Genomic DNA, 72089 nt, shown 5'->3' with positions numbered 1-72089 from the left:
TTAAGCAGGGGTGGGGGGTGGAATATAATGAATAAGACAGGCAAAAGGAAGGCCATGTAATGGCTCTCTCTCTTCCGCCCCACCCTTTAACAGGACAATATTTATTCAGATATCCATATTTCTATAGTGTGTTGTCTCACTTATCCCCCGAGACAGAAAATGCATTTTTTTTCTGATGTGACTAGGGCAGCCATGTTTGTTGTTCATACATCTGTTCCATTCATGTGTAAACGGGAAGGTGACATGGTGAGGGGAACTCAGAACTCCCTATTCCATGCCTTAACTCACCTTTCTCCATTCCTTCAGGCATGGTGTAGTCCAGCTCACTTCATCAGTCAAACAGGACTGAGGTAAAAAGTGCAGGAAAGGGACATGAGATGTAAATCAGGAGAATGAGAAGGATCAGATGCCACTACCAATTTATAATTTTACTGTAAAATTCAAACCACCCACTACCATTTTGAATATGATTAGAGTATGATTAGACCAGCGTGGTGTAGTGGTTAAGAGTGGTGGACTCGTAATCTGGTGAAGCAGGTCCGCTTCCCCGCTCCTCCACATGCAGCTGCTGGGTGACCCTGGGCCAGTCACACTTCTCTGAAGTCTCTCATCCTCACTCACCTCACATAGTGTTTGTTGTGGGGGAGGAAGGGAAAGGAGATTGTTAGCCGCTTTGAGACTCCTTAAGGGGAGTGAAAGGCGGGATATCAAATCCAAACTCTTCTCTTCTTTTTCTAGTGGAGTCCCATACCTTCACAAGTTTCTGGGTATCACAAGTTGGAGAAGTGCTGTTGCACTCAGGTGCTCATTGTGGGCTTTCCATAGGCATCTGAGTGAGAACAGGATTCTGGAACTGTGCGAACATTATGGAACTGCTTGTCTGAAAAGGACTGAGATGTCCTAACAAGCACATAACTTCCCAGTTCATGTTCTTTGAGGTCAATTTGCTGTTTTCCATGGCACTGGGTTGAGCTGAAGAGAGAATATAGCCCTAAGATTATTGTTGTTTTGAAATAAAATTAGTTCAGCATTAGCCGCTAGGCTGTATGCTAACCAATTGTCTTAAATAAATGCATACTGTTTGGTAGAAAGCCATGATGCATAGTGACATTTTATGAGCGCTTCTAACAAAAACACATAGGAAAAAGAGGGTAAAATAGAGTTAGTGCCAATTTTCCTGTTTTGTTTTATAAACATCCGTTTTATTAAACCTCTTTTAGTTGTGCCTCTCATGTTTTGAATCTTACTCTACTTTTTCATGAGAGTGTATGACAGAACAATTTAGTAGTAAGACTATTTAGTAGTAAGATATGTATCTGAAAGTACTTCCCATTGAATGCAAAAATTCATTTTATTGAGCACAATTTTATTAAACTTTTTCTCCCTCTATTACATTGTGACATCCCTAAAATAATCAATTCTCAGTTATAAGGTACGAATTGTATATGCTGTTTTCATAAATATCGGTAATTTTTAGAGACACTTGCCAGACACGCACAAATCAAGAATATGTAGTTTTGGTCCTTAAGCTGATGGGTTTTGCTTCCTGTATTACAAAACACACATATATAACATTCATCATGCCTGGAGACAGTTTCACAGCTCTACATATATTGGCTATTCTACACCACAGCTAACTATTACTCAAGAAAGATGCAGTGATAAAAAATATCGCTTGATTTATGTTCTTTCGTTTCGAAGTTTCTCTCTCTGAAAACTCACACTCAACATGAACATTCTTTAGTAAGTTACCCTACAAATAAGCTATAGATTCATGAATGATACTGAACAGTTTGCCCCACCTCTTAAGACAAAGAATTTACTGAAGATGTAACCTACCTTCTCATTGGCTTTTTATACATTAGAGCCTTTTAAAGGTGCTGAATCACTGTTTTACTACAATTATGTGGGAAACGTCTGTGCTATATTATCCAATGGTGCTTTCTATCATGGTCAATATCCTGGAATATTCACTAAGAAATAAATCTTACAATATTGTAAGGTACCTTACAATATTAAGATTATTGCTCAATTGTTCTGCCACTATTATTGCTTTCTACTGAGCTCAATAATGGGAATAGTAGTCAAAGACGTCTTAATTGCACCTTAATATCAATTCCTGTTCCCACTGGAGGGAGAATACTTTAACTACTTATCTAGGGTGTTTTCATCTTTATTTGCAAAATAATTTTGCTATATAAAAATGAAAAGAAGCAATCTGAAGCAGTCATTAATTAAAGCTCCCCCATGGGAACTGCCATCAGCACCAATTGGTGGAAAGGTTTTTCAAGAGAAAATCCATCACTAATCTCCCAGCTGTACTCAACACGGAGAAATAAAATGGGCTGAACCAGCGAACAGGAAGCTTTTGATTAAAGAGACAGTAGTTCTGAAAAGCCACAATAGTGCTTCAATAAAATCTAGGAGGACAGCTCCAAAAAAAACAAAATGCAGTAAAGACTCTCCTCCCCGAAGGGGAGGGGAGGGGTTGTGGTCGGGGCTCGAGCTCCGGCTAGCAGGGGGCGGGGCCCCCTGCTGCCCACTCACCTGGCTGGCGCTCACGCCCCCTCGGTGGCCATCCAACCGGGGGCCACGGTGGGGGCGTGTTTAGCAGCATTTTGCTGCAGCGCCAGCCTTTCCCCGGCCTCATTCTACAGTGGCCCAGTCATCCCGCTTACCTGGTGAAAAGATTGAAGCCCTTAAACAACTAATTCAGGACACTCTTAAGCTTAGGAAGATCACCCTTAGGCAAATTCAATCTCTATTGGGCCACTTTAACTTCGCGTGCAGGGTGGTGTCCCCCGGACGCCCCTTCTGTGCTCGCCTTGCCAGATTGTCAGTCGGTCTGAAACACCCCCTCCACAGGGTTCGCCTCCCCAGGTTGGTCAAAGCAGATCTCGAGGTCTGGACAGCCTTCTTGGAAAAATATAACGGGGTTTCGCTTTGGCAGGATGTTTTGAATCTATCATCCGACTTTCAGGTTCAATCGGACGCAGCGGGGTCTTTAGGTTTCGGTTTGTATTTCAAAGGGCGCTGGTGCGCACAACGCTGGCCCCCAGCATGGCAGGGTCAGGCCATCACGCGGGATCTCACCTTTCTCGAGTTCTTTCCAATAGTGGTGGCCGTGCACATCTGGACGGAGGAGTTCCGAGATCACCGAGTGTGCTTCAGGACCGACAACCTGGCGGTGGTGAACATTCTTGCCAGGCAGTCATCTCGGTCTGCGAGGGTCTCCTCCCTCCTGCGGGCGTTCGTCCTCCGTTGCCTTGAGTACAATATCTTATTTTCAGCCAAATTCGTACCAGGTGCCAATAATGATATAGCCGACGCCCTGTCTCGATTCCAGATACCTCGTTTCCGGTCGCTCGCACCTGGAGCACAACTGTTGCCCGAACCCTTTCCGGAGTACCTGTGGAACGTTGGAGACGCAAAGTGATACAGGGAGTATTAGTGTCCGTGGCACCTTCCACGCTCAGGTCCTATAGGAAGGCCTGGTGTGATTTCCTGGGTTTCAGGTTTGGGTTGTCTGGGCTGTCACATAGCACCCCCACCACCACTGATGACGTCCTGCAGTACCTGTCCCATCTGGATGACCTCGGACGTGCTACGAAAACCTTAAAGATCCACGTAGCAGCCATCAGCTTCTTTTCAAAGGCGACGTTTGCACAAGACCCATGTAGCGATTTTCTGATCCGTAGAGCCATCGAAGGTTGGGGCAGGTTGCAACCGCCCAGGACCGTGGGGCTTAAGCCTATTTCGTATGGATTGCTATCTCAGATACGTGTAAAGCTCAGGACAATTTGTTGGTCTAAGTATGAGGCACGGCTCTTCTCTGCGGCTTACGCTATAGCCTTTTTTGGTGCACTCAGAGTTGGGGAGGTTGTGTGCGAAGCCAGTGCGCGGGGTTCAACTCGCGGCCTCCTGTGGGGGGATGTACAGCTATCCGAATCTGCTGTGTCAGTACTAGTGCGTCAGTCCAAGACCGATCAGACAGGCAAGGATGTCCTGCTCAAGCTCACGGCGTCGGCCCAGCAGGGCCCGTGTCCGGTGAAGGACACGAGGCGGTATCTCCGACGGGGAAAGGCTGGCGCTGCAGCAAAATGCTGCTAAACACGCCCCCACCGTGGCCCCCGGTTGGATGGCCACCGAGGGGGCGTGAGCGCCAGCCAGGTGAGTGGGCAGCAGGGGGCCCCGCCCCCTGCTAGCCGGAGCTCGAGCCCCGACCACAACCCCTCCCCTCCCCTTCGGGGAGGAGAGTCTTTACTGCATTTTGGTTTTTTTGGAGCTGTCCTCCTAGATTTTATTGAAGCACTATTGTGGCTTTTCAGAACTACTGTCTCTTTAATCAAAAGCTTCCTGTTCGCTGGTTCAGCCCATTTTATTTCTCCGTGTTGAGTACAGCTGGGAGATTAGTGATGGATTTTCCCTTGAAAAACCTTTCGCCCCTCGCGAGTCACCCACCCTCCACTCCCTTTAGTTAGGGCTCGGGTTTTTCGGCCTTGCTATGGACCTTAGGTTGGTCGCCCTGGTTGGCTGGGGGGCCTGGTAGGAGTTTTTCCATTTGGCACTAGGCTAATTTGGTTTTTTCGCCTACCTCGTAGCAATCGTCACAACTTTTGTGGTATTGGTGGGTAGGTTAGGCATTGGAATAATGTGTTGCGCTGTGTGGAAGTGCTAGGTGTGGCCATCGCCTATGCCTTCAATTTTTAGGGGTATTCCGTTAAAGGAATCTGGGGGTCGTGTATTCCGTCCGATGCCTGCTTGGCGGGAGGCCTTGGCACGACCCTCGGTGACAGCAGGGGTGAGCCTATAGTCGGATTGGCATCGACAGGCTCCACCTACTGGTGAAGAACCCACTTGTTTCGATCCAATGCCTAAGCCAATACCTTTTAAATGCTGTAACCAATAAAGTTGTGGCCTTTTCCTAGCCCATTAACCTTATATCACGTGTCCTTGTGTCTTCATTTCACTTCACCGGGGTCGGGTCCTCGAACCACAAGTATACAACAATATTGGCTGACTACTCCACTTAGTATGGAAGCAAGTTGCTAGCTTCTGGTATAGAGAGACTGAAGACAGATACTGTGTAGGAAAACAACAGTAGCCAGCTAATTATACACTGATGTTTTTCCTTTCCTTTCTTTTCTATTTCTGTTGAGGACCAGATTATTTTTACTTGGAATATATTAAGTGGATTTTCTGACTTTAAAAACCAACATCCTAGAAACTGTACCAGGCACTCCTTTAACAGATATGCAGGTATAAGGCAAATACAGGCAAAAAACTAACAGCAGTGGGGGTGGAGAGGAGTCAATTTTGATTGATGCAAGAAAGGAACAAATACCTCTTTAATCCCTGCTGAAAAACTGGGGGGAAAACAGGGCTATGTTTTAGTTTTCAAAAATCCTGGCAATTCAGTAACAGATGTCCTGCCTTCATCTCTGTAATGCCGGCCTGTTTATTTCTTTTCATTGACCACACTGCTGAATACACATCTAGGTTTAGGATGGGGGTGGATAATCTTTTTCAACCCATGGGCCACAATACATCATGGGAACCTTCTTAGGGGGCAATATGCTACCACTGCGCAGGGCCAGAAGAAAACATGGGTGGAGCAATTAATGTGGCTCTTACCTCTGCACAGAAGGCTACATTTCCACCCATAAAGAATCTAGAAGTATCTGCACATACATACATCTCTCCATCCATGAATGCAGGAGGTATTATTACAGTTCAATGACATATTCCGGCTAGGCAAACTTGATGAGGAGGTGTAGCAGGATTGGTGGGAGGTGTAGCCAGGGTCAGAAGAGTCCCAAGAGTCAAACAGAGAGTCCTGTAAGGTCACATCTGGCCCCTAAGCCTGAGGCTCCCTGCCCATGGTTTAGGAATAACAGCTTTTTAAAAAATCACTGACTAAAAGTAGGAGGGAATATCCCTATGAGCCAAACAGCAAGGTGCAGTCAGCAAGTAGACACAAGCATTCTAGGACAAAAGGCTTTTCAGGGATTCAGATTGGGAACGTATATCTGTTCCTGAGCTAAACTATTCCCATGCAGAAGTGTGAAGCTATTTCACTTGTGCTGCAAGCTCCCCCAAATAAATGTTTTTGGTCCTCTAACATCCTTTAGCTCTGAAATTTAAAGCCTTAAAACTCGCATGCAAAGCGGATGAGGATTTAGGTAAGAGTGCAGAAACGTACTTACCTAAGTGCCTGCCATTAACAGAAGGATTCTTCGTGTTACAAAATAGGCTTTATACATGCGAAATTCCCTCTAGACATCCTTTGAAACTAACTCTTTTGCGTCTCAGAATGAATGAGCATGTGAGAGAGAAAGAGACAGAGAGACAATCCCAGATGAATTTTGTGCATATTGCCATTAGATTCCATTGTTTACAACTTTTCTTTTCCCAGTTTAACATGTTAAGGGCTTTCCATGTTCCCTAAAGCTCCAAAATGCTAGGAAATTCCAGCTGTTATTGGCACCACAATTAACAGCCATGTTATTTAGGGAATATTGATATGGTGTGGTTTCCTAAACTTTGATTACCTTGCAGCTGGATGGCTGACAGTGGCAGAACAATAGATCTAGATCCCAGCTTTCTCTCCTCACTGGAATAGATATCCAACAAAGAAGAGCAAGAATTCACATGCAACTTATGCCTATTAAGCAGCTAAATTCATCAAGTGAAATAAGATTAGAAGGAAAGGTTGCCAACTTTTTCCCTAACCAGGCTCCTATGCCTTTAATGGAATTGCCAGTTGTTGTTCCTCCTCCTCTGCTTCTAGCCACTGGTTCACTGGATGGCATTAACAGGGGGCCTAACAATTACCCCAGCTGATTTCTGCACATTTTTTTATTATGAAGGCAGAGGAGCGAGCCCAGATGGGGTTTTTCAGGGCATCTGGCAAGCCTATCCTGTAAAGGTTGTCCCCTAAATCTTTCTCCTCCCTCTTTCTTTGAAGGCTCTCTAGTGCCATTAAAAGCTGCCCGTCTTGCAAATGTACTACAGAGATATCTTTTGTTAATGTCTGAGAACATCCTGTAAAACTGGACTGCCACCCAAAAATGACTGTCAGCATTCATTTGTATATGTCCAAAGAAATGGGGAAAGGTGCAAAGTCACAGCTTCATCCAGAATTGTCAATGTAGCTGCAATATTAAAATATAATCTGTCTATCTCCCACTTACACACACTCATACTTGTAAAGAATAGTAAGGAAAACTGTGCCTTTTTGGAAGATTTAAATTAAGTACAAAAAGCTCAGTGGATTATTCAGCCTCTCAAAAGGCTTTTGATTAAAAAAAAAAAATCCTTGCAAGAAGCTCTCGGGAAACTTAGATACCAGAATGCAAGAGCAAAAAGCCCTGTCATGGATTTAAAAAGAGGTTAAGAGGCACGAAACCAACTGGAAACAAATGGGCAATTTTCAGTATGGAAAAAGGTTAATAGTGAAGTGCCCCAGAGACCAGGACCAGGTCTGGCATTTTTCAATGTATTCATTAACCATCTGAAAGGGATGATGAAAAGGAAGATGACAAAATTATTTAGGTCAGCCAAGGCTAAGGAAGAATACGGACCCCAGGTATGGCTCTAATGCTATTCAGTGCTTTCATATTTATCGGAGTTAAATCTAAGATAACACACTTGAGAAATCACTATTTAATTACAAACTTGAATTATCTGTAACCTTACGATGCAACTGCAGGAAGAAGCATATTGCTCTGCAGACGCTCTCCCTCACTCTCCCCCTGCTGTAGTCCTTCTAATTCAGCGCTGGGGAAGCTCTGTCCCTCTAGATGCTGTTGGACTACAACTCCCATCAATCCTGACCATGGCTATGCTGGTGGAAGAGGTCCAGCAACATCTGGGGGGCCACAGGTTCCCTATTCTACTCTAGCTGCTTCAGTCTTCTCAAGTTCTGAGTACTGAGCTACCTGGGCTTTCAGGGAAACATGCAGCTGGATCCAGGATGTGGCGACATCATTTTTTCTATCTCTTTCTCTCCTCCTTCATTCTGCATGTGAGAGGTGCTTTGGAAGATTTAGGTTTTTGATAGCTTGTGCCGTCATTTGGCTAAATGGCACCTAATATTTTTTTCCTCTAGGTGACCCAGGTCTGGAAAATGGAAGAGGATAAACTGGGTGAAATGAAATCCTGACAAGACTAAAATGATGGTGACTGGCAGACCAAATGTCCCAGTGCACATATGAGCCCCTTTCCATTAAAATCCTCAACAACTGTCCTGGTTGTGTTTGCTGCAGTGGTGGCTAGGAATCCTTTGAAAGATCTCTGCTTCTTGATGCAGTTGTGGCAATTTCATTCTTATTTAGACCTAGCTTCCTTGGCCCACGCTGTTTTAACCTCCAGCTACAGCTTCCCTCAGTCAGCCATATCACTCCCTTCCTCCTAGCCTAGTTGAGTTAAACGTCATGGAACTACTGTAGTCGGAGGCTTTTGGAAATGTATTGTTACAAGATTCTGTCTTGCCCCAGCCCATTCAGTGATATCACTTAGATTTCAAGTGCTCAGCCACATTTACTTTTTGCCCCATACTTTCTAGGCACAGGTCCTCACTTTAACACTCTGAGCGTTGTTGGTTTTTTGAGCTTTCCCAGCAAAAACCTGCTCTTTAATGCTGAATTGGAACAAATGGCAATTCAGGTTTTCTGTGGATTGCCATTTCCTCCAATTAAATGGTAAAGAGTGGGTTTTCACAGGGAAAATTCTGGGTCAAAAAAAAAAAGGCAGCAGCCTAGAAACATGGCACAAAATTCTGGATGAGCCCCCTGCCTTCTTAGCATAACAAAGAAATAGCAGAAGTGGTCTGTCTGCAAAGAAGTGGAATGATGACTGGGTCAGCTGAGACTTTGAAAAGAAGACCTTTTTGCTTTCCAGCTCCCTTGTGCAACATTCAGAGGGCTTTCTCTTGGGCAGCTCTCGCCTAGGTAACTAGCACTTGGCAGCATTCAAGGATTGTCTTGTATCACTCACTTCCATTAAGCTGTATCACTACAGCAAAATAAAGCCATAAAGCTCCTGCAGAGGCGAAGGAAGTTCAAGGAGAGTCAGATGATAAAAGATAGGCTGTGGTTCAGGAAAAGATCTCTTGCTTTTCCTATGGAGTTCACAACAATTCAGCTCACCGGTAAAAATGCAACATTAAAAGATAACAGCTCCATAGCAATAGGGGCTCCCATCATATACATGCAAACAATACACACATACACTGTTGAGTAGCTGGCACTAAGGGAATGCCTGTAAATTGAAATTTTCCAAACATAAATAATGCGGCAGAGGAACAAATTGACAAATACACTGAGGCTTGTATCCAGTGCAGTGCTAAGTAAGCACCCCATCAGTGCCAGGATAAAAACAGCCCTGCTAGATTTAGACTAATGGCCCATCTTGTCCAGCAATCTATTCATACAGAGTTCAACCAGATGCCTGTAGGAAGTCTGAAAGCTGGAAATGAACACAACATCACCCTGCCCACCTGTGATTCCCAGCGACTAGTTTTCAGAGGCATTCTGCATATTAAGCAATGGGACTCTTCCCCACTCTCCTTCTCAAACCTTCCCGAAATCTGCTCAGGTGTAGACTAGACTCAGCTAGATAGACCAGTGGTCTGAATCTGTTTAAGGAGCTGTTGCTATCTGTCATTGCTGGAGGCAGAAGCACTCCAAAAGCAGGTATCCAGTAAACAGAGTTTCTGTGTCAAGGGTGGAGAATCTCTGGTTCGTGGGCCCATCTTAGCCCTCCATAGGTTCCAATATGGCCTGTGAGGCCATTTTTCTAAAACCATGGCCATCTATCCAATGAGTGATCTCACATGATGGATGGAACTTCAGTCCTGTTTGGTTTGCCAGTGTATGCTAGTTCCCTGCAGGGAACTTGCTGTATGCAGTCATTTCCTGCAGAAAGCAGGTTTGAAATCCCACCCATCAGCTAATGGGTAGCTTAGTTTGGTTTCGTATGTGAGCCAGAGCCAGGTAGCTACAGGAGGCTCTGGTTTTCCTCCTCCTGTGCAATGATACAGCCACAACCTTCAGATATTGAAGATAGAGGAGAAAAGCTGGACACCTAAACATGTGACATTTCTAGAAGGCAGCATTAAACACTTAGATATGTATTCCTGTCATTTTTCAGTTTTTCTGAAGGAGAGAGAAGACTCTAAGGGAGTCTCTGAATGATAGGTATTTTATGAATGTGACAGGTCACAAGACTGCTGCACTCTAGAATTGGATTTTAAGGGTGCAGGAGAAATGATAGGGCTCCACCCCACATTGTTTTAGCAACCACTCTCTCCCGTTAAGTTTCACACAGCCTATTTGAATGCCCACTTCGGCACCACAAGGCAGTATTCAAAACTGGAAGAAGATTACGCATCATTCGCCCATCACCCACCCACGCTTGCTGGCATTAATAACATTAGGATGGCCCATTTCCTACAACAAAGGATGAATCATTGTTGTTGAAATTACAGTGAACAGTTGCTTCAGTGTGAATACTGAAGGACATTTTGGAACAGCAAACGCTCTCTGATCCTCCTCCCAAAACAAAAAAATGAGAATGCAAGCATGCAAGAAAATCAATGTTTTGGAACTGTGTATCAGTCAGTATTCCAAATGCTTAAATAGCCCGGGAGATTAACCCTCTGGCCTTGTTAACAGTCCTTGACTGATTGCTGCATCAGCCGGTTAGAATATTATTACATTTCTTGACAGTTTCTGATCAGCATATTGAGGTAATGTCAGCCAAAACACATACTGAAGGCTGCTTAGTAGTATTTCCCTGTGTGTACCTACATGCTGTTTTGGGAGAACCAGGTATGATAAGGAACTGAGCAAGCAGAGTAGAAAATTATTTACGATCTGTTAGTGGCAGCAGAAAAGCATTTTTTAAGCTCTGTATTTCAATGCCATCACATGTTTATCTCCCCGCCCCCATTTGACCTAGTAAGCAAAGGGATGCCTTACTAAGAAATAGACATCAGGTTTCAGTAGCAGGAAATGCGAAGACTGTAGGTCAAGATTCACAATACAGTTCAGAAGCGCATTCTTTGATATATTTAATATTAAGTTGCAGAAGCCCTATCATACACTGTAAATAGCAGCATCTATGCAAAACAGCAGGTTAGCTAATTTGGATTATGGGAGTGTATTACCTTTGTAAAAAGGGAGAGGAATACAGGGAAAGTGGCAATGTGTTTGTTTTTCTAATGCCCCTGTACTTCATCATGGCATCATGCCTTTAGCAAGCGCAGCTGAAACACCCATTTTGGCAGCTTGATCTTGGACAACTGCTGCTACACTGGATTGCTTAGGTGTTAGATACAGTTAGAAGTGTGCTGCTGGGGTCTGCTTCAGCTGTTAACACCGACCGTCTTTTTGTTGACTTTGAGGCCCCTGCCCTCACCCCTGCCCCACAGCTGTTCAGAATGGGCTTTGTATTTATGAGCCAAGCTGGCCTTTTTCTTAAAGTTTGGTGTATGCCTGTTAATTGAGCCACACCCATCCCCCTTTTTCATACAGATCCCTGCAAACTGCACTGCTCAGCTTCCTCCCTGAGCCACTATACCTGGGGGAAAGCCAGGGTTTAAAATCCACATGGGAGACAGCAATCCTTGGATGGTTCTACGACTGGATATGAGCTGGATAGTTAAGCAGAGCCTCCAAGCCTGGAGACAATCTATCACTGATTAGCTGGTGCTGCAGGCGGACTTCCTCCAATGTGAGCTGCTGACCAACTTCCTGGCACCCATTGTTGGAAGCAGACCTCCAGCCCAAGGAAATTTACAAAAATGCATAAATCTGGGGGGAAGTGTGCATAAAAATGAATATCTTAATGAAAATAACATCCAAAACTGCATTATATTAGAAGACATTACTTGCAAATCTGCATATAAGCATATGCTTATGGGGGGGGGAATTGCATCAAAATTCTAAAGAAATTTCATCAGGATTTTTAAAAAGAAATTTCCCAAATTGCTGCAGAATGTGAAGAACCGAATTTAAGATTGGAAAAATGGGAAACTGAGAGAACCAGAACTGACACCGAAGACAGTGGATGAGAATGTGAAATTCTGCCCATATTGCAAGATGGGAAAGGGCATCTTATCCTTGCTGTAGATGAGGAGGGAGATTTCGCTAGCTATATTAGATATGCAAATGCGCTTCTGCATGTAATTTGTGCAGGCAGTTGTAGCTACAATTCCATGTGTACATCAGAGCTCCCACACGCATCAGGTGCAAAACATTTTCTCCAGGACTGAATGTCTGGGCTTGTAGCTGCTTCCTTAAACCTGCTCAGAACCCAACCTAGTCACAAACCAACCTCACAGTTCCACATCTACAGGTATAAACTGGAAACTATACTGATTATCTCACAAATTTGTTTTGTAAATAAAGGCAGTATGGGCTACAAAGAAGGTTGTGTGCTGGGGACATGGCTGCTATGTATTTTGAGCATTTTTAAGCTCCTTGTCCAGACCAAGTCCTCTCAAGGTAGGAGACAGTATGAACCACAAAACTGAAACAGAAGATTAACTTCTAAAGCGACAAAGGGAAAGATAAACAACATGCTAAAATATATATATAAAAACCCAGCATAATATAATTTTAACAAACCATAGCAATAAAGCAGTTAAGTCAGCAGCATATCCAATAAAACTGTATTAGAAAGAAAGCCAGTTGGAACAGACAGGCCTTCAAAGCCCTTTTGAACATCAGGACTGAGGGGCTAAATGAGTACCTCAGAGAAGGCTTTCCACAAAGTAATTTCAAATTCATGGAAGCGTTCAGTTATATAATTCTTTTGTTACTTATTTATTTATGAAGGGTGTGGCTGTGGCATTATCTCCCCTCTGAGAACCACCATTCCTTATGTCAAGAACCACGATACACTGGATGTTGTTTCCTTTCCCTGCAGTTTTCCTTCCCAAAATGAAAAAATATATTCCCTCTGACAGCTCAAATTAGAGCGTAGGAAGCCCCATCTAGTGTTGTTCATATTTATTCTGAATTCAACATCAGCAGGGTGAGCAAGTTTAGAATAATTGCTTTAAAATGTCATCCATTTTTAATGTCAGGCATAGTAATCAGATTTTTCACCTGACTGTGTCATATGACAGCTGAGACACACTATCCTCTTGTGAATGAACATCCTTAAATCAAAAGCGAATTGAACTGTGAAAATGTATCAGGGCAAACCACCCACCCCACATACATGATCACATTTTATTACTACTTCTTAATGTTGATTTAGTACCAACAGGCTAGTTGTCACTGTATTATAGGCACTGCCAGATTTTTGTCTATTCATTTAGGTAAATGGGTTAGCTTTTTTTTAACACAAAACTAGAAAACCACAGTGTGCTGATTCGAGGTGAGTTGATGTAATGCTAGATAGTGCATGAAGCCTATATCTAAGAGCATTCTACAATCTAAATAGCAAAGCTACCAATTGCACAGAAAATAAGTCCTCAAAAGGGAAGGTTCAAGGAGAGTTCACAACTTTGTAAAAATAAGAAACAATTCTTGACCAGGTCACCGTAGCCTCACAGATGAAATCTAAAAGGTATCAATTCATCATGTTCAGTGACAGGCTAGAATAAAACCTCTGTTCCTTGGAAAAATGAAAGTTTAAGTGTTTAGGGTACTCTCTGTTTGGGCAGCCGGTTCTTGATGCCTTGTGCCAAATTCTAGTTAATCCAATACTGTTGTCTATTTTTAAATTTATTTATAATGGAACAGTACCAGTACTATGCACTGAACAAGCTTTGCATCCAGAAAGCTTATCATTCTTCATTTAAATAATTTACAGGCTGATCCTTTGGTCCTCCTGTGCCACTGGCAAGCCACAACACAAGGGCTAAAGCAGCTTAGTTGTGGTCCTAGGCTCAACAAGCAGCACAATCAAAATGGCGCAAGAGCTAACAAAATCTAACATAGCAACATTGAGAAGCTTTCACATCATCCGTGGGAACTCTACTACCACCAACCAAGAGCCATGTTTTCATGGGAAATTGTAGTGAATCAATATGCAGATGGCAACCTGTTCAATTTCTCTTGTACATCTGATTCAGGCAAGGTGGCAGAAGCATTGCACCAGTACTTGGATCTATGTATGGACAAGCTGAGGACCAATAAACGGAAGCTCCATCCAGACAAGACAGGGATGCTGCTGCTGGGTGATTCATATGCCTAGAGTGGTGTTCCTCAACCTGTTCTGGACAGGCTTAAAATCCCCTTAAAAAGGATCAGATCCACAGTCTGGTGATGTTCTAGATTCAGCTTTTATCATGGGAAGTACAAGTGGCAACCTGTGCCTATTCCAGATCTTATACTTGTGTGCCAGCTTCAGTTATGTACATCATCTGTGACTGGCAGTTATGCCACTGTCTGGAGTAGATCAAGTCCAGAGTGAATATAGCAGGGTTAGGGAGCATGTGTTATTGTAGTCCATATGTTATTGGACTACAACTCACATTAACCCAAGCCAGCATGGCCAATAGGAATGATAGGATCTATAGGTTTGGATGTAAGAAGGCAGCAATTTCTGGCCCAACCTGCATTTTTCATAAGCAGTGCTGTTTCCATTTCACTGCGATTCAGTTTCCACCCAGTTCTTCATTGTCTGCTATGGATGAATGTTAATGTTGTTGCTATTATGTGATTCCACACCATGTATGCAATCCTGCTTGGTTCAGGTGCATGAGGTCAGGCGCTTGTATCTGAACCCTGCAGAAATCAAAATTGAACTCCCTGCACATCGACTGATTTTGAATATGGGGAGTTCAGTGCTACTCAGTCATTGTGATTTCCCCAGAAAACCCAGCTCAGCATCTCTGTATTCCAGGACAGAGAACTGTTGGATCTCATCTTTCTCATTTCTTATGACCTTTTATACTTCACAGATCTGCTCACCTACAGCTCTTGCGAGATCTAGACTGTTTCTATTTGCATATATGAACTTTTCACTGTCTTGGTTATCTCCATACAGTTCTGTAGGCTTTCTAAACATCCACCTCCAACTGCCACAAAAGGGAATTCCCTGCTATCTCCATAATTAAGCTCTTGGTCCAGGCAAAGTGAGTTGGAGGTGACCTATGTTTTGCCTTGTACTGAACTAACCACCTTTTCCATTCTGTAGCACTGCATTATGGGTGCTTCCAAGCCACAAAAGCTCTTTTACTCACCACCAGGTATTCTGTGTAAGTAAGTATTCTAACCATAACAACTAGTGTGACTCTTGCTTGTTCCTTTGCACAAGCAAGATACCGTACTGGCCTGAACATAAGTCGCACCTTTAAAATTGGAGGGGGGAGGGGAAAAACCTGAATATAAGCCACTCCCTTCCTCGCTGCTGCTGGCTACATACTGGGGGGGGGGACCATGCTGTGTTGCCAAAGGTCAGAATTTGGGGGGAAAGTGAGGCTTATATTCAGGCCAATATGGTAACAGTGGCACCTATTAATTTCCCCTAATTTCCCTAAAATTAATCAAGGCAAATATTAGCATTTATGGAACAATCACATTGCAATAACTTGCATTTCAGTCCAAACACAAACTGAGAATCAGGTAGAGGAGGAAGACAGTTGCCAGCTGCTTAAAAGGAACAGGAGAAGGAATACTGGTACTTAACAGGTGTAATGGGAGAGGTACAAACCACCAATGCAGGTTAAAATCCCACTCAGCAGCTGTTTATATTCAGTATTGCTCCCAAAGAGAATTTTAACCTTTCTGAAAGGTGCCCAGTTATCTATGGTAGCTTGACTGGGCTTTGCAAGAGTGACAACTGCCTCACTGAACAGTGTTTTTTAATTTAAAAATACAAAGCGGCAAATGTTTGAGCATTTTATCCTTTTATAAAATTTATAAAATATCAAGTACACATAAAAGAAAAGCCAGTCAAAAAAAAAATTCAGCACAAACGCAGTCTTAAACAAAGCTGGGAGGATGGCAAGGGAAACCTTGAGATGCAGTGGGTTGGCAGCGACATCCTATGGCTCTCTTAGAAAATATGAGCAAATGCATGATACATGCTGGAGGAAATGGCTAATGTGAAAGAGATCTCTCCTCCAAGCATGCATTTTCTCAATTAGCATCCCCTTCCCTTTTTTTTTTTTTTTTTTTGCATTAGCTTTTATCCTAGTCAAATGCTGTTATGGTCATAGCAAATGAAGACCTCACACTTTAATTCAGAAATACTTGATCTTACCTATAGCACACACAGAAGGAACGCATCTGGGGCACAAACAGTCCTATGCTGACATCGTGTGGCAAAACACATCTTTGCATGCATGTGGTTTGTGATGCTCTCTCTAGAATGCTGGTACGCAGCACCCTCTTGTGGAAGCACAGCAGACATGCTGGCCAGCAAATACTTTCACAGTAAAGCAGTTGTGCTTATAAAAATTATTACCAATCCAAAAAAAGGATACTGTATAAGAAAAATTAGGCTAGAGAGAACTGAGTTTGTTAACAAAGAAGACTTACAGGTGTAGTACTGATTCAGTGCAGTCTGTGCTAGTGCCAGGTTATTTTGCACCCTAGACAAGGCTAACGACTTGTACCTGCTCCCCAAAATTGCTAACTTCAATTTTCAAAAGCAGATGTCTTCTAGAAATGATAAAGTTCTTCCAAGTATAAAATAAAAGTAAAATGTTATCAGAAATTTATAAGAAATAACAAAGACTAATCTGTATAAAACTGTTTCTCTCAAAAGTCAGCACTGCACCCCTTGAGGTCTGTAGTATATATATCTGTAGGGGGGACAAATACCAGAAAATAATCACATAACATCTGATGAGTGCACTGAAATTCCAGATTTCATCTATTTTAGTATCATAGAATAATAATAAAAATGTGCATCAAGTTCCTTCTCAGTATGACACTTTATAAGGTAAAGGTAAAGGGACCCCAGACCATTAGGTCCAGTCGTGGCCGACCCTGGGGTTGCAGCACTCATCTCGCTTTATTGGCCAAGGGAGCCGGCGTACAGCTTCTGGGTCATGTGGCCAGCATGACTAAGCCGCTTCTGGCAAACCAGAGCAGCGCACGGAAACACTGTTTACCTTCCCGCCAGAGCGGTACCTATTTATCTACTTGCACTTTGACGTGCTTTCGAACTGCTAGGTTGGCAGGAGCAGGGACCGAACAACAGGAGCTCACCCCGTGGCGGGGATTCGAACCGCCAACTTTCTGATCAGCAAGTCCTAGACTCTGTGGTTTAACCCACAGCGCCAGTTAGCTCCTATTATTTCTATAAGGGAGGCTCATTTTGTTTTTTTTAAACATTCAATATTTTAGGCACACATACACAAAAACTCTTTCCAGCTCTGCAATATTTATAGGTAAATTTCACCCTGCTTCTTGGTTTTGCTTAATTTTAATGTCTATGTTTTGCCTGAGCTTTGATACCTGTTCAGGCATTGTCTCAACCTGACGGCCCCCACCACAGAGACTTTTCCCCCATCTGTATAGCATCTGTGTTGTGCTTTACTTATTACGCCAGAAAGACAGGCACCTATATCTTGTCCAGCATTTTACAAATAAATCAGTATAAAATTTAAGGCCATCTTCTAAACAAGAAAGCTTAAAAGAAGATGGCTCACACTTGCATTCAAGAATATGTAATGCAATGAATATCCTGTAAGGTTTCTGTGTGCTTGTAGGAAAAGGAAAAGACAGCTTTTATGGGGAAACTGCTAGAGTAGATGAATGAGGTCTCAGACTGAAGCACCGAATAAATGTTGGGGGGAAAGATTTGTCAGTATGAACCCCCCCCTCCACAAAAAAACCTCAGTTTGGCATTTACCCCTCACTTTTTAAAAAAAGTCTCTTCAGCGATTAGCTGGAGGTCTAGTTACACATATCTCTTTAAGGCAGGTTTCCACAGCAGGTAGATGTTTTGGAATTTGACTCCTATTATCACTGACCTGCTGAGCTACCTGATGGGAGACGGAATCCAAAATATCCAGATGATTGGGGAAGGCTGAATTAGCAGCAGTGTCGTTGCCATACAGTGTGCTCCCCTGTACTTAGCATGATAAATCTGATACCCACACTTCTAACCGTGCTTGGACCACCTTTGCTTTTAGAGGGGCTTGCCCAGATTTGGTTATGATCATTAATTGGCCATCAGTAAGTATTCAAGCAGCTAGAGAGGTGGTTACAGAGTTTGGAATTGCACCAGCACTCACACTGTCAGCATTAACTGTTTTGTGGTAATTTAGCTGATCTTAATAAAAGATTATTACTCAACTGTGGCTTTTGGATTTATTTGTGTTTTAATTGACTACCATGAAAACAGTAGTTTCCAGGTTATTATGACTGCAGAGACAGATGTCTTATGCAACAGTCAGATTATTGACTGGGATTCCATTCAAAACTCACATATCCCATTTTAAAACACCTGCCCTGGTTGCCAGTTCATTTCCAGGCCCAATTAAAGGTGCCCATGCTAATTTTTAAAGCATTAAATGACTTTGGCTGCAAATACCCCAGACCACCCTCTTCCCTACAGACCCTCAATCAGCAGAGAGGGGACCTCTTTGTAGTTGCACCATTCTCTAAAGCTTGTGTGTGGCCCTGGAGAGGGCATTCTCTGTGGGTGTAGCAGAATGAGAGATTGCATTTGAGGAACTTCATGGAGGTGAGAAGAGGAGACAGGAGATAGGTAATAGTGCCAGGGACTGGCAGGACAGAGACACGTGTGCACTGGGGAAGCAGGGCTGGAGTCTTGACTCTAGAGAGCGGGTCAGTGATTTGTGGGGAACTGTACTAGCCAGGAGGCATGAACCAGAGGCAGGGGACGCTTCAAAGGTGGAGGGTGGAGCACAGAATGGGTCAGAAGAAAAGGAAGAGCCAAATTACGCTAGTGAAGGGCCATGTGCTTCCCCTGCCTCTCTTGCACCACTGTCTCCCAGAACCAGGAGGGGACTGAAAAGGGATGAGCAGTGGAAGTTGCCACATGGGCGTAATCTCTGGCTGCATGTGTGCAGCACATTGATGAGAGGTACATAAACTGGTGGAGGAGTGGCAACTGCTGCATACAATACCAACCTGGGAATAGCTGCTTAGACACAATATTGCTATCCAGAGCTGTAGAAGCACTGTTATCTTTGAGAATAAAGAGTTAACTATCAGCCGTGTACATTCCTTTGGCTAGTAAGAGGCCCTAGGCGGTATGGCCAATGCTCAGCGACAATGTGTGTTGCAGCCCAGCATCATCTGAAGGGCACTAGATTAGCTAGCCCTGCTTAGTCTATTACTCCAGGAAGAATCCTTCAACTGCTGTAGTGGGCAATACAATCTACTTCATCTCATAATCTTCCCAGGTTAACCTCCTTGAACTTGTTCCTATGCCAATGCTCTATCTCTTGAGTGGAGAATGTGCAACCTCCCAGCTGTTGCCAGACTACAACTCCCATCATCCATGGCCTCTGGTCATGCTGAATGGGGCTGATGAAACTTGCTAGTTTGGCAACATCTGTAGGGCCATAGGTGCTCCCCACTCCTGCTCTATTTGCTGCCACTTATTTGAGGAAGGTCCAAAGAGATGGGGCTCAAGCAACAGCATGCTGGATTGCAGCTTCTTCTGAGGCTGGTTTCTAAATCCAAGTGTGGGTTCAAAAATCCCAGGATACCCTGGGGACGCAGGTGGCGGTTTGAATCCCCGTGACGGGGTGAGCTCCCGTTGTTCGGTCCCAGCTCCTGCCCACCTAGCAGTTCGAAAGTACCCTTAAGTGCAAGTAGATAAATAGGTACCGCTTTATAGCAGGAAGGTAAATGGCGTTTCCGTGTGCTGCGCTGGTGCTGGCTCGCCAGAGCAGCTTTGTCACGCTGGCCACGTGACCCGGAAGTGTCTTTGGACAGCGCTGGCTCCCGGCCTCTTAAGTGAGATGAGCGCACAACCCTAGAGTCAGACACGACTGGCCCGTATGGGCAGGGGTACCTTTACCTTTACCCTGAGCCCAACAGAAAGGATCAATGAGCCACAGGAGACGTGAGTGAGGTCCACGAGTATTTTACAAATGCTGAACAATTTTGTGTGCAGGAGGAAAAATGAAAAGTATGCAAGAACGCCACAGGCATTGTTGGCTTCCAACTTTAATTCAATTTGAAGATGCTTACGGCTTTACATTTGGGGTGAAAACCTACAATTACATACACCTGTAGTATGGCCTTGCGAAGCATGAGTAGGAAATCAGAAACCGGCATTCTATTCTTTCCGGCAAATCGTGAATTGTTCCTGTGCAACGAACAATCATACATTTTATATTTCATTGGTCTTCATTAATGTGTCCTTGTGATGCATTAATTTTCTCCTTTCAGGGTAGATGTCAATTCACCAGTTTCTTTTAGTTCCTGGAAAGAGAAAAAAAGGGGAGGAAGCATTCAGAGGCTGGTGCCACCAAAAGAACTCTAGTTAGCCTGTAATTCAGCTTTCCTCATCCTGGTGCCCTCAAGACTCCAACTCCCATTACCCCTAATCAAGCGATTTTGTTGTTTTGCATATAGCTACATTACTGCAGGAGTAATTACTGCAGGAGTGCCTGGCGTGCTCTGGTCCATGGGGTCACGAAGAGTTGGACACAACTAAACGACTAAACAACAACACATTACTGCAGATCTACCAAGAGGACAAAGAGATACCAAAAAGCTTCTGTTGCTTTAGAAGTTGGTCATCTACGGACCTACCAGTCCGACAACTGGTAACCATCTCTCTGGTAGAAGCCAGGAGACCAGAGAAGAGACTGCAGAAGATAACTGCAGTTGCCCCAGTGAGCAGTCACCTCTGCAGACTCCTTAGAAAGGGGCAGGCGTAGCAGATGAGGCAGGTGTCAGCTGTCTGAAAGACGGACCACAGGGCAAGTGCATGGCAGAAGGGCATTTCTGTAACCTTAGTCTGCTCTAGAATGAGGCTTTGCTCAATATACATCCTCTCTCTTAACGTGCTCTCTAGAATCTGGGCAAGCGTGATAAGCAGGGAGAGGTTTGTTATTTGTTATCTTTCTGAACATGGAAAGCACACCATGTTAATCCAAGGTTGCACAGTGCCAAGGAATGGCTGCCACCAAAAGTATTGGCCCAATGCCTCTTCCTCGTGGCATTTAGCAAAACAGAACAAGCAGGATGCCATCATTGTTTTAGGCATTTCTACTGCTGGGAGTTGGGGAAGGAAGAGTGAAGCAAACAGTTTTGGTCTTAGCTATGCTTTGAGAAAAAGCAAGGCGTCTCCATTCCTTTGGACCAGGTTACCTGAGAGATCACCTTCTCCTCTTTAAGAGCCCCTACTCAAAATGCACCACCAAGTGAAGTGAAGCAGATGGTTTCAGGAAGAGAAATAGCTTCCCAAGAAAAGCTCACCTGCTGCCTTCTTTATGGTCTTTTTGGTTCCAGGTGAGTGACTTTTTCTTTATTTTTCTTTAGGATTTTTTTAGACCAGTTGCTCAAAGAAAATTATCCATGTGGTGTGCAAGTCCACTTATATATAAAATATGACTAAAACACACCAGCTAATTAAAAATAAGTATATATAATGGTTGGTTCGTCATGGTGGTTGTTCTGTGTTTATGGTATATAAATGTAATAAATAAATAAATTTATGGTATAATATATTTATACTAATGTTTTCAAATATGTTGTAAGTTACTTGGAGACCTCTGGGTAACAAAAGACTAACAAGTCCAATAGATGATTATTATTAACATATAACACCAATAAAATGTTTAAAATGAACGCTTTATTCTCCCAGGCTTTTAGAAGCTGTCATCTTAAAATCTCAACTTTTATTCCACTGCCCATATAGTGTATCTTAAATTATACTGAGAATTTGGTTTTAAGCCTTTCTCTACCAGAACCTTTATGTTTCAAATGTTTTTATGATATTTTGGTATTCTTCTTACTAAGAAGTTTTTTGGGGGACTTAGATCTATTATTCAGCAGGCAAATACCAGAAATAAAAAATAATAAATATAATCTTAGTAAGATCAACAGAGAAAAAGCTTGGGCAGGTTAATAGATTAAAAATAGGTTCTTTAACTGGGCATAATTAAAGAGATTTCTTTATGTAATTTTTATTAACAGTTATATTTGGGGGGGGGGGAATGAGAGAATGATGCTGACCTAGAAAAACTTCTAAAATAACTAAACTTAACTTTAAACAACATTTTGTCAACTTCAATTTATTCAATGCCCTCTAAAAGGCAGATTAACATGACTAATTTCCCCATCTCTTTAAAAACTATATAAAAAGAACCCTTTAATGCACTACTCCGAGAAATAAATGTGTGGGGTTTTTTTAAAAAAAAAATGGATACATGAGCAACGTAATACCAACTTCTTTTTAAAACCTAATGAGATTTATTGATTCTGTCTTCCCGGGAGTTACAGTGCCTATGGTATTGGCTATAAAACATTCAAGACAAGAATAGGCCCAAGAGTATTTGGGTTTAGAAGCCTGTGCTTGTTCTGTTGCACACACACACACACAAATATATATCAGAAGATGCAGTTAACAAATGCAGATCTATTTTTGTTGCTTAGGGCCTTTTCAAGAAAGCACACAATAAAGCCTTACCTTTTCTCAGGAATGAGAGACAGTTTGCTAGGCAAAATGTCATCACCTTACTCAAGAAAACACAACGTCAAAAAACTAAAACTGAGAACCAAATGAAAAGCTGTAAATGCACCCACAGGGGCGAAATGGTTCTTACAGGAAGGTAAGTGACTGCTGTCAAGAAAATACATTTCAGTGCTACACTAGCAGGCGACTTAGTTGCACACTGGAGATTTAGGGCTCCTTTCACCAATATATTAAGCTAATGATGAGAGTCACAGGAAAAACCAACTAAGTCACTCAGTCTCAAAACAAAAAAAAAAGAATCAGAAAAAGGGGTTTGTGTGGATGTGTGTGTGTGTGTGTGTCATCTCACCACGGCTGAACAAAGGGGAGAGATGCTCAAAAAGGAATAAGAAAACTCAAAATGCAGGGAAAACGCAGAGATAGATCAGTCTAGAGGTAGCTGGGCAGGGAGGAATGCATAATAATAGAGAGATTTACTTTGGAAATTTAAACGCTGCCCCTCCGATGGGTTTGCATTGTGTAGGGCACCTTACAACAATAATAAAAACCTCTGAACAACTAGGATTGTTTCTAAAGGATGTAAAAAAGGCACCAACCAAGGCAGGTTAAATGTTTGCCAGAATAAAAATGCTTTTTTGACCTGCCGGCAAAGAAAATAGGGGGACGGTGGGGTTCAACCAATCTCACAGAGCAAGATAATGAATGGCTGCTAACCACAGTGGACTGTGTCTTTACATCCATTGTCAGAGACAGCGTGCATCTGAATATCAGTTGATGGGAATCACAGGTGGGGCAAGTGCTGCTGCAGTGAGGTTCTGATGAGGGCTTCTCACTGGCATCCGGTTAGCCACAGTCAGAACAGGATGATGGGATAGATGGGCCCTTGGCTTGATCCATCAGGCCTCTCCTTATGTTCTGGGTGCAACTAGTTATGGCTGTGATCTCAACCCAACTGACTAGGGCTCAGCCACAGCTACGACACAAGAGAAAGGGGCAGGTAAGCTGATATGGAAATTGATGGTTCTTTGGGTATCCTGGACCAAGACATGTTTTTATTGGCTAATGACTCTTCAAAGTGATGGTGTTTGCTGTTTAGGGGTGTAAGAAGGAAACACCACCAGTTCGAAGAGTGACTAACAATAAAAACATGTCCAATATAAATGAGAACAAAATTTAGGAAGACCTTTTTTTAAGAATGAAGATTACACACACCTGCCAACTATTAGGTCTTTGCTTACCTTCACAATATCCAGGCCTCCGACGAGTTCCCCTTTCACATATAACTGGGGGTAGGTTGGCCAGTTTGAATACTTTTTTAATCCTTGCCGCACCTAAAGAGAATAAATGCTTGGTCAGCCTTCCACGGTGCAGTTTTTAAAGATGATGACAGGAAAAGCGCAAGCAAACAACGTACCTCTTCATCCTCCAATATATCAAACGTTTCATAATCAACACTAAAAAAAAGAATAATATAAAAAGGGTTTTATTATACAGGCTAGGAATATTCATTCAGCTACTCTAATTTCTATCGCTTATTTATCAGTGTAAACGTGATCCCAGCGACTGTATTTCAAGAGTAAAATGCAAGACGTTGCAATACTGTAGTGATATATTTGTTTATTTAGAGAATTTGTAGCCCACCCTTCGGCCAAAAAAGGCTCCCGGAGTGGCTTACATTACAATCAATTAAAACAAGACAGTCCCTGCCCACAATACTCACAATTTTAAAGAAAAACGACACACAAGGGAAAGGAGACAGGGAGGGAAGAGGGAAAATATACTATATATTTGGTGAAATATCCTAATAAAAGAGAGAAATATTTACTAAAGACTAGCAGATAATCTACACAGGCCAATCCATTTATGCAAATGGAAGTTAACTGGGCAAGGAATAGCTCAGTTGGTAGAGCACGAGACTCTTAATCTCAAGGTCGTGGTTTCGAGCCCCACGTTGGGCAAACGATTCCTGCATTGCGGGAGGTTGGACTAGATGACCCTCGTGGTCCCTTCCAACTCTACAATTCTATTATTTTATGGTTCTATGACATAGGTCAGCTCCACCATTTGCAGATGTTGTGGGGGAGGGGCTGAGGGGAAGGCTAGAGGTGAACCAAAGGGAGCCCCTGATCACCTAACACTAACATGCAACATGTTCCTAAGATCAGCTTCTGTAGAGGCACACTGCAAAGCAGCCAAGGTAGCACCTCTCAGGCAAAAGGAAGCATTTCCTCACACAGTTCAGAGGTGCTCCGACATTTGCTATTACAATATTGTAGTAATAGCCACCAACTTGGATTGTTTAAAAAGGGGTTATGGATGTGTCTTGGTGGCTGGGGCAGTACCTCCAGTATCAGAAACACTGTGCCACTGAATACAGACTGTTGCGAATGGAGACTGCTGCTGTGCTGAGGTGCTGCTTGTGGACTTTTCATAGGTTTCTGGTTGACCACTGAGAGAACAGAATGCTGGAAGAGACGGCCCTTTCGTCTGATCTAGCAGCACTGTTCCTATATACCTGTGCTCTTACTTTAAGAACAGATTCAAGGCAGAAAAGTATTTACATACCCGGTACCGTTTAGAATTTCTAGAATTTGCTTGCTGAATCCACACTTCGCCATCTGCAATAAGAAAAAAACAACTCTGACGTGCATTATGTTCCAGTGCATGTATGTGGCATGTAGCAATCCCAAGTAAGTGTCTGAAGCACATTTATACACAACATTTTTATTTTCCACCTTCGCTACACCAAGGATGAGGAACCTGTGGCTCTCAAGATGTTGTACTGGGCCGATTGCCGATTGGAGGTAATGGAAACTGAGGTCAGTGTGGTGGAGTGTAGTGGTTAGAGTGTTGGACTAGGACAGGGGTCTGCAACCTTTAAGACAAAAAGAGCCACTTGGACCCGTTTCCAAAGGGGAAAAAAACTGGGAGCCGCAAAACCATTTAGTCATTTAAAACAAATATATCTCCAGAGCCGCGATCTGACAGCGAGCGGAAAGGTGACGTCAGGACGGTGCGTGACTAATGCACGCACCGCCCCCATGCGACGTCACAGCCAGTACAGCGCCCGCCACAGTGGGGAGTGTCGGGGCGCCCATTGCACCTCCTCCCCTCACTAGTATCCGCCCTGGAGCCGCGGCAAAGGTGTAAAAGAGCCACATGTGGCTCCGGAGCCGCGGGTTGCAGACCCCTGGACTAGGACCTGGGAGAGCAGGGTTCACATTCCCACTTGGCCATGACTTTGGGCCAGTCACCGCCTCTCAGCCTACCCTGCTTCACCGGGTTGTTGTGGGGATTAAATGGATAATCATGTACACCACCTTGAAAGCCTTGAAGAAAAAGGTGGGATATAAATAAGGGGTTCCATACCCCTGCACTTCATCATCAGAAACCGAAACATGTGGCTACTTTACCAGCTCCTTAGGAATTCTCAGGGAATGAATTATATTTGCCATCAACATCTGCTCGAGCAAAAATTTCCCATAGCAACCCATTCCTCATATTGCATAATTAGGGCTGCGCTTTTTGCAGCTGTCACATGATGACGCAGTTGCCAGTGACCCTCATGGTTAACATGGACTGTGGTTGTATACGCATGTACACATCTATATATGACCACGCAGGGAAGTTAGCGGTGGGAACTGCCCCATTCTACCCTCTGAGCTAAGGCGTCAGGAGAAGAGGAAAAAGAGACTGTTCTGTTGTGGCACCCCATTGATGGAACCTGGTGCCAACACTGTTATCATTTCAGCCCCAGGCAAAGGTATCTTTATTGATCCTAAGCCTTTAGTGTATTATTTTAACATGCTGCTAAAACATATCCTTTTTTAAAACCTTCTATGTTTTCGTGCTCTAGAAACTGCTCTAGAAAACCGTGCTGAAGGAGTGAAATTAAGTATTTTCTTTATTCCCTACTTGCAGCAGCTGTCGGCTTGCTGTGTAGAGATGAAAAACCCATGGCACCCACATGATCACTACATTACCTCCATTATCAGAGGGAGTATGGTTCTGAACAGGCGTCTGGTTGGCCGCCTTGAGAACAGAATGCTGGACTAGATGAAACGTCTTCCAGTCCAGCAAGGCTCAACTTGTGTTCTTACGTTTATGATCTTTCACAGCCAGGTGCACTCCAGATGTTTTAAAATGACAGCTCCCATCATCCCCAACTACTGGCTACACTGCCTGGGGTTTATGGGAGCTATACACCAAAACATCTGGGTGCCACTAGACTGGGGACAGATGCCCTAAAGGATTTTAAGCACTAAAAGCATTTCCAAGAGCCTTACCTGCTTATTCCCTTTCATAAAGAGCATCACAGAAGCTTTGTTTATCAGGTCTTTAAGCCTAAAACAAGAGGCAGGGGGAAATACAGATAAAGTAGAACAGTCTTAGATAAAGGATTTTTTACCTGGGTAAAAGAAGGCGAAAGAGGAATTTAGCCTAAAAAATTGTCTGGTTTAAGAGCCACAGTGCTCCAGTTAATAATAATCGTAATAATTGTAACAGTCGTTGTTACGATTATCACTATCATTATCATTATTGGCTGCCCCTCTGACTGTGTTGCGCCACAATAAAACATCAAATATTAAAAACTTCCCTTCCCAGGGCTGCCTTCAGATGTCTTCTAAAGGTTGTATAGTTACTTATATCCTTGACATCTGATGGAAGGGTTGTTCCACAGGGTGGGTGCCACTACCAAGAAGGCCCTCTGCCTGGCTCCCTGTAACTTCACGTTTCACAGTGAGGGAACCACCAGAAGGCCCTCAAAGCTGGACCTCAGTGTCCGGGCAGAACGAGGTATACTGGGCTGAGGCCGTTTAGGGCTTTAAAGGTCAGCACCAACACTTTGAATTGTGCTTGAAAATGTACTGGAAGCCAATGTAGTGCGAGCCAATGTTATACAGTCCCAGAGGCCACTCCCAGTCACCAGTCTAGCAGACATAGGCTGGATTAGTTGTAGTTTCTGAGTCCCCAACAAGGTTATTGTGTATTCTGCTTGACCTGTTGCCTCCTCCTCCCAACGTTTTATTTCTAATCAAGTTTCACAACTAGACTAGTGGAATCAGTGTGCAATTCCCACCCTCGGGATTCAGGAATCCCCACACACCTAGATCATTTTGGGTTACACATTATTGGAAGTCCAAGACAAGTGTGGACAAAGCCAGGAATTTGCCCTATTCTTGGGGAGAAGCAGAGGGCTGGATTGCACTCTGCGTAAATTGCAAGGGATTGGCTGGAGGTGTGAGGCGCACTGGTACAGGATGAGACAATTTAACAAAAAATAAAATATCCCCAGTTTTCCCCAGCTGAAGGTGACCCAAAAAAAGGTGAGGTGGCAGCAAATACCAGGTAGCAAGATCTGGCTGGCAGCTCTACAGGGTTGTTGTGCGGCAGATGGGCAAGAAAAATGAAGGTGAATGAAAACCATAAGGCACAGAATTCTGTGTACTATGCACAGTAATCCTACACAGCAATAATTTTAATGGGGAGATCATTAATGGAATATGTGATTTTCCTTTGCAATATTTTTTTTTAAGTAAAATGTATCATACCTGTCTTCTATTTTATGTGCCTTGGGGCAGGTCATCTCCAGCTCTCCAGAAGCCTCAAGCTCCTGAAAAGAAAATTATTTCAAATTCATAAACCAAACACTATTTTAAAATTACGTTACTGAAAATGCAGATCTTTTGTTTTCTTACCTTAACAATGTCCAGCCCGCCTATAAGTTCCCCAGCTACATATAACTGTGGGTAAGTAGGCCAGCTGGAGTAGGTTTTCAGGCCCTGACGTACTTCTTCATCAGAAAATATATCGAAGCTGCTATACGCAATGTTATGTTTGTTAAGAATCTCCACTATTTGTCTGCTGAAGCCTGGAGGTTACGGGGGGGAAAGGAAAAGAAAAACATAGACCTTAACAAGGCTTTAACTTAAACCAAAACTGTGGTTTAGTGTCTACATTACAGCTTATATTAACATGTGTTGCAAGAAAGCTGCCCCCACAAAAAAGGTATATCTCAAAGGAAGACAATGTTTATCCAAATTGCATACCCTAGCAAGAACTACAGAGCTGAGTTTACAGAGCTTGTCCTGCTGCTTGCTCTGTTTTGAAGTGTGTTGTCCAGTTTAGGCAAAATCAAACCCAAATGCACATGCAGATAAATGTAATGCTTTGATCCAACCAAGGCTCTTATTTTAATATTTAGGTAGATATATTTACAACATAATGAATATTGCTTCAATCCCCTTTAAAAAAACCCACTTTCAAGAATGCAGATTCAACATATAGGGAGTTGGCATTAGTCCTATCAGCTTAAATAAAATTAATTTCCAAATAAATCATACAGTTCAATTTCTGTCCTAAATCTACCTTTTTTAACTATAATATGAAATTTTGATATTTGAACTGTTTGAAGCACTGCATGTCCCAAATCTGTAAGTCTACACAATTTTTCTCCACATAGAAATATTTCAACCACACAAATTTCAGGAAAAACAATGTTAACCTAACTCCTTAATTAGCAACTTGCATAAATATCAGTGTAATAAACCTGCATAAATATCAGTTTTGAAACCACAACCCATATCAAGTTTGGCATATTTTTCTGCTGTTTTAAAATCCTTTCCTAAAGAAAAATTATCTTCCTCAGACAACTAAATATCCAGTATATAAATTAAAGTAGCTCTACCTGGTGAGACCTGAAACACCTCACACCCATTTTCAAAAGGTTCTAATAAATGGGATTTAAAGCAACAAATTTTAAAAAGTTTCAGGCACATACAGACAAAAGGAACCTTTACATGATTTTCCATCTCACAAATTCATCCATTACTTTTGATATGTGCTGTAGCTCCAGGTCCTCCATGATCTGCATTTTGAGCCATGAGCAAGTAGCATTTATTTATATGGCATCTAAGTTGCTTTTCTTCCACAACTGAAGCATTAAGTTCTTGTACAGCCTGGAGTGAAACAAGAATCCCGAATTCCACTTCCCCCCACTACCACCAACCCGCCATTCATCTGGGAGTTCATTAGTAAACAGCTACAGGCTGATTGCTGATGGTTATTCTGCTGCCAATATATTAACTCGTTTCTACTGTAAGAGGCTGAGAGAAGGAGAGAGAAAGAGAGCGCTTCATTTTAGCTGTAGGCAACTCCATGCAGACGAGAAAGATTGATTGGTGGCGGTTCATTTTTAAGGGTTAAAGTAGCAGACTGGAAATGTTATGCTTAGGGATAAAGTGCCAACACTGCTTTATTCCCATAACAAAAGGTTTAGGCTGACTTTCTGAGCAAACACCATCTGAGCAACGCAAGAGCTAATGAAAGCGCCGCTGAAGTGCGCGTACATGAACACACAGGCCGCTTGAAGAGTGGTGCGGACGCTGCGCTGCCGGTGATAGGAAGCTAAGTACAATTATAATACTAATGATGTAAGCAAGCAACAAGCCCGTGAGCACAGAGCCAAGGGGATAGACCTCATTTAACATTATTATGAATTGGCTTTCCGTAGGAAGTGGCGAAATGCGGGACATAACAAGGATTTCTGATTCCACACCAAGATCCAATTACGCTCCGTTGCAATCGACAACCTGCTATTAGTATGAAAATTAGCCTGGACACCATCCATCAGGAACCTCTTCTGCACAAGATGCATTGTGCAGAAGCTCCCGGCTGACCCGCTCCTGGGCTTGAAGCTGCATTGCAAGCCGAGGGGGCTGAACTCCAGTAAAAGGCCAAGGGGCTGCTTTCTTACCCTAAGCCTGGGGCCATTCAGCTGTGGCACTCTGTACATTATCGGACTACAACACCCAGAGCCTCGAACAGTGCTGGCTACAGCTGACAGGGCCCCAGCAACATGGGGGCCACCACAGGCTAGCCCCTTCCTACCATCCCTACAGCTAATCCCCTCCGGTTGTCAACACAGCTGTCCTTGCGGCCCACTTGAGGAAATAAGGACCAGCTCATTATTGTGTTAGTTGTGTGAGATGCGGCTAGTGAGGTGTGAATGGACATATAGCCCAGTCACGACAAATGTCTCTCTAAGCCCAAGTGTGGGGGGGAACTATTCATATTCAATTTATTATAGAACAGCAAAGGAGAGCAGCAATGTTATCTTCAGCCTTAGTACTTTGCACTAATTCTGATCCTCCCAGATTACGTGCAAATCACACCAGCTTTTGGAACTTGCTGCCCACCTGCAACCAGCAATTGCCCTCAAAAGACCACTGAGATAGTGAATTATATCTACCTTGCTAGAGACACACTCTCCTCCCACCCCCCTGGACTGGTGGACTTGCAGGCTGCACTGCGTTAACACGCCTTTGTCAAGGCATCGCAAATAGCTCAGCTTTTCCCTCTTGTAGAAGGAATATGCATATGGTGCATGTGCAGCCGGTACCAAACCGCATAAGCACAATATTGTACTGTGGTGCTTACGTATGCACCACGTCACATGAAGGCATCTGTACATGAGAAATATTAAAGCTCTCCATAGAGCCATATTAAGATGCAAGCTTCAAACCTGAAGCCACTGCTCCATCTGCAACCCCATACAGTAGGGTGAATTTTTATGTCTCAGAGCAAGGGGGGGGGACCTAACTAGGGCATTGTTTGCATTCTGAGAATTCAATGACAACTTCAGCAAGATGATGCCCTTGCCTTGCTGGGACTCTGTTTGCTTATAAGCTTGCGGGGAGAAAACCAAAAAATGTATAATGAGTTACCAGGGCCTAGGAATCCATTTATCATACCTTGATCGCCATTATTTCAGTTTAGTTCATTTTTCTTTTATAAAGTGGTATATGAACATTATTGGTAATGAAAAGACAGTACATTCCATAATTAGAGCCATTTCCAGAAGAAAGAAAAAAAGAAGATTCAGTAATTGAATTGGCTCAAGGAATCAAAAATTTTATTCTTGGGTTATACCACCTAAATGTCAATGTGTCCTTTAACAAAATCACTAACCCAACAGGTTCAGTGATGGAATGTCAATTAATTTTCACCAATGGATGTTAACAAGAAGTGATTCTGAAATGTTTTCTTATAGGCTGCTAACTGACATCCCTAAACAAATGCTTACGCTATGTCTCTTATGGTATGTATTGCTCAGACTGATGCTTGTGCAATGGACTTCAGTGATCCACCTTGAGTTTCTGAGGGCATACTCTGTCACTTGTCTCCCTCTGCACGGTTTTAAGACATGTCCTGTTCTACTCCCCTTTTAATTTCATTGTTCAATCAGCACACAGCTATTCTTACAGAGCAACATGGTGCATGTGAGGACCTCTGCACACTAACAAATAGATTGTTGAAGGGGAGGAGGCAGAAAACAGAAAAAGTTAGAACTGGACCCAAGCACAAAAAAAGTTCAAGAACAGTGCTCTGGCTTGATGACTGTGGCTTTAAGCCTCAACTCATTCAGGCAATACAGCTGTGTGGACATGGTTGGACTTGGGCTGCTAGGTGCCCTGGACACAGTGGAAACCTATATTTGCATCACCGTTATTCTCTATCCATCTCCATTCCAACTCCACTCTAAGGCCCTAAACCTCTGGCCTAACCAACTGTTGATCTAGCAACCATATTCTACTTTTCGGAACCTAACAAGATGGTGGGCCAATACAAAGGCTATAGTGTGGCTGCAGCTAATGGGGTGCAAGGCAGCCTTGAAGGGGAACAGCACTATCCCAATCAACTTATCCCCTCTGGAGTCTAGGACAACAGTTCCATTTGTCACAAAGGGTGGACCAACAATGGGGACAAGAATAGTAGCCACTCAGATAGAAAGAGTAAGATATAATATCATTAGATACTCCTTAGGTATCTAGCCCTGCTGAATAAAATAGAAATTCAAGACAATTCCTACCACAACGAGGCTCCTGAGGTGTTCCCTTCATAAACAGCATGCAAGGTGCAGCATTTGTCAGTTTCTGGAGTCGCACATTCAGGTCTTCTTTCACATTGTCATTAGAGCCAGGCGGAATGGTTGAGCTGGAGGCGTGGCGCTGGACTTTCTTGGTCAGTTCTGGTGCATGAGCACCGTCTAATCGGTCAATTTTTTGGGAATTCTACCAACAGAGAACAGCAGTTTGGGCAAACATTATGAACTTCACAAGCACAGTCTTTAAAAAGCTACTGGAATTTGAACACACATACTCTCTCTCTCTCTCTCTCGCTAGACCATATACAAGCATTATTTTGTAGGATTCAAGTCAAAGCAGGTTAAAAGCCCCCAGAGAAATCCACTGAGTGCTACTGGTGTACAATCTCATTTCTATAGGGCTAACACAACTGAAAGGAGCACACACATGGCCAGAACGTGTAGTAGGTTAACTAACCCAAGCTCTGCGCTTGGTGAATGGAATTTTGTTAGAACTCGCTTTAACAACAATATCATTACCTGCCAAAAGGATTTTGGACGGATCACCACAACGAGCTTAGGAACCAATCAATAGTCATCTCCACATCACTATCCAACAGTGTTAAAAGGTTTCAAATTCAGGAACTTCCTGGTGATGCAGAATGTATTTCTCAAAAAAATGTTTCTGCAAGTTACAGCGTAGGGTAGCTTCAAATTTTTTTGAAATAGGCCTTCACCACATGGCTAAGATGAATGCAATTCCCAGCATTCCTAAATTAATCAAATGTTACCTCTGAACAAAGTATCACACCAGTACTGAGAACAGAGAACATCATAAGCATCCATGGAAGTAAGCAAGCTAAAAAAAGGCTTACCTTAAAAAACAAGAATGTTGGGACTGAAGTAATTTCATATTTTTCAGACACTTCAGGAACCGCTTCAGCTTCCAGCTTAAAAACAAACAAACATAAAACATCTTTTGTTTCCAAGCTCTTATTTATAGTTTAGATTGTGCTGGCTGATCTTGTCTACACTGTTCTTTTAGTCATGTTAAATGTTTAAAAAGGATTTCAGTGCAAAAGTTTGTGACACATTTGCATTTAAATGAAACTCACAGGGAAGGCTTGTCATCCACTGAGCCTGCAGTGTCAAAACAGGTTCAGAGGTTTTTATTTTGTTGCACATTTCAAAAGATGCCTGGAGGCTGTGAATAAAAATTTTGGTGCACTAGTGACCTAGTAAATTTTCAATCATATGCAGCTACTACTATATTGAAATCCATAAATCACTGACCCCAGTTATGTCATGATTACAGTGCTTATTTTCTGCCCACAGCAATTCTTGCTGTTTGCTCTATTGACTAATTTCAAGAGGCAGTACATCATGACTGACATTTGCAGCCTTCTGCAAATTATGAAGCAAAAAAGGAGTATTTCTTCAATAAACTATTGATGCCTGCTAAATTTTTGTTTTTAACTCTTGCAAGACTGCTAGATATTAGTATACTACTGACCTGAAACCTAAACAGATCATCAAATACAAAATTGTAGAAAATGCAAATATCAAATACATTTCCATTTACAGACACAGGAGACACATATGATCCAACTATAAAGGACTATATGACTGTTGGGAAACGGGAGGCAGACAAGGTAGTTTGCTTAAGAGCACATTAATTCTGGCATGTGATATACATGTGTGAATGCCTGAAATATTGGTGAATGTTGACATTAGCATGTGAATGCCGATATCCCCAATGAGTTTTGTGGATATCCTAAAACAGATATCTTTTAAACACAGTATTCACTGGGGTTTCTGAGCTGGGGAAGGGTCACAGCTCATCTGATTTCCATGCAGCAAGCCCCAGGGTCCAATCCTTAGCATCTCCAGGTAGGACAAGGAGAGAACCCAGCCTAAAATCCTGTAGAGCCGTCGCCAGAAAATGTGGATAATACTGAGTTAGCTAGATCAAGGGTCTGACTCAGTGTAAGGCAGCTTTCTATGTTCCTATGCCCTTAGAACAGAGGCTCTCTTTGGGAGGATGTACCGTATTTTTCGCACCATAGGACGCACTTTTTCCCCTCCAAAAATGAAGGGGAAATGTGTGTGCATCCTATGGTGCGAATGCAGGCTTTCGCTGAAGCCTGGAGAGTGAGAGGGGTCGGTGCGCACCGACCCCTCACGCTCTCCAGGCTTCGCGGACCTCTCCGCAAGGAGCCGGAGCGCTCCGGCTCCTTGCGGGGAGTTGCCAGCATGCCGAAGCCTGCGCGCGCTGAGCTCAGCGCGCCCAGGCTTCGCGGACCTCTCCGCAAGGAGCCGGAGCGCTCCGGCTCCTTGCGGGGAGTTGCCAGCATGCCGAAGCCTGCGCGCGCTGAGCTCAGCGCGCCCAGGCTTCGCGGACCTCTCCGCAAGGAGCCGGAGCGCTCCGGCTCCTTGCGGGGAGTTGCCAGCATGCCGAAGCCTGCGCGCGCTGAGCTCAGCGCGCCCAGGCTTCGCGGACCTCTCCGCAAGGAGCCGGAGCGCTCCGGCTCCTTGCGGGGAGTTGCCAGCATGCCGAAGCCTGCGCGCGCTGAGCTCAGCGCGCCCAGGCTTCGCGGACCTCTCCACAAGCAGCGGGAATGCTCCCACGGCTTGCAGAGAGCTGCCTGTTTGCGGGCTGGGGTCGGGGGAAGCTCGAGCTTCCCCCGCCCCAGCCCCGCGCCTGGGGGGGGGGGGAATAATTTTTTCCCCTTTATTTCCCCCCCAAAAAATGGGTGCGCCCTATGGTCCGGTGCGCCCTATGGTGCGAAAAATACGGTATACTTCTGCATACCCATTGCTGGAAAATGCAGGAGGCGAGAGTGCTATTGCGCTCAGCTCTTGGCTTCTAGGCTCCCCATAGGCATCTAGCTGACCACTGTGAGAACAGGAAGCTGGTCTAGATATGTGACTGGCTCTTCTCATGTTCTTCATTGTTGGAGATTCACAGCATTTGGGAGGCCTATCAACATTTAAGCTGTCTTAAACCAAGTGAATTTCATGTCACGCATACATGGCGATTTGTAAGTGGAAACAGCAAGACAGAATGAGCTACTTGAACTTTAAAGAAAACCCAGTGACTATCTGTTGTGAAGATAAAGGGTAATGAGACATTAGGGGTGAAGAGAGATAAATTAGGAGACCAAAGTCACATTGACATCTTGCACTTTATCCTGAAACTACAAAAAATCAGTACACGTCGATGCAAATTTTCAATACAGTGGTACCTCAGGGTAAGTACTTAATTCGTTCCAGAGGTCCGTACTTAACCTGAAACTGTTCTTAACCTGAAGCACCACTTTAGCTAATGGGGCCTCCTGCTGCTGCAGTGCCGCCGGAGCACGATTTCTGTTCTCATTCTGAAGCAAAGTTCTTAACCTGAGGTAATATTTCTGGGTTAGCGGGGTCTGTAACCTGAAACGTATGTAACCTGAAGCGTATATAACCTGAAGCGTATGTAACCCGAGGTACCACTGTAAAGTGTATTACTTAAGGTGCAATTAAAACAAGGAAAACAACCTTGACTGTGGAAAGATAGCAATTCCAGCTAAGTTTAATTTTTTATGTTTGTATGATCAGGACATGGAGCAGGATCAATTTCCCACCCTTCTGTTGTTAGGTCATAAAGCTTTAATATTTCCTACTATTAGGGAAATGGAACATTATTCTGCAGGTTTTCCTGTGCCTAGCCGTTTGACTCTTACGGTAAGCATCTCTGCTTATTTCAGTGGCACCTAGAGGTGACTCAAGTGTCCAGATGCTCATGACAAACTCCATCCCAACATAACTGAATCAACTCAGTATATATGTGGGATCAATGTTTGAAAGCTCCTCAACAACAACATCTTAGGTACGGTTCTCTGTGGTGGCAGCCTTTAAGTAATGGAATTCCTTCACTCCAGAAGTTCATTATACAGTTTTCAGCAAATGCTGAAGATGCACCTCTTCACCCTGGCTTTGAAACTTGGTGTGCATTTTCAAGATGCGGGTGGCGCTGTCATCTAAACCACTGAGCCTAGGACTTGCCAATCGGAAGGTCGGAAGTTCGAATCCCCGTGATGGTGTGAGCGCCCGTTGCTCAGTCCCTGCTCCTGCCAACCTAGCAGTTCACAAGCACGTCAGAGTGCAAGTAGATAAATAGGTACCGCTCTGGCGGGAAGGTAAACGGCGTTTCCATGTGCTGCTCTGGTTTCACCAGAAGCGGCTTAGTCATGCTGGCCACATGACCCAGAAAAACTGTCTTCGGACAAATGTCGGCTCCCTCGGCCAGTAAAGCAAGATGAGCACCACAACCCCAGAGTCGTTCACGAGTAGATCTAACTGTCAGGGGTCCTTTACCTTTACTATTCTTGTGATTGAAATTTGTTTTCATTGTTTTCAATACTGAATTTTAAATTGTTGTAACACGACCTGCTGGTGGAGGGCAGGCAGTAAATTTAACAACAGCAGCAAGAAGGCAGACTTTTATTTATGTTTTTTTGCCCTCACTTTGTTTAGGACTACTTGTGGTGTGGTTTCTATAGTAGTTTAATGCATTTTTTAAAAAAAACCTCTTACTACAATAAAAGATTACATGTCACAGATGTAGCTAGCCATTCTGAGGTGGCAGAGCTACAGAAGGCAAATCAGCTACATCTCTGGCAAACAAGGACAATAAGTTTTCTTTTCTCTTTTCTGTTTCTGTTTAGCATAATTGATGTTGTACTTTCATGTTTCATCTTTCCTCATTGTAACTCACTGAAAGCCCCATCTATTTTCAGTTAATCGCTACCACGCAAACGTATTAATTTTATAATTAATTTGACTTCAGGCAATACAATTATAGACTTGCACAATGATGGGACTTTACTTACTGTAGCTAACTGTTACCAATAGTGACTTAACGACACATTACTCAACTACAAGAACTACTAGTACAATAATGCAGAGTTCTGTTCCATACCATACATCAAAACCAAAGCTGTTTGGCTGAAACACTGCGGTCACAGATATTTATGTTCTAAGTGTCATGGTGGGGCATCTTAATGGACCAGTTCACACAACACATTACACCACAGTTAAAAACAACCTGTAGTTTAATATAAACACACCTTGTGCTAGTGTGCACTACTGAAAATGTTTAATTCCACTACTTTCCTGTTCCTGCTGATGCCACACCGCCAGGAGACAAATCACAAGAAGCAGGCCAAGAGCAAATCTTGGGTACCACTGGTGGTTTTGCTTGGAAAGAAATAAGCCATGAGTCTTGAGTTCAGATTGCAAAACAGTCCGGACCTTTGCTTGTTTCCCAGCAGAGAAGTAGGAACTTCTCAGCAACATACACATTCCCACAGTTTGTTTTTAACTACGGTTTCAATGTGACATGCAAACTGGGCCAATATCAATTTCTGGGCGTAATCTATCATTATTATTGTTTATTGCATTTGTATCCCAACTATTTCTCCATGGCTCTCCCCCTCCTCATTTAAAGCCCACAACAATCCTGTGAGGTACATTAGGCTGAGAGGTGATGACTGGCCCAAGGTCACCCAGTGAAGTTCATAGCTGACTAGGGATTTGAACCCTGGGTCTTCCCTTTGAATGGCACTAACAGGTCAACCACTGTAACATTTTCATATGGCACAAAGCACTGTGAGGAGTTGGTGGGCAAGCAAATCAACTGGTCATACACAGGGACAAGCTTGTGTCTCACATTAGTTGAAGTCAATGGTCAACTACGAGGAAGCAGGCCAGTGACACAGTTGCTCAGGACAACCCTTAATGAGGTATCTTGCAAAGATATTTCCATGAGCAGAGGGGTTGGGGTTAATTAATAGGGTAGGCCACATGGCATTTGACACCTCATCATGGTTTGAGGAATTCCTAAAGCATGGAGCTGAGGAATACTGACACAAATGTTTAATGCTTGTTTTTCAGCACCATAGGGGTGTTTTAATCCAAACTACTAATGAAGGGTTGATGAACAGCACTTGTAACTAGCACATTTTTCTTTTCCTACCTACCAGAGTGCTGGTTCAGGGACATACAAGTATTATTACACAAATCCAGATTTCAATCTACCATAGGAAGACAGCCACCATACATAATTATGCAAACCCAAAAACTTACGTATCTTTGTTAGGTGAAATCAGTAGCTAAAACACAAATTAAGAGAATATCTATTTACCCAACCAGCAGCATCATTACATCTAATCACACAAGTGTGGGGGGGGACTTTTTTAAAGAGTAGTATTACTCTCTTAAATCCCTCAGATAAGAAGATCAGGATTTAGTCAATTGCATTACAGGGGAAAAAGCTACTGGGAGTTGTATTAAAAGTGCTAGCTCAAGTAACTAAATGAGAAAAAAAGAGTATTAGCATTATAGCTGGATACTTGGCAATCAAAGATTTGGATGGTTATTTCATGTCAACATTTTGAATACCAAGCCTCTTAGACCTGCTTGCACCCTCAGATCTTAGCCATAGACTACTTATGTCTCACCAGACCTCTTTCTATCATCTTTCCTTATTACAGAACACTACCTCCTGTTTTTATACTGATGCTTGCAAACAACCACTGAGTCCACGCTTTCACCAGAAAGTAAGCGCCATCGCAGCTCAGAGTATGGTATTGATAAGACCAAGGGTACAGGTTCGACCCCCATGTGGGGCAGCTGCATATTCCTGCATTGCAGGGGGTTGGACTAGTTAATCCTCAGGGTCCCTTCCAACTCTACAAGTCTGTAATTCTATGCATGCACCTCCCCATTGAAAATACATTTTGTTCAATCACCTCCCACTGACTTTCACGAGATAATTTTACAGACTGTGGCATTTCCTAGGCTGCTAAGCATTGCCCCTACTCTCGACGCTGTCACCAATTAGCTTTAATAAGTTATTGTAGTTTTAAAGTAAGGGAATAGAAGAGTCTATGACACTTACAGTGGTACCTTAAGCTAAGAACTTAATTCGTTCTGGAGGTCTTTCTTAACCTGAGGTACCACTTTAGCTAATGGGGCCTCCCACTGCCGCCGCCACGCGATTTCTGTTTTCATCCTGAAGCAAAGTTCTTAACCTGAGGTACTAGTTCTGGGTTAGCGGAGTCTGTAACCTGAAGTGTCTGTAACCTAAGGTACCACTGTACTACTAAGGAAAGAGAATAGCAAGGCAATTGCAAAGCCACAATAGACCCAAGTTGCCAAGTTCCAAGGTTTTAAGCAATGGAGGAGCAGCTAAAGTAGTTACGCTTCCACCTTTTCCCAGTATGCACACAGCAAACATTCATGTTAAATCAAAAGCAGATAACACAATGTCAGTTCAACTTACTTTCACAAATGCAACCTGTAGATGCTCCTTTGCTAGCTCAGCCATGACATTGTTCATTTGAACACACTGAGGAGCCCATGGGGCCCAAAAATGAACCACCACTAAAGACCTGTGATGAAATAAACAGGGAAAACAGAGAGGTCAGATGCCAGCAAAACAATGTAAAATAAAAGCAATCAAAGTCACGGCGAAAGGTTCTAGCTTTAATCACTAGTTATCTCACATGAAAAGATATCGGGAAGAGGGCAGAAAATGTTTCTCTCTGCCTGAGACCCTGGAGAACCACTTCCAGTCAAAATTGAGATTAGTTGGCCAAACAGACCAACAATCTGATTCCATGGCTGCATTTAGATAGTTCTCTGTCAGCTTAAAAAGCCAAGATATGAACAAGCTGTGTGCACATCTTCCTTTACACAAGCAAGCTGAGAAAAGAAGGAAGTTTTCTGTTAACCAGAAGCTGGAAACTATAGTTAACTGCCTCTGATTGCATTAGAATATTTTAAAACAATTTCAAACCATGGCTTAATATCCTGGCTTTGGAACAAAGCTGTTAGCCATAGTTTCTTGGTTCAGACAAAATGGGAAACTAGGGTGAACTGAAAAGTTACTGGTTTGCTCACCTCTGCTACAATGGTAGAAGACAGTTGGTACACAGCCACAAGGATTGCTCATATCACAGTATATGGCAAACCAATGCTCCCCATGGCCTGCCTTCTGGTTCTACTCAAGGCAGTGATCCAAATTCAACTCTCACTCACTGCCACATATCCCATTTACATATTCCGGGTAATTTACAACCATGATGTGTTGCCCCTCAGTGGGAGATTGCATAGCGAAGATTTCCAACCTAGCAATTCCCTGTAGGACCACACTAGAAGGTACAAACTGAACCTGTTAATTCACCTCACATTAATCCATTATACCCCATCATTCCATGAGATGGATAAATAACGGTCCTGGCAGTCATAGAGGTTCTGCAGAGAAAAGTTGGTAACAACTAGGGCTGGGGCTTTCTTTTCCAACACGCTGGGTCTTTTTCACAGGTCATGCTAGCAGAAATCCAGAGTGTTTTTAAATCCCCTTTATTTGAGAAAGAGAAATCCCAATCACAGGGCGGGGGCATCTTTCCCTCCTGGTTGGGTGTGTAAAACGCTCCCATACATGGGTATCAACCTTGTGTTTAAATACTAGTCTCATAGCCACAGGCAAACCAGAAATACATGATGGCAAGTGGATGAGCTGGCAGAGAAGCAACATAGCAATCTAGCCTTCTATTGCACTCAGCACACAAAGGAAGCCATCTGCAGAACTTTTGTCTCACCTTTATCAACACTCAGCACGACAGTAAAAAAGGGGGGGCATTCTAATACTATAAAGTTATGGCCTGCAAAGACACTCATACATCAGGAAAAGTGTGCAGATCTCTTTTTATAAAAGTATCAGCACTTAAGTCTGGTGGAGTGTCATTTATGTGATCTGACCTGCTCCCTTAACCTCTGTCCTGTGGGGGAGCCAAGACCATGCTACCGCCCCCATACACACGTGTCCTCAAGAGGCGCTTTTATATTTCACACGATTATGGACTGGACCCTCAAAGCGCACACTTCTGGGAAGTAAAACTGCGCACAAATTAAGCCTACTTTCAGAAGGACGGCGGCGGCGTTGTGCACGACCCCCGAAGCCTGTCTACTCAGAAGTAGGACTTTGAAGCCTTATTTATTCCCGCACAGGAGAAGAACTCTTGCCACCCTTCAACCTTCTCGATCGTGAGAAGGGTAAAGGGAGCGCACAAGGCAGGATAACGACGGCTGAACTCCTAGCCACGCTGGCTGGAGAGAAAGCCCCCATTCGGCTCAGCGGCCCAAAACGTCGGAATGGACACCCGCATCAAGTGAACGTGTGAATGCGGAGCGGCGGCCTGGCAGCGGGCGCTGCTGCTGCTGCTGCACCCGCTTTCGGCTGCGGTTGTTTGCCAGCCTCGGAGCCAAGCTTGGAAGCCGGGGGAGGCGGCGGCGGCGGCAGCAACAACGTACCTTCCCGGCTGCTGCAGCAGATCGCGGAACTGGTCAGCGGACGCCGCTTCTGCCAGAGCTGCCGCTCCTCCTTCCGCCGCCATAGCTGGTGCTGATCTCGGCGCCGCCGCCAAGCGAGGGAGGGAGGGACGGGGACTGGGAGGTGCTAAACGCACATGTCGTCTACTAGCCTATCGCCTCCGCTAAGACGGCCTCACTGCGCATGCTCTAGAGTTGTTGTTGTTTTGTTTTTTTCCACTCACTCGCCGATTCAGCCTCGGGAACGCTTGCTGAAATCTCGCGCATGCCGCTTAGCGAGAAATGAAGCCCTGCGGTTCCAAAGCGGCCTGCCCACAACTCTTATGCAGGTGTAGCCAACGCGCCTTGTTCTTAAGGCAGTGCATAGCTTAGAGGCAAATGCCACTAAAACTTTACTGGGACTTTTAATGTTGGTGCGCGGGATCTATCCATGTTTGCAGTTGTGTGCACACACCCACACCCAGCCAGTCTGAAGAACGTAGGAAACTGCCCAACACCGACTCAGATCTTGGTCCACCTAGACCAGATGCAATGGAGAAGACGCTGTGCAGGCAGCTCCTATATGAATTGATGGGTGCATCCATTCCACTGTTCAGGATTTTATAATAACTTTGCTTGTGACAGAGAGTGAATGATGTTTCCACTTTCTGTGTCATGGAAGTAACTTGACCATCATTTCACTCCCTGAAGCCTATTCCCGCCCCCACCACACCACCCTGCCCCTCCTACAAATTAATGGGTCCACTACTTCCTATGGGGGTGTGGGGCAAATATGAAACTTTAAGGTTAAATTAGAAAATGAGAGACGGGGCATCTCCTGGCCTCAATACACAGAGATATACAATTGCCTTCTTTGTAGCATTTTCTGGTCATTCCGATATCTAGTCCTGTTTGCAATACAGTACTGTACCAAATTTCATTTTTCTAGCTAACGCAGAAGTACTGGTAGCTTGACTACAGTATTTGGGATGCACCAATAGCCCCTCACACCCCCCCCCCCATCTTGAAAAGATTGTTGTGCAAGAGTCCATTATTATTATTACTATTTGGACACCTTCAAAACATGTACCACAAATTTCAGCACCCCAGCTCATTGGGACATACTTAACAATTTGATACGCCTTTCAGTGAGGCTTTAAGCTGTTGTAAATATTACCCCAAAAAATGCATACAGTCAAACCTCCTTTTCAAACTTACTCATAAGTATGCCTGCTATATCCAATATAAACTGCACCTCAATCCTATGCATAACACAGAAATAAGTGACACTGATTTCAGTCACTTCCAAGGTAAGCATGTACAAGTCTGCAAACCCCGTATTTACATGAAAGTGGGACTTCCTGCCTTTCAAGATAACCTCCACAGGGTTGTGCTGAAAGAATACAGCTGTGTAGTTTGATCCTATGTTCAGCATAACATGGCTGTGTTGTTTAGGGGAATGAAGATACAGTTCTGTTCTTCCTGCCATTTGTGATGAGTAAAAGGTTCAATGCTTTGTAAAAGAAGAGCAGAGACTTAATATTAGCTCCTGCTCAAGCAGAGGCAAGTTGACTGTCTTGAACGTAAAAACCAACAAAGAAGCTTTCCCAACATGGAAGTGCAGTTTTGGGATGAGTTTCACTTGTTGAATTTGCTTAGCATGCATCTGTTAAAATTATAAGAGCCTTGAGGGAAAGGGGAGGGGTAATGTTGTTTAGAAATACAACTCACCTAAACTCATCCCTCAGAAGCACAACCACTCCCATTTGATTGAAATAAGCTTAAATCTACTCAAGTTTAAGCAATCCTGTTTTAGTGGCTGAAAGCAATTTGTAGCAATAAACTTAAGTTAAATCCAAGGATTCCGAAGAGAAGCCAGCACATGTACCAGTTTCTCTTTAAACTGCTTCCACCATAATTCATCAAATTAGGAACAGAGGAAGCTGCCTTATACTGTATCAAAAGGTCACCCAATGAGCTTTGTTGCTGTGCAAGTCCTAGGCTGTGTACAAACCATAGATTTAAAGCACATTCTTTCCTCAAACTGATTGATGTAGAAAACCAGATTGGCGTTTGTTCCAATTCAGCAGTAAACAGCAGATTTTCCTGGGGAGAAGTGGCAGGACAGACAGAAGTGTGGACAAGCCCTGAATCAGACCATTGGTCCATGTAGCTCTGTCCTGTCTCAAGCAGTGGCTTTCCAGTGTTTCAGATAGGAGACATCCCTATCCCTAGCTGGAGGTGCCAAGGACTGAACCATGCAAGCAAGCAAGCAAGCAAGCAAGCAATGCTCTACCACGGAGCTATGACCTTTCCCTCCAAAATACGTCCTGAACTTGCTTGTCTAGAAACCATTGTCATTTATTACCGGACTAAATTTTAGAAGAAGGCCACAGCTATTCTTCTTGTCCCTTTCCCTTTCTTCTTGTCCCTTTCTTCTTGTCCCTTTCCTTTTCCTTGTGCATGCAAAGCAATCTCTGAGGATGTCAACTGAGAATAGAGGAACAGAGCAGGGGTACGAGACTGGGAGGCAGCAGAAGAAAAGGGAAGCAGCTGCAAAATATATGGAGTTTGCATATTTTGCTGGCTTTGGACTTGGAAAGCTCTGTGGCCATAGGGAAGCTTTTGCTTTGCATAATCAATCGGAGGGAAGCCCCAGTGACATGGGTGGTTCCTTTTGCTGGGTTGTGCCATTACATGCAAGTAACTTGCACCAAAATCAGCACTGTGTGCATCAGACTGCAGGGTCTAGCAAATAGCAAAAAACAAACACCCTCTGTTTTGCTCTGCTCCTGCAGTTTCTTTTAGCACACCACATCTATGACTAAGAAACCTGCTTAAGCCCTTAACACTACATGTCCTTATTCTAGTTTTAAGATGCTAATGAAGCCATTCAACAACCAAGTACAAACCTGATGCCACTGAATGTTAAGGATCATCTGCATAGGTGGATGAATCTCCCTGCACCAATTATGGAAAGAATACCGCTTCCTAAAATAAATACCCTCCCTAGTCTCTTATATCAACTACAACTGTTTCAGAGAATTTAAAACCTCACACTTTAATAAGCTCCACAAGACCTTTTCAAGGTTCATTTGGTAGGCAAAAAACAAGAATTGTCATTAAAAATGTATAGGCCCATCGAGACATGGGAGAACTAAATCTCCCTAATGTTAGGCTATATTTCTGGGCATCCCATATGGAATATCTGGCAGCAGGGTCCCAGAGAAACCGAGGGCTTCAGTAGCTCCAGATTGAACAACAGGCAGCGGGCCAAATTAATCTGGCAAACCTCCCAGACAAGTATAATCCTCCAACCGCTCAGCCAATACGAGCCCCACTGAAGTGAACAGGGCAGCAGCGAGCACAGCTTTTTTAGTACGGAAACCAAAGTTTCCAGATGTGCAGGTACTCACCTTAAGTCAAAAGGAAGCCGATTGCAAAATCCATATCTAACTCTAGGGCAAAACATATTAAGAGGTAAAAAAGATACTGAGGACCACATGGCCCATCTCCTATTCTGTACTGACTTGCTCATGAGTATTCCCATTGGAGTTCCTAGGGATTGGTCACTTGTAACTGGTTTTTAGGCTTACGGTCCTTATCATCAGAATGTATCTCATCAGCAATAGCTCAAAAAGCATCACAAATTATTTATGGAGACCTCATATTATACATATGTTAGGGAGGGAGAATTACTGAACCTGTCAAAAAACACATTCCTGACCATTTCAGTTTTTATTTCACTGTATTTACAGGAGAAATTCCCCCATTAAAAATTAGCACCGTTAAACAGAATTCTGTACTCCCGTTGGAACCACTATTTTTATCTGAAGGAGGAAAATAGGATTTACTTCTTTAAGCTCTTTGGCCTTAAAACTGCCTGCCTCACACACACAGCCAGTCAAAGTCATCACAGTGGACGAGGGACACATCTTTCCAGGTCACAGGGGGAAGGAAAGACTGAAGTCAAGGGAAAACACATTAAAATGAATTCAAGGCAAACACAAGGTTAAATTTCATACATAAATTTCATTTCTCCATTGATCTATAATAAAATGCATAAAAATGTAGCCAAATGTCTTAAAGGAATACCTTAAAACCTCTCCATCACCACCACCAATTTTCTGGTAACCCACTCTCTTCCAGTTCTAGCAAATTATAGTACTGTGGGGAGCCTCAGCACTGCTTATTATGTATTAATTGGGTTTGGGAGCTCATATATTAATTGGGTTGGGGAGTTCTTTTATGAACAAAGTATTTTCATAATATTTTGCCAGAAACATTGTGCGTTTTCCAGTTGCTGACAATATGCTAGTATACAAACCACTTCGAAAATAACTTACTGTTTGAGTATATGCGTTTGAAGGCAGCAAATGCTGGAATTTAATTAATGTTTTCAAAATGCCTTGTTTTATTTGTCGAAGATTACTTTTGCATATAGCCTACTTATCCAATATCTAGTGTTTATAAGTATGTATAGCTTCTTATAATTGAAGCATGCTGCAAGTGTTTATCTTGATTTTGAGCCACATCCCACATTCAGTAAATCCATAACCAGGTTACAATCCCCCTCATACACCTACTTGGAACTAAATTCAAATGAAGTCAGTTATTACATATGTGTTTACAAATGGAATGTCACTCTCCCCTTTTTTACTTTATATTTACACACACACAAGATAATTCTACAAAGCCAGTAAAGCAGTGTTTCTCAAACTTGGGTCTCCAGCTGTTTTTGGACTACAACTCCCATCATCCCAAGCTAGCAGGAGCAGTGGTCAGGGATGCTAAGGGTTGTAGTCTAAAAACATCTGGAGGCCCAAGCTTGGGAAACACTGCAGTAAAAGAAGGGAAAGCTATTCTAATTAAACCAGCCACAAACTTACAAGAAGAGGATATAAAATCTATCAGGGCCAGTTCACCCATGAGGCAAGGTGATGAAACTGCCTCAAGCAGTAGGATCCTCCAGGGCAGCAGATTCCAATATCAATCTTTTCCCCCTTGATCCTGATGAGGATTTTCCCTCATCCATTCTTCCCTACCAGGGAGGAGACCTCAGGTGCCAAAATGTCTAAAATTTATGAATGTTAATGAGCTTCCCTTTACTTATCTGAGATCCATTTTTTGACCAAGGCAGAATGCACAGTGAGAAGTTTAGTGATCTCTTTGCCTGAGCTCAAACAAGGCTCACCAGAAAGTGAAGATACCCTTGTAATTTTTCCTTTGTCCTCAATTGGGGGGATAAAGACGCAAGCAAGTAAAGATTGCTTACAGAAAAGAACATGGTCACCTGAATAAATTAAACAAGGGGACTAAAACTGTTTTGTGTGGCGAGGCCCCAGGGCCCGAAGTTCCCATTAGATAATAAACAAACAGATGCAAATATTTTGAGTTAATGGGATAAATAAGGCCACAACATTATTGGTTACAGATGTGAGCGGTTTGGCTTAGGCATTGGGTGAAACCAAGACTATATCCTGACTCCTGCATGCCCACAGGAAGTCTCTTAAGGGTCAACCACCGATAGGGGGTGCCCTATGATATACATCAATTAAGAGCACCCCCAGGCTCCCCAATGGGGTTGTGGTCCTAGCCCATGCCCAGGCTTTGGCTCTAGCCCATGCCCTAGCCCATGCCCAGGCTTTGGACAGGATCCACACCCCCGGATCCCTTTAACAATATACCCTTAACGAGGAGGGGCAGGTGGAGGCAACAACCTCCCCTCCCATGAACCATGCTTACCGAATGCCTAACCGCCTAACCTTACAAAGTTGTGACAATTGCTACAAGGTAGGCAAAAACCAAATGGCTGGTGCCAGTTTGCCTAGTGGAAAAATTCCTACCTGGCCTCAACAATAAGGTGACCGACATTAGTCCATAGCAAGGCCAAAGTCAAGCAACGCATAAAAAGAGGGTGGGTGGGCTGGGTGATCCGAAGAAGGTGGTGAAAGGAGGCCCCCCAGCTAACCCGATTGGCCAGCCGGGGGGTATGATGCGGCTGGGAGTCCCGATGATGCGGGCGGCACCACTCCGCCCCCTATTGGGTCCCAGTGAGGTCCCAGATGCTCACCCACAACTCCACCCCCCCCCCCAGGAAAGGGATTGGTCTTAGCAGGAAAGTACAAGGCTGCATTCAGAAGAGGGCAAAGTAAGAGTGTAACTGCAAAAAAAGCCAGCTAAATATTTAGTGCCGCTGCCCCAACTGCCTTGATAATTCTCTGCTGTAGCTGCTGCCGAATGCCAATAAGCCCAGGAAAAGCAAGGAGAAAGCAAATGAATATGGAGTTAACATAAGAAAAGAATATAAGGCAAAAGGTCGGATGAAAGTCTACAAGATTTCATATAAGACTAACAGGCAAGCTTCACCAGTTGTCCAAAAGTGAGAAAAATGCTGATTTCATTTGCTATGCAACATTTTCATCAAATATTTGAGTTATAATATCTTAGATCCTTTGACCTCCTAATCTTTCTAAAGAAAATGCATCTTAATCATTATTTATTTTTCCAATAAATAAATCCACGGTTTAATTAAGCCATTACAATATTTATTAGAAATGAGTCTTTTTACAAGTCTAAGTTGTAAAGATAGCTGCTTGTCTGTAGATGGCATCAACACCCTCTGAAGATGAGTGGCTATACGTTGTTGTTAAAGCTTTTTGTTTTTATTATTAGCTGGCCAGGAAATTGGGTGTAGGGTATAAAGTTAGCACTATTCTCTAAGTATAGCCAAACTTTTTACACTGTGTTTTTAATAGTGCATTTGCATTTCTTTTGTAAATGAGAAGACAGGTGCAGGTTACCAACACAAAGAATGGGGAAAAATCAGTAATAGCACAGAAAAAATAATAACCTTCTGTAATTTTATACCCATAAAAATATTCTGAACAGTGTTACACTGAGACTTATCATACTAAATTTGTGTTTTGTTTGATGCGACTTTCTTCAGCAAAAGTATACCTTCTGTTTGTAACGGTCAGGTATATCCCATTATATCTGTTGACATGCATTGGTATAGCCAAGTTGTGGAGAATCTTTGGCCTACCAGATGTTCCTGAACTACAGTTTCCATTATCCCGGCTATTGACCAGGCCTGCTAGGGCTGATGAGAGTTGTTGTTCAACAACATCTGGAGGGCCAAATGTTCTGCACACTTGTTATAGTTTAATGAGACTAGGGTCACAGTTCTAACCACACCTATGGTCAGAAGTCCCATTAAATTAAATAGGGTTTACTGCCCAGTAAGTGGCTTGAGATTGCAGCATAGGTAGGATCATGCTGTAAACTAGAATACAGTAATAAGACTCATTGAATCATATAGAGTTGGAAAAGACCCTGAGGATCATCAAGTCCAACCCTCACAATGCAGGAATATGCAGCTGTCCCATACAGGAATCAAACCTGCAACCTTGGTAATATCAGCACAATGCCCTATCCAACTGAGCTATCCAGGCTGTAATTCAAGCCACTATGAAAGATAAGTGAGACTCCACCTTACAATGAAATCTTAGCTATGTCTGCTCAGAATTAAGCCCATTGAGTTCAATGGCACTTACTCCCAGACAACTATGTATAGGACTGCAGTCTTAGAGGTGGTCTTTTATCTTCAGAACTACTTGTGAGCCTATTATACATCTAACATCAACAGCACTAGAATTCAAATCACAGTCAACCATTGCCAAAGGCTGATAGAACTTCATGTGACTTGGAGGCCTCCCTGGACTGATACTCAGTTTGGGTCAGAAGAGTGCTATTTACTCTAACTTGCTTCTGCCAATGTTCCAACAAGCCCTCTCCGGGCAAATCCTGCAAAAACTATTTCTAATCCAGATTAGAATCCAAACTAGTGGAAGATGGATTTTGTTTCACCATTAATGCAGAAATTTCCTGCCCCCATTGCCTTTGGTCAACCACCAGACAAAGTAAATGCATGTTTAAATGAGCTACATCGTTTCCATGACAACCTGTTCTGCAGATGTCACTTATATCATTGTATTATACAGAAAAGCCCCAACAAAATTGGAAAGGACTGCTACAGACACTGAGCATTATTAAAACAATATTGTGGCCTTATTTAGCCATATTCGTTAATAATAACATTTCTCATAATACGTAGGCATACAATCCAACACCAACTTTCCTGGGAATAAGTCTCAGTGAACTCAGTAGTGGTTGCTTCTGAGTAGACCTCTGAAAGGTTACACCTCTATGAACACAAAATCACCTCAAGAGAATAAGTCCCAGCGAACCCTGGGACATACTTCTGACTAAACATACATAGAACTACACCTCTGCCATGAATTCACTATGTGTCCTTAGGCAAGCCCGTCTCTCTCAGCTTCATCTCTCCATTTGCAATATGGGTGTTGATAATAACACTGACCTACTTTTCATAATAAGGATTACCGCTAGGCAATTAAGTGAAGAACTTCGAACACACGAAAGCACTTTGTAAATGCTAAATATTACTAATGATGGGAGGCAACCGTTCAGACACTAGAACGCTGTTTCAATATTCCTTGCCTCCAAATTGCCATAGAGTAATTGTATCATATTCTGGAACTGAGCAATTCTGTTACACGGAGTACTTTCAACAGGAGGGGACTGTCTTTTGACATAAAGTAACAAAAGAGTTATGATTGTGATAAAATATCTGTATTTCCCAATCCTCTAGGGCAGGCATGGCCAAACTTGGCCCTCCAGCTTTTTTGGGACTACAACTCCCATCATCCCTGACCACTGGTCCTGTTAGCTAGGGATGATAGGAATTGTAGTCCCAAAACAGCTGAAGGGCCAAGTTTGGCCATGCCTGCTCTAGGGCATTCTCAAAATATTTACCAGTTTGGGTTGCCTTGGGCAAGACTCTGCACCAGGGTTTGCCAAACTTGGGTCGCCAGCTGTTTTTGGACTACAACTCCCATCTTTCCTAGCTAGCAGGACCAGTGGTCAGGGGTGATGGGAACAGTAGTCCACAAACAGCTGGAGACTCAAGTTTGGCAAACCCTGCTCTACACTGACCAGCAGCACTCCAGGGTTCCATGCAGGAGTTTTTCCCACCCCTACCTGGAGACACCTGGCATTAAACCCGAGGCTATTTGCATGCAAAGCCATGTGCCCTACCACCGAGACAATGAGAGAACTGCAATTGTTTTAGCTCTCAAAATGCTGACTCTGGTACAGTGCCATAAACTTTTACTTAACCCTTCAGTAATATTTCCTGTCATGAAACTGCCATGTCATGAGTACCGTGAGCCTTCCGTTCAATTGTGTAGAGTAACACGACTGACTTGGGGAAATGATCTGATCAAGAAAACATCTTTAGTGGAGTCCATTACAACACATAGACTGTTTAGACTGTGTCAGCAAGTTTATTTTTACCTACTAAAATCTGTTGGGTGGGGTCTTAATTTATAAATCTTGAGTGTCCCTGTGACTTGTAAATGTTCTCTTGTGGTCTTTTTTTAAAAGTATGGGAGACTACAATCCACAGATCTTTAAAAATAAAAAACCGTCCCTAGAAACAACAACCATAGCTTGTGTTCTCGTTGGAGAAATGCTTAAAACCTCAAGGGATGTTATCTAAACATCATTATTGATCAGAGCTGAAACCTACAGATACTGCTGCTGAGCTGCATATTAGTAACACAGTATTATGAAACAGGAATAGCAACAGAGGTGTGTGTGTGTGTGTGTGTGTGTGTCACCTGCAGATATCTAGTATCTGTGAAAAGAAGACTATTTATTTATTCCCAAGTAGTTGTGATTTTAAACTTCATCTAGTAGTGAACCACAGTCTGCAATGGATTAACTGCTGGACTCCAGAAACACCGAAATGTATGAGGATTTGGACAGCCATACAGCTGAGGTTGTGTCTGGCTACATGGTCTCTGCTAGACACTTGGGCCATAGAGGATGTCACAGAGTCAGTAACACCACCCATGCTAGAGGACAACAAAGACTAGATAACCATTCTACATTTGAAGGTTCTTAACAGGTTCTTGAATAAATATATAAAACAAATGAATTCCAAAAGCCACATAGGGCAATATTTCAGGCCAACAAATGTGTTTTTTGGAACCCTTCATCAGGCTTCGGTAAACAAGGCAATAGGGGGAAGGACTGGCTAATGCTGAAGCTATGGAGTCTTCATTTAGACAGTCTAAAGATGGGAAATGCTACAAGGTAGCAGACATTCAAATGAGACTCTCCTACCTGTTATGCTGGTTTGGCGTTGCACCTGGGTCTATGGCAAAGAAGAAGCAATGATTGAACTACCTTTTTGAAAATCGAAAATCTAGTTACCCATGCCTGTCTCCATACTTAGGCAAAACACACAGGTTCCTTGGTGGGTATAAAACAAGAATAAAGAAAATCTAGATCGTTTTTACGGTATATTAACAAAGCTGAAGATTAATTTTGGTTGGGGCACCAAGTAGAAAAGTCAATGGAAACCAACTACAGTGGTACCTCAGGTTAAGAACTTAATTTGTTCTAGAGGTCCGATCTTAACCTGAAACTGTTCTTAACCTGAGGTACCACTTTAGCTAATGGGGCCTCCTGCTGCTGTCACACCCCCGTCGCGCGATTTCTGTTCTCATCCTGAAGCAAAGTTCTTAACCCATGGTACTATTTCTGGGTTAGCAGAGTCTTTAACCTGAAGTGTCTGTAACCCAAGGTACTACTGTACTACTAGTTGTTGGGCAGAATGTTCTCTAAGAGAAGGGTATGAAGACCTACCTCTCCATCACAGGCCTATATGTCTTGCATAGAACTCCTGATATTTTCAGTTCTAAGCCGGCATTTTCAGTAAGTCCACAAAAGTTCCTAAAAACTACAAGAGGCTTATTTCCAGGACCTCCAATTCACAAGTTCCTATGAGGAGGTGGCTCAAAACCTACTTGGAATCTGCATGGACTTTGTGTTTTTATCTTGTATTGTTGTGCTGTGGAGCACCCAGAGATCTACAGATGAATGGCGGTATACAATCTTAACAAATTATCATCACCATCATCTAGATAACAGAGTATTCTTTTAATAATTATTATCCGTCTCGGTTACTATGACAGGGCAGGATAATTTAAAGCTAATACTAGCACATATAACACTCTTTTCCACATGACCCAAGAGATGATGCTCCTCATCATTCCATCTCAGAGGTTGATGCATTAGAAGGAAAACACAAACTGGATGTTCATTGAATGCACTCCATCCTTACAATGGTAAGAAATAAACAGCTTTGGACCACACATGACAAAGCTCATCTCCTTCAGGGAATCTTGTTGTGCCAAGAGGTCCCCATCTACCTTTGTAAAACGGATATGGGTTGTGCTGAAATGGTTTATAAAATTAATGAAACTTTCCAAGAGAGGTGGTTATTTCAATTCAGAAACAAACCATTTCTGCTGCTATAGACTCAAAAGTCTTTGACAGCAAGTTAATTTGCGAGTGATTACCAGAACGACTGGGAAGTTTCTGCCAAAGCATCCTTTCAAATAACAGTGTGCTCCGACTACCTCGCCTCACTGAATTTGAAAGGAGGGGTTATATTTTTTTTCAGTAACTAAAAAAAGGTCGTTTAAAAAATCTTGGGGGGGGGGTAATAATAACCCGATTCGCTGCAAAAGCCCTTAGCCCTACTGTTATTTTTCTCACGAATCGATCTCTGCATTACTTCCTGGTATCGTTACATCTGGGCATCGTAAACTTGCACCAAACAGCTCTGGGCTCTATCAGCCGGGCCTTGCAAGGAGAAAGACACGCGCGGAGGCCGCTCTAACCTTCGCCGGCCGGATTAGGAGGATTGGCTACGAAAAGGAAAGGGGTGGAGCGCCAGGCGCGCAGCCCCACGAGAAGCGGCGCGGAGGGACCGAGCGCGCAGTGAGAGAAACGGACTGTCAAGTGGCCATGAACCTGGTGGCGGATCGGCGGAGAGCGAGGCCCGCGGAGCTGAGCATGCACGAGCCGGAGCGCGTAAGTCCCCCGCTGAGCGCTAGCAGGCTGCGCGCAACAAGAGCCGCTGCTGCTGCTGCCCGGCCTGATACGTGTAGGCTTGAGCATGCGCTGTAACATCCGCTAAAGCAACGAGCCCCCCACCCCACCCCTGTGCCGCTCTCCGTCTCCCCTCCGCCTCCGCAGCCCCTCTCCTTGAATGCGGGTTTTGCGGCCGGCTTTCCAAGACAAGTTGGAAAGCGAAAGTGATAAAAGGCAGAGAGCGCGCATATTATTTCTCAAAGCAAGAGCTAAAGAAGAGGGTAGGAAAACCGGGCAGGGCGGAGGGGAGAGAAAGCAAACTTCACGAAAATAGCAAGGCTGCTTGTTGGAATTCTAAGCAAGCAAAAGGAGCCGCTTAAGCTCTTACAGGACTTCGCAAGTTAATGTGCCAGCCTTGCATTTCAAGGCGCGCGCACGCACGTTCGCTCGCTACAAGGTCCAAGCGAGTTAGTATTGTCTGAAAGAGCTGGCGGAGCTCTAATGAGTAGGAATACTTTGCAACTTTTTCACAACCTCCAAATCTGTAGCATTTATGTTCAGTATTTCCCGAACGTAAATGTCTTGGCGCGTGTGCGCTCTCTCTCTCGCTCTCTCTCCTTTAAGTTTCCCATTTCCAAAAGTGGGTTAGATAACAGTAGAAAAATTATGTCAGTACTTGCCAGCTAATTACGCTGAACTCCAGCTCCATCTGCAACTGTTTTGTGACTGGTGGGCCTCAGTAATTTTCAGGTGTCTCAAGAGAGGCCTCAGAGCAGAAGATCTGAGAATTCCTGCCTTGGCCCATTTCCCATATTGTATTTGAAGCTGAAGTTAGTGGGGATTTTGCTTTCTGCACCCTTCAGCCCCAAAGGCCAGAGCTGTGAGTGGACACCACTGGGTACCTGCAGAGGCCAGTATTCATGCAGGCAACCAACTGTTAACCCCCACAGCCTCCTGCCTGTTCACCTGCCCCCTCTGAACATGGAAGCAGTGACAAGAGTGAAGAGATGGAGAAGCAGCTTCTTGTGTCCTCATCCTGGGCAGCTGGGCCGATTTAGGCTCAGTGGGAGAGGGAAAGGATGGCACTTTGGAAAGGAGTTAAAGGGCAGCTAAAGGCACCTTAGTCTATGGCCCCAAAAGCCTGGAGCTGGCTTAGGTAGCAGGTGAGCATGCTAAGCCACCTTTTTGCCCTGAGCTAGGCTCAGAGCTGAAGGATAGACTTGTTTCTTAATTTGGACTTGGGACTGACAGGTGTATTTGCTGGGCTGAAAGGAGCCAAGCAGATTTAACTACCCAAATTTCCCGCCATAGCTTGCCCATGTTTGTACCTGTGCTTTGCTCTCCACTGCCAAGGATATTGCCTGGCAGCATGGGGTAATTGCACATCGGCAACCCTGAGCCCTTTCTGTTCTGAAAGGTCTTGTGGACAAGCAAGGTATTAAAATGGTCCCATGCATTTGGTTTCTTTTCTGAAACAGACTAACATGGCTATCCCTCTGGAAACCATCTTGCTCTCTCATTCTCTGCCTTCTCTCTGAGGTCCAGTGCCGAGGGCCTTCTGGCGGTTCCCTCGCTGCGAGAAGCCAAGTTACAGGGAACCAGGCAGAGGGCCTTCTCAGTAGTGGCATGCGCCCTGTGGAATGCCCTCCCACCAGATGTCAAAGAGAACAACTACCAGACTTTTAGAAGACATCTGAAGGCAGCCCTGTTTCGGGAAGCTTTTAATGTTTAATATTCTGTTGGAAGCCGCGAGACAGGGTGATTAAAAAACTGGTAGGTGACTACTAGCAGTTACAACCAACTTCCTGGGGTTTCTTCTTCTTTCGGCTTACATGAACTCAGCGTTATCCTTTTAAAAGACCAAACCATAATACCAAAGGCCTGAACAAAGATACTCTGGGTCATAAACCTTTTGCTTCATGCATCACTTCTGGTGTTCTTAGGCCTATCCCTGTCAGATACTTTTACTGCCTCTTCAAACCTTCAAGTGATTCTCCTACGTCACCTTCCTAGAGGGTCTCCTCATTCATCAGACCTTTCCACCCTTGCAAGGAAGTAGCAGATTCTGACAAGGAGATTTCATGAGCTGTCAGGGACGTGAGAATGGAGAAATATGTAGCCACTTCGCGATACATAAATGTCAGAAACCATTATCCAGTTATAAGTTGTAGATGCATCTGACATAACACATTGTCACTTCCAAAGGAGGAAAAGGTGGATGTCGTGTGCACTGAAAAGAAAGCGTTGCTTGGAGCTTGAAAAAAAAAATGATAATAACCAGTTGCCTGGGCACCTTACCTACTGGTACCTGGGAATTTGAAATACTCAACTATGACAGGAGTAGGCAATGTGGTTCCCTTAAGTGATTTGCCTCCCATGGATGGGAAACTTGTGGCCGTTCAGATGCTGTTGGACCTGCCATTAGCCCAAACCAGGATGGCTGAGAGTCCAAGGTGCAGTTTAGCAACGTCAGCCCAGCAACAAATTCCCCTCCCCTGTTCTGTACCAACCTACTTCTTCACGAACCTAAAAATATAAATAAATACATTGGGACTAAACTAAATAACATCTCTTGAAACCATACTGCAGGTGACTTCAGTGTGCTTTGTAAGCAAAGAAATTTCTAACACCTGCACTTTGTATTTTAAATTATTAATTTGTTTCCCGCTTCTGAGGGTTACTTTACCAAATACTAAGATTTTGTTTTGCCCTCTAGTGTTAATAGTTAAACATGACTGAGCCTGGTCCTTCAGATATTTTACAGACAAGGTTTTTTGGTGTGGTTTTTTTGCCTGTGTGGAAATAGTTCAAGGGAAAGTTCTTAACACAAAGAGCTTTTAAAATTTCTTAGTGAGCAAAAAATCCAGAAAGAGACTCGGAATTTAAATGCAGCAGCATACTCATGACAGGAAGCTGAAATCACCAGTGATTTGTTATACACTAATTTTGCAAAGCTTGATGCCCCTATATCTTTTTCCTGAAGTGTTTTCCGGTGAGCTTTATAGTGTAATTAAACCTATCAGTGCAATGGCATGTGCTTGTTAAAAGAGCCACCTTTGGTACTTAATTGTAGTTAGCCATCATTTGCTTTATTAAAAGGACATTTGCAAATATACAACAAGGCAGGCAAATCCCCAAGGATTCCAACCCACTATCTTCAAAACCCACACACAGCTCTAACCTTCCCTTTGGCTGAAAAGGGCTGGACGTGTTTCCCCTCTAGAGCCTATTAAAACCACTCTGTTAAGTGACCAGAGGCTGTTAACGCATTAATGACATTAGTTGCTTCTTTTCCTTCAGGGACTTTGCACAAAGCCCACCTCCCTCCCCTTTTTCTTTTTTGGTGACACTAATAGCATTTCTTCGGAGGATTGGATTTGTTGGCTATGCTGATCGGAATAATGCAGGCTAATGCCACCCTCATTTTCAGTGTCTGTCTAAAGGCCATCTTCTTTAATGCTTTATATTCAGTAGAGTGAGTTTTAATATCACCCTTAAGGGGTGATTGGTCTTATCTGCAGCTTTTGAGATCAGAGTTGGTAATTGGTGTCTCCTTTAATTTTTATCCCACTGATATACTTAGCAAAGAAAGTGCTTCCAGCCATATGGTAATACAGCCGTTCCAGAGTGCTGAGTGCAGGCTACCTAGCCTAGCCTATCCCTTGAGTCAAACTGTATATTCCATGCAGAAGTAGCCAAACAAAAAAAAATCAGGCTGGGGACAAAGATGATGGGGTTCGTGAAAGCATCCACAATAGGATGGACAGCTGAATGAATGAATGAATGAATTACAAACCACCATTAGATGAGTGTTTGGTCTTAGTATGCACCCTTAGCGTGCAGCAATATAAAGCACTGTCTGGCATTTAAAACAAGGGGGCATAACTAGGATGCTGTCAGCAATCTGTTACTGAATCCAGATCCCTAGGTCAAGAGAAACAAGAGATGATTGAGAAACAATACCAGATAAACAATACCTTGTTAAAACTATCAAATTTGTAGACACACAGACAAGCTCCAGTAACATACCCAAGTCAGGTAATCCCCACCCCACCCCCTTGGAAACTGCCTAGAGCTAAAAGGCAACCATCAGTTTTGTAATAATAATAATTTATACTCCACCCATCTGAGTGGGTTGCCCCCAATAAAGGTAATAAAGGTTAATGAGGAAATAACCAACATCTCTACAACCAATTTCCATGATGCACATCAGATATATTCAGTGCAAATTATACCCTAAAGTATATTCTACATGTGTTGTACAGGGGTGGTCAGTCGGACAATTTCCTGGCCTGTAAGATAAATGTCTGAAATCATCTGGCTGTGTGTTCATTCAGGTTTGCCAGTATGCTAATGGGTGCAATAAATGCTTGATACTTTTATCTACTGTACTACATGTAAACACAAAGGTCATGCAAGAAACTTCTATGTTAATGCTAGTTTAGACTTTCACATTTGTTCTGTAGAGTGTTTGCCACTTCTAACTTACACAGGCTAGTTAAGATTCACTTAGGTTGTGTGCTGTCATGTAAAGCCAGTTTGCTTGAATCACCCGGAGTGTGTCGCCGATTGCCCTCTAAATGTGCTTTCTGAGGACGTTCCTAGAATCTTACAGTTTTCAGTGATGGGAGCTGTAACTGCTTTGCTTGACTGCATTTGTGCCTTTTCAAAGAGGGTGTTGGAACAGATTGTCTTTTTCTCGTTCCTTATAGTTCTGCCAAGGTACTAGCTGTAGGGAACCTAAACAGGGCCTACCTGTAGAGGTTCTGTGGGTTGCTCATGTTGGTGCAAGTGAAAGCAAAACCCCAACTAGTTACCTACAGACCTTGTGCATCAGGGAAACACAATATATGAGGAGGAGGAAAAAATACATTCTGTGAACTCCTGTTTTCAAGCTATGTCTCATCACAGTCTGTACATGGGAAAGTAATGTAATCTCATTTCTATTTGTCGCTGTGCACAAATAGTAACCAGCTCTTGTCAGGCTTTACAATAAATATAGTTCAGAAACAAGAAACACATGAAACCACTTTTCTTGAAACAGTTGAAGGCTGGATTCTGACTACTATGTTCTATACCTCTCTTTTTGTTACACACACTACAGTACTGTACTTCTAAGCTATTTTTTAATACGTCAGAATTCACTATGCAAATAAAGAAAAGGGGATATTCCTACCTAAAAATATAAAGCTATGTTTAATAGGTCACAATTTCATTATGGCTATTGTTGAAACAATGGTTACTGCTTCCAGACAAGTGCCACTAAACACTTGATAGACCCTTGAGAAAACACTAAGCTGCTGCATATCCCAGTGGGTGAGCCCAAAGTACTTGGGACCAGCGTTCAGAATTCGCCAGGGGCTTGTTGTACTTGCCTATTGGACATTTGTGACCAAGTGAAGATATGGATTAATCCGTACAGAACTTTTCAGACATTGTATACCTGCCTCTGTTTGTTTGCATATGATAAAATAAAAATGCTCTGCCTACTCAGGTTTCCAAAGAAGAAAATGCCTGTATATCCTTGGATTTACACTTTACAGTACTTTTTAAAAAGTGGGACACTGTTGTTATTATCTTGTTCCAAGCCCTTATCAGCTATATTCTTGACTTATTTAGACTTTTTAGCCCTGTTAGAACAGGTCTGGTGCACTTATGCACCATTCTGATGAAATTCAATAACCTGAGGTGGTCTCCAAAGCTATATGACCCTGTAGGGCTTTGCCATGGACGTGCTAGGTACTGTGTTATTAATGTAGCATCCGCCATCAGAATTCTACGCTGGTCTGTTGTTGCAATTCCACGAGATGTTTTCCAATGGCATTGAATTTCAGAATAATTTGGAATTCTCTGTAGAAACCTCTGTAGGTTCTGCCTGCGTTGGTATAAGATTCTTAGACAACTACTCTGTATGCTAAATTTCTGTCCCTGATACTAAGTACCTCCCAACCCAAAGCAATAGTCTGGTTTCATATTTGATAAGCAAAATTTCATCTAATGCACAGCACCAATTCACTTTTTCCTTTTATCCTTTGTCCCCCTGCATATCTCTAGTTAATGCCACTTGTACGCCATAGATTTTAATAAAGGACATATTCTGCCGTAACAAAAGAGGTGGGTGTTTTCCCGGTGGAAGGCATTTTGCACATTCATAGCATAATGCATATTTTGTTTCTGATTCACTTCCTTTAGCTATATCTTGTTTCTTTCTCAACAGTGCTCTTGTTTCAGCCTTTCTCCTTGGAAATTCTTCTTGCATTGATCCACTTTAAATTTGCTTTCTACAAGTGAGCATATTGTAGTGGATTTTCACTCCCTAATACAAGTGCTGAGGGCTCTACTCATCTGAAGATTCAGAGGTTCAAAGGAAAGGACAGCTGTTAAAAACTCTCCCACCCTCCAGAAACCTTTGCTCTAAAAACATTAAAAGGGGTCAGGTCTGGGGTGGTTGAAAATCATACCCACCTGCTAAGGATAGTACATATAGGATGTCTGGAATGCATGCAGGTCTTCTTCCCCCTTTCTATTTCTTGGACCACAACCACTGACACATTCAGCATCCTTTGGCTCCACTGCCCTATACATCCCACAGGTCCTGAAACACACTGAGCACAGGTCTTTCACTATAGAACCATAGGATTGTAGAGTTGGACCCTAAGAATCATCCAGTCCAACCACCTGCAATGCAGGAATATGCAGCCATCCCATACAAGGATAGAACGTGCAAACCTGGTGTTATAAGCACCATGCTCTAACCCAGGCATAGGCAAACTCAGCCCTCCAGCTGTTTTGTGACTACAACTCCTGTCATCCTCATCCCTAGCTAACAGTACCAGTGGTCAGGGATGATGGGAATTGTAGTCCCAAAAAAGCTGGAGGGCCAAGTTTGGCCATGCCTGCTCTAACCAACTAGGATGGATAGATGATAGATAGGTAGATGATAGATAGATGATAGATAGATAGATAGATAGATAGATAGATAGATAGATATAGATATAGATAGATAGATAGATAGATAGATAGATAGATGATAGATAGATAGATAGATAGATAGATAGATAGATAGATAGATAGATAATAGATAGATAGATAGATAGATGATAGATAGATAGATAGATAGATAGATAGATAGATAGATAGATAGATAGATGATAGAGAGAGAGAGAGAGAGATAAATAGATAGATAGATGATAGATAGATGATAGATAGATAGATAGATAGATAGATAGATAGATAGATAGATAGATAGATAGATATAGATAGATGATAGATATATAGATAGATGATAGATAGATAGATAGATAGATAGATAGATAGACAGACAGATAGGTCTTTTTAAAAAATGTTATAAACTGATATTCTTCAGCACACCTAGGAAATCTCTCTAGTATAGGGTTTCTATCAGTAATGCATGAGCTTTGTCCAGGTGGTCCAGGTGGTATGACTATCGATTAAATACTCACATTGATTTTTATTTTATTCTATTTTATCATATTGCTGTTTGAATTCTATGGCACGTATGTGTGCATATGTAATAGGAATGAAGAAAGCTGCTTTATACCATGTCAGACTATTGGTATAATGTCTAACTCTGTACTGTCTGCACTGACTGGCAGCAGTACTCTCCAGAGTTTGAAGCAAGGGTCTCTCCCAGCCCCATGCAGAGGTGTCAGGGACCTTCTGTGTGCAAAGCAGAGGAGTGGGATGTGGTGGAAACTTTACACTTAATTTCTTTTCCTTTTATTCCCCCTTTTAGAAACGAGCATGTAAAAGTTCAGAGACTATTCCACAAGTGATCAGCACTTGCCACCCACAAAGCAAGTGTGCTATGGATTACTGGGATATGGAGCAGGATTTGAAGCAGAAAGATCCCGCTGATTTTTTTAGTCCTCAGATTATGAAACAAAAGCCAAATTCTGTGGTATGTTTTATGTAGCCCAAATCCATGCTTTTAGCAGAAGATGTTAATATATTTCATAATAAAAATGTCAACCAGTGGCTGCTTTTTTCAGAATTTTGTGTATGTGTGCTTGTTAATCAGATATTTCCGGATAATGAAACCAGAACTACAGCCCAGCCTTGCCCAAGATGTATTGCTGGAGAACCTGTAAGTATATTAACCTTCTTACTATGACATAAAAGATAGGCTTGTTCTTAAATATTAGAGCCATAAAACATAAAGTTAATAAAAAAAAACCCTGCAATTACATTTCTCCGGGATAAAGCATGTAAATAAAAGAGGCAGATTGATTTAGCTTTTTCTCCATATGCTAGCAGAGTGCAAAACTAATACGTTTCCTGCATCAGATTGGAAAATATAGGGACTTCAGGCTCATTTTTCAAATGCATTCTAGAAAGCAGAGTTTAGTCACGTAAATGAATCTCAATTCAAGTTAAAAAGGTGTAGATTATTGTATTCCAGGAGTATGTCCAATTAAGAGACATTTTAATATTTATGGACAGAGTTTTAGAAGTACAATTCCACAAAATTGGGGGGGGGAGTAGCTATAGACACACATATGGCACACTTCTTTTAAACATTTCCAAGCAGTTTAGTTCAGTCTCAGAAGGTTGTTGGATCTTTTTTTAATTATGCAAAGTTATTTCTGTCCCAACAATGACAATACAACTCCATTCCAGACCCCCAAGTGCTTTGTAATGGGCTTGCAGACTTCCCCACTCAGTTCAGTTTAGGCAGCAGCTCTGTGCAATTCTTTGCCAGTGAAGCCCTATCCTATTTACTGGAGGGAATGGAAGGCTTTTGCAGATGGGAGTCCTTTGTTGGTGGAATTTAACGAAATCAGTTGGCTTTAGGGGTGCAGTAGCATCCATGTCCGCAGCTCAAAAAAAGGGTTGACCTTTTTGCAGGCATTCCACAAAAGCCCTCTGTGTGGGTCTTCTCCCCCATGGAAACTGATGTGATTAGTCTTTTTTTTTCTGGTGGGAAGTCCTCTCTCCTGAAGGAAAGGACACTGTCAGGGAGCTGGATTATTCACAATGACACTGGCCAACACCAAACTAATTTGTTTTCTTCTGCCTTGTGGAGGGTCAGGATATAGGCATTTGTTATGGATTACAAACCATTTTAATAGCCATGTTTTGATTTAAAGCTAATCCAAGGACTTCGTTTATCTGGTTTTTTCCAATTTAACAGATATAGATGATAGATAGATAGAGATGATAGATAGATAGATGATAGATAGATAGATAGATAGATAGATAGATAGATAGATGATAGAGAGATAGATGATAGATCTTCTCGTGGCTTTCCTGTAATGTATGAAACATGCTTTTTCATTGATATGGAATCCTAGGTCGAACAATGCATGCATACACGCAAAAGACACCAAAGCCTGCCAATTTCCCTAATCATGCATAACTTGGCCTTAGCTTACACTTAGTATAACCTCATTGGGTAGCTCAGGGTTCTTGGAGGTCCTACGGTAACAGCTAAATGACCCTGTTTCAGTACAAACACTAAGATTTCTTCCCACCCCTTTTGCAACTAGCTTCTTGTATGACATGTGGCTAGGCCACTGGAGTCAAAGGTCCTCCCTTCATGTTCCAGTATTGCAAAAGCCAGGGAAAGTGTGATGAATGTTGTCTGTAGGCAATTTTAGATATTTGACAAGCAGAGGTAAAATGGCGCATGAGTAAGCTCTTGTTTCCTGTTTCTGTGGTTCTGTGCAATGTCTGAAACAGGTATTCATGCATCTACCCCATGGGAAAAGTTCCCTGAAAAGTAGGAGCCACTTAAGAATCCTGTGCTGACATCTCTCATCTTAGGATGTATGGACAATTTTTTTCCCCCTTGTGCCATTCATGAACTTATAAAATTGCCACATGATAAAGTGATGTCTATTAGCTTAGATGGTCTGAAGGAAGGATTAGACAAATTCATGGTGCATAATCAATGGCTATTACTCACAATAGCTAAAACATTGCCTTTGGTGATTCGATTTATTTCTGATTGTCCCCAGCAGCAGCTGAACTGTATGGGTTGGCTGTTGCTTCTGCGCCTGGTTTATGAGCTATTTGGAGACATCTGGCCAACCCCTCTGGAGACAGAATGCTGGACTCTCTGGGACTTGGTCTAAGCGAGCAAGGCAATTATTTTTTCTTATGCAAACAGGAAGAAAGTAGTGTAGGCTCAGTTTAGAAAGCATTTGGCTTATGGAGGCCAGCTGTATTGGATGAGCATATCCAGCCACACTCAGAAGCTCCCTACAGATCCAGCCATAGAATACAAAGTCAACGTCTTACTTGGACATCAAAGCTAACACTTCCCATGCTTGTCAAGGCTGCTAATATTTTTGCAGGGGTTTTGCTTACTCCTTATTGTCTACATCAGGGATAGCTTCCAGATGTTGTCGACTACAAATCTCATCATCTCTGACCATTGGCTATGCAGCTGAGGCTAATGGGAGTTGTAGTCCTCAGCTTCTGTAAGGCACAATGTTGGCTTCTCCTTTTCTATATAGTGCAAATGCTGATCTGTATAGTAACCCCTTATTTGCTTTTTTTCAGGGACACTTTGGCCATATTATGGCATTTATTGAAGATCACAGGACATTGATGCAGTGATACTCCATAACAAAATACATAGGGACTGGTTTGAGATTCCAGACTTTTTCCACACTCCACCACATTCATAATTATTATTATTACATTCATACAGTTTATCTTAGATCTGGGGAAGATCTTGCCTGAAAAGGCTTAAAATCAATCTTGTGATTCCTTAGGTTATAGTTGAGCTACTTGGTAGCAACCAATTGAACCTAGTAAATGATACTTCTTGAAAATTGAGTCCATACATCCTCACTTTTCAGCAGCCTTAGATTGCTACTGTCTTAGTATTTCTTGCAATGAAATTACAATGTTCATTCATGTAAAGCACATAGGAAACACAATAGGCCAGTGGGTGGTTACTCATAGAAGTTAACCAAGCAATACTAGACATATTCTGTCCTATGAATTCCAGAAATGTGATACTCTGTTTACTCAGACTAGTCCCAACACAGTCTGTAAGACAGCTTCAAAATATGTGGCTCGAGTATTCTTTTTGACTGCCTTAGTTGAAAACAGTAAGGGTTACTTATGAAACGACATGCATGGGTTTTAGCTGTTTGCAAAGCAACCACTCCTATGAGCAATAGCACAAGCCTCCTAGTATATAGAACCAGGTGTGTTTGGCCTCCTCTAGTTGAATGGCCAGTCAAAGCCATTCTGGTGTGCGGCCGCTGTCACATTCTGACTGTTTCTAGGAGCCACAGATGAGAGCTGAGTGCAGGGTGAGGACCAAAAGTGAACAGTCTACCACCCTAGAAGGCACACGAAGTGTCCCCCACCAGAAGAACTACCCCTCCCATAACATCCTGTACACCCCTTTCCTAATAGATTATAGAATATTTACACAGGCCACTGTGCACTGAAAATGTAATCTTAGATCAAAGGTTTCTACAAACGAGTAAATAGTTATACACAGACACACACACACACACACACACATATACATATACACATATATAAACACATAGACACATATCTATATATCCCAAAATTAAATAGGGAGGAAGTGTTATAACCACAAAAGCGTTGCTTTGAGAAATTTCAACATTATCACTTTTTTATGATCAGTTTTGTATAGAAAGCCTCGTTCTCCTACTTTCATATATGTAAAATAATATATAGGTTCTTACCACTTTTAATGCAGATTTTTATTTTTTATTTCACCTTTGAAATCTTTGTATTTTGTAAATCAGTGTTTATGGAAAACTTTTTAAAAAAATAAATTGCATGTTGGTTTTAAAAGATAGCATTGATTTTTTTTATTACATTTGCCTTTCTTTAAAAAGATCATTATTTAAGAAAATTAAGATTAACCCTCTCCCACAATCTGGTTCGTACTTACCGCAGGCAATTTCACTTGTCTGTTTGACTGCATATTACTGAAGGCTTTACTCATGCACTGTTTCATGGAGGTATGTTCCATTGATTTGGGATTTGAGAGACCACTATGCCCTCTTGTTTATTGACTTTTTCAGACATAGTGAAATTCTAGTGGAAAGAGAATCTACACAATCCCTGTTTAGGGAAGTTTTTAATGTTTGAAGTTTTATTGTTTTTAGTCCTCTGTTGGGAGCCGCCCAGAGTAGCTGGGGAAACCCAGCCAGATGGGCAGGGTATAAATAACAAAATTATTATTATTATTATTATTATTATTATTATTATTATTATTATTATTATTATTATGAAAATGAAGCCTATTCTCCCATTGTTCTTTAATGAACCAGTTTTGTAAAGTGGCCATTCTTGAACAGCAAAACAGTGAAAAGTGCAACTACTGAATTACAACCTGTCGTGAAATTCAGTTCTGTTGCCTCTGGCTTGAATCATGTTCCTGTTCCACTACAGGTGTCAATTAAATAACCAAAGACATTTGCCCTTTAATGTGATTGTCACAGACTAGTTTGCATTTCCACCTGACTTCCCTGTTTACTTCCCTCCCCTTCTGCCAGCTGAGGGGAAAATGCCTCATGGATCCAATGAAGTGGACTCTAGTCCACAAAAATTCATGCCATTCTCAGGTACCATAAGATGCTTCATTGTCAGTAACTTGAGAAGGTATTTGTATGTTCTGAAATCTATCTTTCTGAAACCCTGGTTCAGTATAAACCACAAGAGGTGCATTCACAATTTTAAAAAATTCTGGGATAGCTCAGTCGGTAGAGCATGAGACTTTTAATCTCAGGGTAATGGTTTTGAGTCTCATGTTGGGCAGAAGATTTCCTACATTGCAGGCGGTTGAACCAGGTGACCCTTCTGGTCCTTTCCAACTCTACAATTCTATGATTCTATTAAATTACTATGGGTGGAATTCAACAAACATTCCATTTGTGCAGGCATATCAGACAGAATGATTCCCCCTCCCTTTGTAGTGTTCTTGGGTTTCTCCGAATAGATACACCTGAGCCCAATTTCAGGAGGCATGAGGAGAAGTGGGGGAAGACCCACTGTACAAGCAGAAGCTTCTGGTGATGGGGTACATTAGGTGAATGCTGCCTTACAGTATATGCTGATATTTCCCTGACAAAGATGGTGTATCACCCACAGTGTGATATTGTTGTCATCACTTCCATAAACCCGGGTGCCTTCATCAAAAGACAGTAGTTGCAAAGACCCATAGTCTCTGTAGTAGAAAAAATACAGGTATCTGAATATAGTTGCAAGCAAATCTATTCAAGACTTGAGGTTTTGGTTTCATGACAAGGCCACTTCGTTCCCAGACTTCTCCTTAAGTTTGTTTTTCGGGGTTTTTTTTTTTTTTTTTAGTTCTTTCCTGGCTAGAATTTCTTGGTCTGCATTCCTCAATCCACTTTCTCCAGGAATTGACCTGAACAGGACTCCCTGGGGTAAGTGGTTTGACCTCAAAGGTCTTTCTTCAGGATTTAAGGCCTCAGCTTTTTCTTTTGAGGCTTGTTTTGTCAGCATATTCCAAGGTCTCTTGACAGATCTACAATAAGCCAGCCTTTCCCCCCTTTTGGTGGGGGAGCATTCTGTTGAAGTGTTATACCTACACCTCCTCTGTGACCAGGTGTCCCAGTAAGAGTATCATAGCCTCAAATATCATACCCAGATATTGAACAGTTGCACTTTGTACGTGACACACAATATACTCAGATGTGTAAAGAAAACAAAGCTGTCAGTGCATTTTAACTGGGGTTTAAGGGTTACCTGGCTCATTTTAAATGGATCCTGATCACCTTTTGTAGCTCAGTCTCAATTATGAATGACAAATAGCATTTGAATGGAGCATGAGGATGGGACAGAGGTGTTAACAGTCAGCAATTATTTGTTGTAGGTAAAGGGACCCCTGACTATTAGGTCCAGTCGTGACCGACTCAGGGGTTGCGGCGCTCATCTTGTTTTATTGGCCAAGGGAGCCGGCGTACAGCTTCTGGGTCATGTGGCCAGCATGACTAAGCTGCTTCTGGCGAACCAGAGCAGCGTTTACCTATAATGCCGTTTACCTTCCCACCGGAGCGTTACCTATTTATCTACTTACACTTTGACGTGCTTTCGAACTGCTAGGTTGGCAGGAGCAGGGACCGAGCAACGGGAGCTCACCCTGTTGTGGGGATTCGAACCGCCGACCTTCTGATCGGCAAGTCCTAGGCTCTGTGATTTAACCCACAGCGCCACCCGTGTCCCATTATTTGTTGTACAACACCCTAAATAAATTCATTGGCCCATCAGTTAAGTAACCAGAGTATGATGCTAGTTCCAGTCTTGTGCAGGTCAAGAAAAGATCCCAGAATATGGAACTAAAATAAATTCAGTCTCAACCACATTAGTTTGACAATTCTGAATATATTGGATTGGATCCAGACTTAGTCATGCATAAAGCAGACTTCATTGAAATCAATAAGACTATAGTTAGTGACTAATGTAGGTTCAATTGATTTCGATAGGTCTACTCCAAGCAGAAAAAGCCTGGCTCCAACTTATGATCCTTGATTTATGAATAGTTTGCCCTTCCACAGTGTGCATGATTGGAAGGGGAACTATAGTTCTGCACACACGCACCTATGTGATAAATCAGTGCTGGTCTCACAGTGTCAATCACCAAATTAAAGAACAGAATGAGGAAACAGGTATCAGATGTGGTCCAAGTACCATTCCTCCTCCAAGCCCCATGGACTGATAAATTGCTAAGGGGGAAGAGTTCTGAGAATAGAACAGTAGGCCTATAGTCTCCTGCTACACTCCTAGTTTCCTAGACTGAGATCTTGATAAATCCCAGTGATGCTATCTAAATAATAAGGTGCACTAAGCACTTGTTTAGGATTTTGCTCCTATACTATATCTGGCCTTTTGAGCTTACATTACAGCACTCTGATCCTAACAGCACATTTATTTAATTAAACCATTTATATACTGCTTAATAGAGAATCTCAAAGTAGTCTACAGCACTTCTGAAATGAATTATTTCTAAAACATGCCACAGGTGCTATTCAGCCTTGTGCAATGTTGAGCATTCCAACTGTGCAAGCCTATGGGGGAGGGTGAAGGGTGGGAGAAGAGGAGGAAAAGCCCCATTGTGCAAGTGGAAGACTATCAGCAGGGCTTCCACTGATGGGTCCGTTAGGTGAATCCCACCCTGTGTGTCCTTCTGAAACTGTCAAATGTAACTTGAAACATCCCAATAAAGAATGGGGCCTGTATTGTGTTTTGTTGTTGTTTAAAAGGGTGTGTTTGTCAAGTCTCAAAAGTGCCTGGAAACCATTTTTCCCAGGGCACTATATGAGGCATATAGTGTGTCCCATTATGTAGAGGAACACTATAGGTATTCATTAGTATGATACTCTGCACATGCTCAGCGACAGTCGATGCACGACTTCTGGATTGTATGGTGTGAGTCTCTGTCTTTCAGCGTTCTCTGAAACTGACCTTAATTAGGACCAGCTTCCTGTTGAATTTAATCTGGTCTTGACATGTCTGAGTGGCACGTCTTTTCCTTGTTGAGTCAGGCTATACTTGCATGTGATTCTATTATTGTTACTGGAGCAGTATAGAAAACGCCGCATGATATTTGCTTGCAACACAGGGTGTCATTCATGAGTTATACATAAATGGCAGCTTTACATATTTAAAGGAAACACAAACTGCTTCATATCTGAAGTATGTTTCCCAGGGGGTACCACCACCATTTGATCTATTTTTGATTAAAATGTAAAAATTAAAAATTAAATCAAATGGTAGTATAACTCCTTAGGGAAAACATACTTCAGTTATGAAGTATTCCCTGTAGCAACCTTGAAAATCTTACAACTGTATTGTCTCATCTGTAGGTGGTCCTTTTATGTCACACATAATTAAAATGAATTGCTGTTAGAGAACCCATACTACTGCATACAGATTTATGAACCTGGAGGCACCTCCATTCACATGTAAACAGTGATATCACAAAGTAACTGTGAGGGAATAAACAGCATGAGGATAGGTATCAGTGAGTAAGACATTTCCCTGTGCCATAAGAGGAAAGACCAGGTGCATGTCATAAAACATTATGTATATGTCTTGTAAAAAGTATTTCCTGCAGAAGGATAATAATGCAATGTGATTAGCTTACCCTGCCTTTGCTATGCAGCTCAGTTCTGTCTCCTTCAGCTGGAGTAGCGTAAGACCTTTTAATGTATAAAGAAATGGCTAATATGTCAGCAGGAAAAAAATACATTGTGAAATTGGATTTTCTAAGAAAATGTGCTTTGCAAACCCTAATACTATTTGTGTGTATTACGATATGTGGATGTATATTTGATAAGATTAGAGAGTAAGCAGGGATTAAAAAAAAAAAGGACTATAGCATTTGCATTCCACATTTCACAGATCTGAAAAACCAAATCTGATATCTGGGTTTCTCTGGGATGATTCGATTCTTTTAGTCATGTCACCTCTGTCTGTAACAATGATTTGCAGCTAGGTGGTTGAAGTGAGGTAAAACTCTTTGGACATATATTGAAAATCACAGGAACTACGGATAGACTTGGCAACCCCCTTCTGTGTTCTGTTCAACATTAAGGACCCTAGTCTGCATGCTTTAGCCAACTCACGTCTGACAGGTGTACTCAGAGCAGGACCTTTTCTGTTGTGGTGCCAACTTTCTGGAATGCCAGGTCCCATAACTTTGTTCCTTTTTCAGAAAGGCTTTGGGACCAAACTGATTGATTTCTGCATTGTTTGTTTCTGTTTCCAGTGCTTTGCTTTATAAACCTGCTCAGTTATTTCATTTGTAATTTGTTACTGTGTAACAGCAGTGTTTAATTTTTGTTTTGCATCTTTGTGTTTTACAGCGTTGTGTTGCTGACGTAGACACCTTTTTGCAGATCTGTACAAATCTGTACAAAGTACTATGGGAGATATAGCGCCATGTTGTTCAAGTATGGATCCTCATGCCTTCACTCCCTAGCCAAGCCTTCCCCAACATGATGCCCTCTGAGATGTTTTAGACTACAACTCCCATCAGCATGGCCAACCATCAGGAATGCTGGGAGTTGTAGTCCAAAATATCTGGATGATGCCTGGTTGGAGCAGGTTGCCCTGGCCAAAGAGAGAGTATTCAGACAGGATAGATTTGCTATTCAAACAGCCACTCTTCAAAAAACCCACATCTCCAAATTTTGCAATGCAGTTCTGTATATATTAGTAAAAAAGTACAAAAATGCATTTTATTAGGGGAAGTTCCTTTTTTGAAAATGTGGATGCTAGGCAAAATTGCATACAAAATGTGTATATTAGCAGAAATTCTAAAATGCCGATCAGTTTTCATGAAGACTTTTTAAAAACTGACTTGGAAATGTAGAGAACAGAAGGATGAAAAAATGAGAAATTGAGAGAAACCAAGACCTAAAGATTCCAGCATCCCTAGCTTCACCCCGGAACTTAGAGAAACGAGATTGTAAACAACATAATCAAAACAGTTTACAAAAAACATCACTCTATAAAAAGGATCTTCTGGCTGTCGCTACATGCTCTAGTCTGAAGGAGAAGGCTAAAGCATAATTTGGTCCTTCCCGCTGAAGCATTTTGTCTTCTGAAGGGATCAGAAAACAGAAGGGGGTTCAAAATCCTCCCAGACTGCACAAGTCACTTCAGGGGTCAGCAAACTTTTTCAGCAGGGGGCTGGTTCGCTGTCCCTCAGACTTGTGGGGGGCTGGACTATATTTTGGGGGGAGAAATGAATTAATTCCTTTGCCCCGCAAATAACCCAGAGATGCATTTTAAATAAAAGGACACATTCTACTCATGTAAAAACACCAGGCAGGCCCTACAAATAACCCAGAGATGAATTTTAAATAAAAGAGCACATTCTACTCATGTAAAAACATGCTGATTCCCAGACCATCTGCGAGCCGGTTTTAGAAGGCGATTAGGCCGGATCCGGCCCCTGGCAGTTCCGTAGCGTGGGTTATCAGCACCCGGGGCAAGGCAAGTAATTTGCGCCCCTAACCCATGGATTTGCGCCCCCTAACCCGTGGATTTGTGCCCCCTAACCCGTGGATTTCCCTAACCCCCAGATGTTGCGCCTGGTGCGGCTGGCCCCCCCTGCACCCCCCACGCTACGCCACTGGCCCCCGGGCCTTAGTTTGCCTACCCATGCTGTAGTTTATACACAAGCAGAACCATTTCTTGTTGCAGACCCTCAAACGCAAGTCATGCAAAATTGCCATATTGTATAAAAGTGATTTCAGTGTAGGATTTATGATCTAGCAAGCAAAGCTGGTGATGCTTTCCTCCCGTTAGA

General features: G+C 42.8%; 2 protein-coding genes and 1 long non-coding RNA gene across 4 annotated transcripts in view; 2 read left to right on the top strand and 1 right to left on the bottom strand.

Annotated features, from left to right (window-relative positions):
• Window positions 1–20099: 20099 nt before the first annotated feature.
• Window positions 20100–41977, bottom strand: GLRX3 (glutaredoxin 3). Its single transcript, XM_081912208.1, has 11 exons — window positions 41819–41977; window positions 39786–39894; window positions 33337–33411; window positions 32468–32669; window positions 28296–28468; window positions 28149–28210; window positions 26883–26940; window positions 25162–25214; window positions 24011–24050; window positions 23835–23927; window positions 20100–20375 (listed from the first exon to the last, which is right to left on the bottom strand). The coding sequence occupies exons 1-11, from the start codon at window positions 41899–41901 to the stop codon at window positions 20325–20327; spliced, it is 999 nt and encodes a 332-aa protein (XP_081768334.1). The 5' UTR covers window positions 41902–41977; the 3' UTR covers window positions 20100–20324.
• Window positions 41978–53403: 11426 nt separating this feature from the next.
• LOC309370080 (uncharacterized protein C10orf143 homolog) lies at window positions 53404–65423 on the top strand. Of its 2 annotated transcripts, none has more exons than XM_081911489.1 (4): window positions 53404–53785; window positions 61542–61706; window positions 61827–61892; window positions 63769–64295. In XM_081911489.1, the coding sequence occupies exons 1-4, from the start codon at window positions 53720–53722 to the stop codon at window positions 63880–63882; spliced, it is 411 nt and encodes a 136-aa protein (XP_081767615.1). In that variant the 5' UTR covers window positions 53404–53719; the 3' UTR covers window positions 63883–64295. The 2 variants fall into 2 exon arrangements, with proteins under 2 accessions (XP_081767615.1, XP_081767616.1); XM_081911490.1 differs by lacking the exon at window positions 63769–64295 and adding an exon at window positions 64313–65423 and having other exon boundaries at window positions 53617–53785.
• A 5-nt stretch (window positions 65424–65428) lies between these two features.
• The window catches only part of LOC309370081, a 22784-nt gene continuing 16123 nt past the window's right edge, over window positions 65429–72089 (top strand). The window contains exons 1-2 of the long non-coding RNA XR_014168412.1: window positions 65429–66199; window positions 67118–67197. This is a non-coding gene — a long non-coding RNA (uncharacterized lncRNA). The remainder of the gene's footprint in view (window positions 66200–67117; window positions 67198–72089) is intronic.

Source organism: Podarcis melisellensis (genome assembly GCF_964234715.1).
Source record: "Podarcis melisellensis genome assembly, chromosome: 5".
Classification (NCBI taxonomy): Eukaryota; Metazoa; Chordata; class Lepidosauria; order Squamata; family Lacertidae; genus Podarcis; species Podarcis melisellensis.
This window is presented reverse-complemented; position numbering and strand designations above follow the sequence as displayed.

Coding starts and splice junctions, on each gene's coding strand:
- GLRX3 (XM_081912208.1), bottom strand. CDS start 41,901: ATGGCGGCGGAAGGAGGAGCGGCAGCTCTGGCAGAAGCGGCGTCCGCT. Junction 28,211..28,295: donor GCGGGCTGGACATTGTTAAG/GTAAGAAAACAA, acceptor TTTTCTTTTCAG/GAGCTTGAGGCTTCTGGAGA. Junction 24,051..25,161: donor GAAATTCTAAACGGTACCGG/GTATGTAAATAC, acceptor TCTTTTTTTTAG/TGTTGATTATGAAACGTTTG.
- LOC309370080 (XM_081911489.1), top strand. CDS start 53,720: ATGAACCTGGTGGCGGATCGGCGGAGAGCGAGGCCCGCGGAGCTGAGC. Junction 53,786..61,541: donor GCATGCACGAGCCGGAGCGC/GTAAGTCCCCCG, acceptor TCCCCCTTTTAG/AAACGAGCATGTAAAAGTTC. Junction 61,893..63,768: donor GATGTATTGCTGGAGAACCT/GTAAGTATATTA, acceptor TGTCCCCAGCAG/CAGCTGAACTGTATGGGTTG.